Source organism: Strongylocentrotus purpuratus, unplaced genomic scaffold (genome assembly GCF_000002235.5).
Source record: "Strongylocentrotus purpuratus isolate Spur 01 unplaced genomic scaffold, Spur_5.0 spur5_scaffold_19, whole genome shotgun sequence".
Lineage (NCBI taxonomy): Eukaryota > Metazoa > Echinodermata > Echinoidea > Camarodonta > Strongylocentrotidae > Strongylocentrotus > Strongylocentrotus purpuratus.
Window position 1 is genome coordinate 598,492 of NW_022145604.1, and position 72,089 is coordinate 670,580.

The window sequence follows — 72,089 nt, forward strand, 5'->3', positions numbered from 1 at the left end:
AACGCCGCGAATAATCCTACATTTGTCAAGAATATTAAAAAAATGTTTATATTTCAATCTATTTCTATTACTATTTTAATATATTTCGGTTTCTTCCCTAATGTAATATACCCGAAGGGGCTGATCTGGGACTATTAATCTTCCCAGAAATGTTGTTGTCACGGGACCCTCTAAAAACAGATGGACCAATATACAAGCCTCAACCGGTCCAAGACTATAAAACCCTCAATATTTTCAAATGCCTAGTCTCTCCCTATACACTGAGCCTACAATAATTCTTAAGTCCTTCCCTCGCCGTGTAATTTTTTTATATCAACCGACAAATAAGAAACGGATATTATAAAAATTAAGAGTTTCAAAAAGATGGATATGGAAAGGGAACTTGAAAAAAGAGTTATTGCTGACTGTATATTTTTACGAATCAACATTCTCTTCAAACATTTCTTCACTTTATTGGGATATTTATGAGGTTACAGGCTGATTAAAAATTTAAAAAAAAAGGAGTATTTATGAATTTAAAAATGATTCAAACTCATTGGCCCGAATTCACAAAGGAGGTTTGTCGACAAACCTTGGTTTTCGTACGTCATATGACGCGTTTTTACGCGTTTTTTACAAACCTGGTTTGTAAAGAACAAAAGGAGGTTTGGCGAAACAAAAGGAGTTTTGACGACAAACCTTGCTTTGTGAATTCGGGCCAAATGGTTTAGAGGCTGAATAGCTTTTTAAATACGAGAATGTTCTCTAAATTGCCAGCAATCATATTCCCTGATGACGTCATCATCACGAGAGACGAACAAAGGTAAGATCCCCTGGCATTTCTATCCACCAGTTTTGTTGATAGGGGGAACGATGTTACTCTTCTCTTTTTCATATCACCCTCACTCATCACGTGATCAATCACACACGTCTTGAACTCCTCATCTGATGTCACGACGTAGAGGTCGTCTGTCTTAGGATCAACGCACACATTCAGGATGACATCACTGTGGGGGATTTCCCTTTGAACACCCTCTCTGTCCATGATGAGCACTCTGCGATCTGCTGGTGAGGATCGAGCGATGATGTGACCTGATGACAGCATACCACACATCCTTATACTCTCTTTACACGTGATGGTATTGATAATCTTACCATCAGCTGGGTTAATGACGTATATCTTGGATTGATGAGCAGCGATGAGCATCCCATCCTGGTCAGCTGCAACATCCACCCATGGGTTACTATCCGTCGTGTTTCTTGGTATTGTGACGTCATTGATGAGCTTCCACTGTCTATCATACACACTGATGCATCCTGTCAAACTGTCTCCTGTACTACCAGTGTACACTTTACCACATACCACCTTGTCATCATTCAGCACTGCACAGGACCCAACCCATAATGTATCACTACCTTCTATCACTCTCTTATTACGTTTAGTGTTGATATCTAACATATGTGTAATACCTGAAATCATAGATGTGAGGATAACATTGCATTCATCTATGCATCCTACAATGACCGGCAATTCGATGTTATCTCTGACAGTGATTGTATCAATGAGCTTCCACTCCCCATCATACCAATCAATCCTCCCATCATACATCATCTCCCTCCCAGCACCCTTCACAAACCTCACACCAGATACATCATGATTTATTTTTTTCACCTCACCCTCATTCAGTGGCTTTTTAAGTTCATCACTCACTGATGTATTCACACGATGCCCGTCTTTGACAATGTTTTGATCGTCTACGAGTACTGTGTCAAGTGTCTGGTTTGCATTCTCTGTAGTTTTTGTGTCATCTTGCCATGATTTCTCCAACTCGCCAATCTTTCTCTCGATCTCTTGAGCAATGTTCTGAATGTCAGCATAGAGATCGCGATGTTTATTGTTTATTGGTTCTTGTCTATTCTCTGCATTTGTGTTGTTTTCATCATGTCGCTTCTTTCTCTCCTCATTGTTCATTTGAATCTTATCCTGTATCTCTTGAATCTCTTCTTTGAGTTTTTGGTTTTTCCCATCAATCTCCTGGTCGATTTTAGCAGCATCCTCCTGTACCCTGACTTTATCACTTGCAATCGCCTTTTCGATTACGGAATCCACCTCATCTTTGATACTTTGCAGATGTTCGTCGGCGGATTGTCTACACTGACGAATGTGCTTTCCATGGACTCGACATAACTGTAACTTCTCCATCGCCTTTTCCTTCAGAATGTTGAGCTTTGCTTTATTGTCCATGATTGCATCCTCTATATCCTGTCGCACGCAAGGTTTTTCATGATATATCATAGCGCATGAAACACATAAAGCTACGCCATGTGTTTTGCAATACAAATCAATATCTTTCCCATGTTTCTTACAATACAGATTAGGCCCACCCTTTCTTGGTCTTCCAATGCATTCCTTTTTGGAGGCGCAGTCATGGCAGAGCTTCTTCTTCTCCTTCACATAGAAAGTCAGATCTGTTTTCGCTTTACACTCGTCTCCATCACAGACGCCCTCTACAGAGCTGAATCCAGAAGCCATGCTGATCAGAGTACTGACCTACATGATACAAGAAGATGGACAGCCATAGAGGAGAATGAGCAGACACAAAAGTACAGAAGAAGGGGAAAAGAGAGAAGAGATGGGCGCAATGGAGAGAAGAGATACGTAGGAAGGAAAGAGAGAGAGAGAGAGAGAGAGAGGGAGAGAGAGAAGAGAGAAAGAGAGAGAGAGAGAGGGAGAGAGAGAGAGAGAAAAAAAAAAGATATAGAGCGGTGGGAGACAGAAGAATAATTTTAAAGGGAAGACATAAATGGTGTTTGATAAATATAATAAGCGCGCCTTATTGACCATCAACATCATCATCATTGAGAGAAAGAGAGAGAGAGAAAGAAAGAGATGAGAGAAAAAGAGAGGAGAGAGAAAAAGAGAGACAAAGAGAGAGACAAAAAGAGAGAGAGAGAGAAAACGAGAGAGACAAAGAGAGAGAGAGAGAGAGAGAGAGAGAGCAGGGAGAAAGAGAGGATGGAGAGGGGGCGTCTACTACATATCACTTTCCTTAAAGCCTCAGTAAAAGAAAAAATGTATACTTTTTCATTCCGCTTCATGCACATCAGAAAGTTGTATAAAGGCCCGGTCACACAGCCTTTCGCGTCTGTATCGCGGGTAAAATTTCGCGATTTTTTTTTTGCCCGCGGTTGCCCGTGGTGGAAAATGTGCAAAATTGGCTTACCCGCGGTTTACCCGTGGTATGCCCGCGGAACAGACGCCGGCGACTGTTCCGCGTCCTTACCGCGGGTGAAGCGCGGCGGTACCGCGGCCTACCACGCTTACACGCGGTACACACGCTAATGCACGTGATAACAACGCGGTACAGACGCGGAACAAACGTGCTATGACCGTGCTCCACCCGCGATTACCCGCTAAAATTTCGCGTCCAATTCCGCGTGTAACCACGTCTTAACCGCGGCCGTAGCACGTTCTAGCACGTTCGTTCCGCGTCTGTACCGCGTCTTTACCGCGTGTGTACCACGTGTACCACGTGTACCGCCCGCGATTACCCGCGGTCTAAATTTTTGGGCAGCCCAAAACTTTTTCGCGCGGGCAACCGCGTGTGAATTTCTTACCGCGTGTAACGACGGGTAAAGTACGGCTGTATCGCGTCTTTATCGCGACCTCAAAGCGTCCAACAGCGTCTGCTTCACGGCCAGAAATTTTTGGCCGTGATTCGGCCGCGATACGCCCGTGGAGGGCTGTGTGACCGGGCCTTTACTCTCTTAAATTTTCTTCTGTTTGCCTTCGACGCTTACCCACACAAACTTGTAAATATACCCCGTAATACATAGCCTACCAATATATTACAGTCGTTTCTCCTCTTTACAACCTAAAAACCTAATGGTGTTCGAATGGTAGCGTCAATGGTAAATGGTATTTCAATGATGTGCCAATGGTGGATTATGTATGGTGAATGGTGTTTCAATGGTGGTGTATGATGGTGAATGGTGTTTCAATGGTAGAGTCTGTATGGTGAATGGTGTTTCAATGGTGGTGTATGATAGTGAATGGTGTTTCAATGGTAGAGTCTGTATGGTGAAGGTGTTTCAATGGTAGAGTCTGTATGGTGTTTCAATGGTGGCGTCTGTATGGTGAATGGTGTTTCAATGGTGGCGTCTGTATGGTGAATGGATTTTCAAAGGTGGAATTGTATGATGAATGGTGTTTCAATGGTGGAGTTTGTATGATGAATGGTGTTTCAATGGTGGAATTGTATGGTCAATGGTGTTTCAATGGGGCGACTGACGGTGAATGGTGTTTCAATGGTGGAGTTTGTGTGATGAATGGTGTTTCAATGGTGAAATTGTATGGTGAATGGTGTTTCAATGGATGGTGAATGGTGTCTCAATGGTAGAATCTGTATGGTGAATGGTGTTTCACTGGTAGTGACTTTGAGAAAACTACGTGTCCCTATAATTTGAACTACAATTTGCTCTGTGATTTCGCGTTATTTTTCGCGAATTTTTCTTCATGATCAACGTTTCAAAGCTGACAAACTGCAAGGAACAATACCCTAGTCCTCAGGAACAATGATGGATCTTTAGTTTTTTTCTTCTTCAATTTGGAGTAATTTTGTTTTGTGCCTTTGGTCCCACTCATATAACTCTGTGATGTACATTATTATACATTTGCTTACATGAAGAGTTGAACAGCCTGTTATTGTGAATGAAAGCAGCTTATAAATCATTCTATTTTATTACAAAAAATAAAATATTACGGTATTAGGGGCACATCTTTAGAACTTTTATCAAGTTATTTATCTGATCGTAAACAATTAACAATTATTAATGAAGCTGAATCTCAAGTTAGAACAATAGGTTGCAGAATTCCTAAGGATCTGTCGGCCCCCTTTCTGTTTTAGATTTATATTAATGACATGCCATGTTAATTTGAGTTGTATTTTATTTGCAGACGATACCAGTGTATTTTGTAAAGGTCGTGATCTTACAACTTTATTTCATTTCGTAAATGCTCAATTAATAAATTTAAGTATGTGAATGAAATCCAATGAGTTAATATAAATTACTAATAAAACTAATTATATTATGTTTGGAACTAAAACCAAAATTCCGATGGATTTCAATTTGTTCTATTCAAATAAAAAGATAACTCTGGTGTCAAGTACAACATTTTGGGGGAGTAATTGTAGATGAAAAACTATCTTAAAACCACCATATAAATCATCTTTGTACTACCATCTAAAATATCTTACCTCAGACTGTTTTGAAAATGTGATATCAAGCACTCATTTCTTTCTATTTTAATTATTGTAATATTGTTTGGGGTTTCACTTCAATTTTTGTCTGTAATAATTTTTTTGACATTTTTCGTACAATGTATAATATTTTATGTATATTCTTGTTATTTGTTAAGGGCTCACTTTCAACAAGCCAATTTAGTGCTTTTTATGACCCTTACAAAAATTCGGAAGTACCACTGAAAATACAATACGGATACCTTTCACAAACACCATTTAAATACCATTCGGATACTTTTGAGATTACGCTCGCAAAGTACCATTGGGCACCATTCATCTACCAGTGAAATACCATTCAACCTAATAATAATTTTTTGGACGCTCATTTGCATAATCACCAATGGTAGATATTTACACCATTGAAATTTGAATATGAAACATGCAATTTGTTTACCATTAATCTACCATTCACCATTGGCATACCATTCACATACCATTCACCATTGGCCTTCCATTCACCACCCACCATTGGCCTACCATTGACAAATCATTTACCACCCACCATTGGTCTTTCCATTGGTATACCATTCTCTGTCCACCATTCGTGTACCATTGGCACACCACTCACCGAACACCATTGGCCTACCATTGGAGAATGGTGAATGGTATATATGCCAAATTGGCATATACCATTCACCATTGAATGGTGAATGGTAGATTAATGGTACAAAATTTCCATATTTCATATTCAAATTTCAATGGTGTAAATGGTACCATTCATCTACCATTGGTGATTATGATTGGTGATTATGATTATCCAAAAAAATATTATTAGGTTGAATGGTATTTCACTGGTAGATGAATGGTGCCCAATGGTACGTTGCGAGCATAGTCTCAATAATATCCGAATGGTATTTAAATGGTGTTTGTGAATGGTATCCGTATGGTATTTTCAGTGGTACTTCCGAATGGTGTACCATTGGTATACCATTGAACATTTTGTTGTAAGGGATATCCTACTTCCATGCTTAAAATTCCACATTATTCATATTAAGCAAAACACAATATACTATATCACCCAATATTCACGTATAAGCTTTGTGATGTAATTGCCCAAAGACAGCTGACCACGTAGACACTCTTTCGATAATTAAAACGTTGACCGAAGAAGTAATGTGTGCATCAGATGCAATCAAAATGGCGTCTGGTCCAACTTTAAACTACTGCACATTTTGGTATGCATACATACAATTTCAATAGCAACGTACATGCATGCATACAATGCAGAATTATATCGAGCAAGAAGGAACAAATTATGACTATTGATAGGCATCGTTGCACTTCATGAATAAAATGATAAGAATGTGAATAACAGCAGGCTTACATTGGGACCCTGGTTCATAACACGTCATTATGAGTGACAAGGTAGAATAGATGTAAGCGCTTTGTACAGCGCTTAGAGATATTGTATTAAGCGCTATATAAAAGCTAAATATTATTAAGCTACTGAAATCCTTGCATAAATTATGATTGGCTGTGAACAAATTTGTTCGTAAAGTTTGGCACTTTTTATTGATAACTAGTTCAATGAAAACTGGGCCTAGAGGACTTTTTCTGCTTTAATTTTCTGAAGCTATTCGGTAAATTACTTTTGTATTTTGATGATTTTATTATAAATATCTAATTACTTTGTAAAACAGACAATATTAGACTAGAGCTGCATGTCATGTTGTTGTTTTCTAATAAACCAATTCGATTCAATTCAATTATATTCCATTCAATTAGCATTAGTAATTCGACCATCTAACTTATTGACAAAAATGTTTTCAGTCTGACCGTAGCCATAGGGTTTAGCTCAAGAGCCCCTATAATAGAACCCAAAGTCAACTCGATTTCACCCTTATCTAGCCCATGTACAAAACTTTGTCAGTATGACTGGACATTACATTACACAAAACAAAAATTTACAACGATTTCCGTCCGTTTATTTTCATAAATCAAGGCATATTACCCAAATTTACCAAATGTATAAAAGACAAATATTATGCAGATTTCAATTGTTTCTTCAAAGTTTGAATAATAGATGAATGAATGAATGGACTATAATACCTAGAGGTAGGCGCGGATCCAGGATTTTTTAGGGGGGGGGAGGCCCAAATTTGAAATTATGCGAGCCAAATATTGGTACGTAATGGTGAGCAGTAGTGACGTAATTAGGCGTGGGTGGGTACAGGGAGGGGCGAGTTTTCCCCCTCCCTCCTCCGCGAAGCGCGGAAGCTTTGACTTTTCAATAAATTATTAGAGAAAGAAGACGATTCGTTGTACCATACCCAAAAATAATCCTCGTCTGAATTATGTTTCCCCCCATCCCGCGAGAAGCGCGAAAGCTTTTACGTTTCATTAAGTCATTAGAGAACGAAGACGATTCGTTGTACCGTTCTCGACTCTTAATCCTTGTCTGAATTTCAAAAATGTTTTTTGTCTATTCCCTTTTCTTCTTACGTCCTCTTTCTTTTCATTCCTCTCTTTTTTTGGCCGGCGTTTATGGGGGGACAACCCCATCGCCCCCCTGTTCAGTTTCCCCCTCCCGCGCGAAGCGCGGAAGCTTTCACGTTTCATTAAATCATTAGCGAAAGAAGACGATTCGTTGTACCGTTATGACTTTTAATCCTTGTCTAAATTCAGTTTCTCCCCCTCCCGCGCGAAGCGCGGAAGCTTTCACGTTTCATTAAATCATTAGCGAAAGAAGACGATTCGTTGTACCGTTATGACTTTTAATCCTTGTCTAAATTCAGTTTCTCCCCCCTCCCACGCGAAACGCGGAAGCTTTCACGTTTCATTAAATCATTAGAGAAAGAAGACGATTCGTTGTACCGTTCTCGACTCTTAACCCTTGTCTAAATTCAGTTTCCCCCCGCTTCGACGTTTCATTAAAATTTTAGAGAATGAAGACGATTTGTTGTTCCGCTCTCGAAAATAATTTAGTTTCCCCCACCCGCGCGAAAGCTATTATGTTACATTAAATCATTAGCGAAAGAAGACGATTCGTTGTATACCGTTATGATTTTTAATCCTTGCTAAATTCAGTTTCCCCTCTCCCGCGCGAAGCGCGGAAGCTTTTACGTTTCATTGAATCATTAGAGAAAGAAGACGATTCATCGTACCGTTCTCGACTCTTAATCCTTGTCTAAATTAATTCCCCCCCCCCCCTTCCGCGCGAAGCGCGGAAGCTTCGACGTTTCATTAAATTACTATAGAAAGAAGACGTTCGTTGTACCGTTTTAGAAAATTATCCTCGTCTGAATTCAGTTCCCCCTCCCCTCCCCCGCGCCAAGCGCGGAAGCTATGACGTTTCATTAATTCATTAGAGAAAGAAGACGATTCGTTGTACCGTTTTCGACTCTTAATCCTTGTCTGAATTTCAAAAATGTTCTTTGTCTATTCCCTTTTCTTCCTACGTCCTCTTCCTTTTCACTCCTCTCTTTTTTTGGCCGGCGTTATGGGGGGACAATACCATCGCCCCCCCCTGGCTACGCTCCTGCGGTTAGATGAACATATGTTGATACCTTGTCCGCCCCGGAAGCTCAGGGGTTTAAGGTTTTAATTTACGGTCAGAATAGCATTCAGGGGTCCGCCTTAGGGCCCCAGGCGGGGTCCAGGGGACAGAGCCCCGGAAGTTCAGGAGTTTTAGGCATTTAATTACGGTCAGATGAGCATTATTTTATTGTTACAGTGGCAGGTCACTAATTGGTTTAGGGTTCAGGGGCGGAGCACCGTGAATCTCAAGGGTTTTAGGCACTCAATTAAGGTCAGATGAGTATCAAGGGGCCCGCCTAAGGGCTCTTGGTTGGGTCCAGGGGGCAGAGCCCCCGGAAGCTCAGGGGTTTTAGGCGTTTAATTACGGTCAGATGAGCATTTTTGATACCTTATTATTTGTGACACTGGCAGGACAATATTTGGCATGGGGTCCAGGGGGCAGAGCCCCCAGAAATCAGGGGTTTTAGGCATTAAATGACCGTCAAATGAGCATCTAATGGCCCGCCTTAGGGCCCTAGGTGGAATCCAGGGGGCAGAGCCCTTGGGGTTTTAGGCATTTAATCATAGTCAGATGAGCATATTTTTATACCCCATTATAATGTGACACTGGCAGTTAATTATTTTTTCTCTCTCGCTCTCTTTCTTTCTATTTCTCTTTAATATACTTTGTCAAAGAAAGTGTGGGGGGGGGGGGGGGCTCGAGGATCCCAATCCCCGCCGCTCCGCGGGCCCTGATATGTAGGCATCTCAAGAAGCATTTTCTTGCCTGGCTGTAAATTTAGGAATTTGTCATTTTCCAACAAACGCATAAAGTGAGGAAAAATCTCGGAAAATTATCTAATTTCAGCATTATTTGTAAACCACCATTATGGAATTAGAAATAAACCACGTTTGAATTATATTTCTCGAAAGCCCCCCCTCCCCTCCCCTATCAGTACGCCAGTGCCCTCCCCCCTCCCCCCCCCCCTCCGATCTACACCTTGTTGGCGGGAAAATTGCAACTGATATCTCTTACCTTTTTTCATTCTCTTTTTGTTTCTTTCCCTTTCCCTTCCCTTCCTTATCTCTCTTATAGGTTTGCTGGGGGGGGGGGGGAGGGACAAGGTCATTTTGGTCCCCACCCCGCTCCACACATTGTTGGCGGGATTAACCGCAACTGATCTCCGCTTCTTTTCCCCCTTTTCTTTTTTTCTTCCTCTTTTTTGTTCCCTTTTAGCTCTCCTCTTTTCCTTCCTTCTCTCTTTTTTTAGTGGGGAGAATAGGGCCTTTTGCCCCCCCCCCCCGATCCACAACTTGTTGGCGGGAAAATTGCAACTGATATTCCCCTTCTTTTCTTTTCTTCTTCCTCTTTTGTCCTTCCCTTTATCTCCTCTTTTTCTTTTTTCTTTCCCTTTCCTCCCTTCTCTTTTATTTTTTGATTGGGGGGAAGGAGGGGGGGGGGGAGGCAACAGCCTGGGAGGCAAGTCCTTTTGCCCCCCCCCCCCCGATCCACAAATCCACTAAACCCGGGGATCAAACATAAAAGGCTGAATACTCTCAATCCTAATCAATTAACTATTAGAGTTAAAATAAAACATACATATTACATGGTATGCAGGCGCGCCGGAAGCAGTTTGGGATTAGGGGAGGGAAACGTTCCAGGGGCTCACCTTCCAGGGGCAATGGCGTAATGAACAAAAACAGTTGGAAGCCCCGGCAGGGGGTGAGGGGGCTGAACCCCTGGAAGATCAGGGTTTTTAGGCATTAAATTACGGTCAGATAAGCATCGTTAGATACCTTATTTGTGACACTGTGTCACTAATTGGCGGAGAGTCCAGGGGCAGAGCCCCCGGAAGCTCAGGTTTTTTAAAGGTATTAATAATGGTTAAATGAGCATCCAGGGGCCCTATTTAAGGCAATTTATGTGGCCCGGAAGCTTAGGGTTGTAGGTATTTAATTACGGTCAGATGAGCATCCAGGGGCCCGCCTTAGGGCCCTTGGTGGGGGTCCAGGGGGCAGAGCCCCCCCAAGCTCAGGAGTTTTAGGTATTATTACAGTCAGATGAGCATCCAGGGGCACGTCTTAGGGCCTTTGGTGGGGTCCAGGGGGCAGAGCCCCCGGGAGCTCAGGGGTTTTAGGTATTTAATAACGGTCAGATGAGCATCCAGGGGCACGTCTTAGGGCCCTTGGTGGGGTCCAGGGGGCAGAGCCCCCGGAAGCTCAGGGGTTTTGGGTATTTAATTACGGTCAAATGAGCATCCAGGGGCCAGCCTTAGGGCCTTTGGTGGGGTCCAGGGGGCAGAGCCCCCGGGAGCTCAGGGGTTTTAGGTATTTAATAACGGTCAGATGAGCATCCAGGGGCACGTCTTAGGGCCCATGGTGGGGTTCAGGGGGCAGAGCCCCCGGAAGCTCAGGGGTTTTGGGTATTTAATTACGGTCAAATGAGCATCCAGGGGCCAGCCTTAGGGCCCTTGGTGGGGTCCGGGGGCGGAGCCCCCGTATGCTCATGGGTTTTAGGCATTTAATTACGGTCAGACGAGCATATTTGTATACCTCATTTTGTGACATTGGCAGGTCACTTATTTTTTCTCTCTTTTTTTCTTTCGTTTCCTCCTTAACATACTTTTTCAAAAAGTGAGGGGGGCTTGAGCCCCTGAGCCCAGCCGTTTCTGCAGGCCCTGACATGAAGGCTTCTAAATAGTCATATTTTTTGCCCGACTGTAAATTTGGGAATTTCTAATCCAACAAACGCATAAAAAGGTTTATGACTTACACAAAAATTGAGAAAAAATACCGGAAAAACATGTCATTTCAGCAACATTTGTAAATCACTGGTATCGAATAAGAAATACCCCCCCCCCCTCCCCATCAGTACGCCAGCGTTCAGGTGCTCATGTCTTCTTACCCCTATAACAAAAAAAAACACGCGCTAGTCCCACCCTCTCACATAATTATGTCCACGATGTGCCCGTATTGCTATTATAAAAACCTCCATTGATGAATATAGGTCGCATGCGCAATGTTTAGGAAATTGAATTCCTGTTAACTTTCCTTTTCTTTAAATGTGATTTAATTCCGGTTTTTATTATTGTTATGTTCTTTTGGGTTGAAAATGCAAACCATCTTTACTCCTTTCTGCATTTTTTTTTGAGGGGGGGGGGGGCGTTTTTGGGGGGCAAAATGCGTTTTACCCCCCCCCCCCCCCTTCCTGCGCCTTTGATAGTATGGGTGCTAGGTGATATCAATTCCATATTTCATACACTACGTTAAACAAAATCCTTTTGATGATTAACTTACTCTGTTCACATAATACATATTTTATATGTATTGTAATTTGTAGGTTTATTTGCACTTTTTGTTTTGCCATATGTAATTGTTTATCATTGTATTTTGTTTTTAATAGCGCTTAGAGACTTCGGTAGTAAGCGCTTTAAAAGCACCGTTTTTTGTTGTTATTATTATGTATTGGTTTTTGATTGGTTGAGAGTTCTTCACATGATCAGAAATATTTAACCGTCTATGTTAAGGCTGTTTGAAAAGTATTATATTGGAGTTGGAAATATCAAATTTAAAAAAAAAAAAAAAATTTTTGTTGTTATTATAGTCGTATAGTCGTAAAGTTGTACGAATATTGGCAGGTAAAGCCACTGAACGGGAATATCCCAGTTTTGTATATATTTTCTTTAATTGGCATTTCAGTATGCCCATAGGCCTGTGTGGGTACAATCCGTTGTAAATGGTTGTTCTTATTCAGCCAATTTAAAGAGCCCATAGGCCTACCTATAGGCGCCGGAAGTGTGTGTGTGTGTGTGTGGGGGGGGGGGGGGGGGGGCAAAACGCATTTTTGCAACCAAAACGCCCCCCCCCCCTCCAAAAAAAGAAAGAAGAAAAGCAGTAAAGGAGTAAAGATGGTTTGTATTTTTAACCCAAAAGAACATAACAATGATAAAAAACTGAAATAAATCACATATAAATTTCCATTCAAAGAAAAGGAAACTTAACAGGAATTAAATTTCCTAAACATTAAGCATGCCACCTAGATTTATATTTATCATATTTTTTCTCAGTTTTTTGTAAGGCATACCTTTTTTATGGATTCGTTGGAAAATTAGAAATTCCCAAATTTACAGTCGGACACTTTTTTTTTTTTTTTTTGGTCTCGAAATTTGAAAATTTGACATTTTTCTCCGTTGGGGGGGGGGGGGGGGGTAAGGTCACCTTTTTTAGGCTAGCCGTGGGTATATATATATATATTTTTTTTATTTTTTTTAAAAATAATAATAAAAAAATATAAAAAAATATCCAAGGGGGGGGGTTTAGTTTTTTTTTAGGGGGGGGTTTACACACATAAAAATACCAAAGGGGGGGGGGTTTGAACCCCCAAAACCCTCCGCCTGCGTACGCCCCTGTGTGTTTCCCAAATTGTCCAATTTTATTCGAACGTTCACCTTTTTTTTTTTAACTATTTGCCCGCCACGTACACAATCCCCCCTGTGCCACATTGTTTTTAGGGTGCCACCTTAGGAGGGGTTCTGCATGGACTATGCTTATTCAACTCGCAATAACTTTTGATTGGTGTACTGTAATGAAAAACTTTGTGTAGAAATATTGTATAGAAATTAATAGTCTTGCCAATGGTATCATTTTTGTAATGTATATTATCATAAATTTTGAGATTATCAACTATACATTTTGTATCCAAGTTTTCGTTTAGAAGGGTATTCTATACCTCTTATATCTAATACTTTGTTATGAAGGTTTATGTCCTGAGTTAGTTCATTGAAAAGATGTATTCATGAGCTTTCACTACATACCAAATTCATGTGTTGAAGGTCACAATGAGCCTGGTAATTTAGGATTGAATAAAGAGTAAGCCGACAGTGAACTAATCTCCTATTGAAATTGACCCTGGGTACTTTTGAATAGACTTCCTGTCTCTTGATTGTACTTTGATGACCTTTATTGTGTCTGTAGGTAAGATGGTGTAACATTCTATTATTACTTGCAAGGCTGTGCAAGCTATTAGAATTGAAAGAAATGAATAGAAGAACTTACTGATTTTCTACACTAATAAGGCAAGCCATGAACATAATGTATGCTTGAAACATGTACCAAGTTATGAATTGTAGAAAGCTGATGTATAATAAATAAGAATAAAATATATTCGTCTACATATGTAGTCTCATATTGACATGTTCATTATAACAAGAGGTAGACAGAGAGAGGGAGAGAGAAAGAAAGAGAATAAGAACGAAGAGACAGGCAGATTGGGAAAGAAATAAGAAGAGACAGGGAGAGATAGAGAGAGCGAGAGAAAGAAAGAGATATAAGCAGATACAGAAAATGAGAGTGAGAAGATAGAGATAGAGGGGGAGGGGAAGAAGAAAGAGACAGGCAGATAGGGATATAAATAAGAAGAGACACGGAGAGAGAAAGACAGATAGGCAGACAGAGAAAGACAGAGGCAGGTTGAGATAATGAGAGTGAGAACAAGATAGAGAGAGGCAGAGAGAGGGGAGGAAGAAAGAGACAGGCAGATAGGGAGAGAAATAACAAGAGACAGGGAGAGATAGAGAGAGAGAGAGAGAGAGAGAAAGAAAGAGATAAGCAGATACAGAAAGTGAGAGTGAGAAGATAGAGATAGAGGGGGAGGGGAAGAAGAAAGAGATAGGCAGATAGGGATATAAATAAGAAGAAACACGGAGAGAGAAAGACAGATAGGCAGACAGAGAAAGAAAGGCAGAAAGAGAAAGTGAATCGTGATTGATGTCCACGCCATTATCATGTTCTGTGGGATTACGCAAAAGTGTACGTGTGGGACCAGGCTCATCTTCCTCGTCAGAGTCAGTCTCGCTCTCCTCTGAATCAGAGTCGGCTGTTGGAACAGGGTCCATCACAAGTTCTCGTACCTGATCAGCAGTGAAGAAGTCCCGTCTCCTCCTAATAGGGGCCATCCTAGCTCATCAGAATATTTGCAAAAGCAGTTTCAAAAACTCAATTTTTCTCGGAAAATGTCAATGTAAACAATGTCTGCGAAAGCGGTGCAATGAATGCGAAGCACGCGTTACTATTGTGTGTGTGTGCGTACAATAGAATTAAATGCGTTCCGTGTGTATTGTGAATGAAATGTGACTTGAGTCGAAGTTGGCAGCCCGCTGTACCGGTATGTTCCGCTAGCCGAACGTGGCGGGCAAAGAGTTAAACTGATTTTTCTGCTTTCCTCTATTTAGGTGAAGTCAGGGAGATGACAGCAATCAAGGTGAAACCAAGGTTGGACTTACATTACCACCTCGGAAATTAAACAAGTGACTTTGAGGAAGACTAAGTTTTTGGTAGCTAGCTGATATTGATCTGAAAGCGCGCTAGTACAACGTGTTACGTATTGCGAGTGTCAAGACGTCGCGTGGAACTTGCGTTAAAATTATGCATTTGTTGGCATTACGCACAGTTTTTGGAAACATTGCGTTTATCCGAAAATTTCAAAACTGTATTGTACGACGTTTAGAAGCTTCATTGACGGAATGGCATCTGGAGAAATTGAAACGAACAGAATGAAAGTTCTTGAGAAAGTGGAAGGATTTGAAGAGCGACGTAATACGTTGTTGTTTGGTTCCCGGAAGTTTCCGGTCGGAGGCTCGAACGTACCTGCTGAGACCGTGGTGTTTTTTCCTGGTGATGTACAGGTACGTATTGTGTGCACGTGTGTTGAGGTCTTAAAGTGTAACATGGTCTTAAAGGGATCGTTTAACAATGTTAAATCTGAGATACACGGCCCTACATGTTATCAGTGTCTGTGATATGGTGTAATATTGAAGCCCTAAAAAAAATTGCGCTACAAAATGATCAAGAAGTGCCTCAAAAAAGTAAAAAATCTTTGAGTGACCGGTTTTACCATACTCGTTTTCCCCAATAGACTGTAGTGTTTTGAAAACCGTCAGGCGAACGTTTTTCAAAATTTGTAATTCCAATCATAAATATCTTGATAATCAGACAGGTGATCGGCTTGTAAAAGTCATGGGGGTCCTGGCTGACCTAAAGGTTTATAATTATCATTGCATCATGAGCTAAATCCAGAATTTTGTTTCAGAATCTGAGACAAAGTTACCGGATCCCTTTAATAACACGACTCCCTACCTCCTGAAAAAATAGTCGCTGCGTGCGCGCGGCGCGTACGCACAGCTGTAGCTAGCTAGCTGTACATGATTGTATGTGTAATGCTCGCTCTCGCTTATGCTACGGTCACAAATGGTTCGTACGAACGATAATTTCGTACGAATCTCCCTGTTTTTCCATTGTCTTCTCGAATTTCCATTGTCTGAAAATCGTTCGTAATGGCATTTGTGACCGAGGCTTAAATTGGGCTAACTAGCTAGTTGGCAGCAATAATTCAACATCTTAAAAAAGAGGGGATTAAAGACCGATCAGAGCACATAGTTCCATGAGTAGGTATTTTTTGTTTATCCCATACACAAAACGTTGCCAATATAGGAGGGAAAATGAGATAGAAAAGAAAAGGAAGAATAGAAAGACCCGGCCCCCCCCCCCCCCACTCAGTGTTATTTAGGGTACGCATATGCTCGTACGGCCCTTTTTTTGAAAGCACCCCCTATCTGAGGACTGCCAACATTTCCGAACCCCCCTTTCGCGGGCTTTTCGCGTGCTTTTCCTGCCTTGAAGACCCCCCTAAATCAGGAAAAATGCTCAATGTACCCCCCTTAATTCGGAATAATTTCTCAGGAGTCCAAAGAGATGAGAGAAAAAAAGAAAAACACCCCCTTTTTAAAGAAATCTCCGGGTGAAAAGTCAAATACACCCCTTTTTTTACAATTCTCGGGCCGGACTTTGTCGCACGAAAAGTACCCCTTTACCGGACATTTTGGCAACACGCATGCGGTCATTCCGACCTCTGAGTGGGGGGGCCGGGTAGAAAGAAAGTAAAAAGAGTTAAATAAAAACGAAGACACATAATTATTAAAAAAAAATTAATGGAAGAAATAAAGAATATGGGAAAAACGAACTACGAAAAAAAAGAAACATGAAATGTTTTATTAAAGAAAAAATGAAATGAAAGGAAAAGAAATAATATGAATGAAAGGAAGACGACAGAAGAAGGGAAACTATTCTTTTTATTTTATTTCTTTTATTCATTTTCAGTTCTGAATACAAAAAAAACATCAGTATACACTAAAACATACATAAAGAAATATGAATATATTTTAAACAGAACTGGCCAGTGCTCCAAGATAAACAAATGTTAATGCCTTGTGAGCGCTGACAATTAAGTAGATGTTCAAGCAAAATGCATACATTTGGGAGTACCTGATAATGCAAACGTACAGCAAACAGATTAAGAGAAGAATATTAGGTAGAAAGAATGAAACAAAATGCAAATGGCAAAGGACGGTGTTTCAAGTGCTGTGCAGAGCAGTGATATAACGAAATCTTTGCTATATAAGGTATAAAATTGTATTAAGACGAAGGGGATGGAAGAGAATTGGTTTGCGTCAAAAAAAGATTATAGATAAAAGTAGGAATAATAAGCAGGGCCCAGGGAATGACTTCAGTAAGGATGCGAGGTGCTGACAAGCAAGGAAAAAGTAGGAAAAACACAGATCCTAAGATAATAGGTCCTGTAAATTTGCCTGAGTGTGAAAAACGAAAACAAGTCATTATAAAAAAAAGGAATTATATAGAAAGAGAAAAGGGTCCTCGTCTCTTGACAAACGTAGGCCTAAAAAGAGTTTCTAATACACTGGCCAGGATAGTAATGCAGCTGTTTGATGTGCTATAGCTAGCTAGGTTTCAAAGTACAAAGTGCGTCTGCGAGCTCCACGTACGCATGTTTAACACAGGGACTATTTTTTCAGGAGCTAGGGAGTCGTGTTACACTTTAAGACCATGTTACACTTTAAGACCTCAACACACGTGGCGTGGGCTGGCGCTGCACTGGCCATTAGCTTTTTTAGGAAATTGAAATCGACTCGATTTGAGAGCAAGGCATCGTTTCACAAAACCGTTATTTTACTCTTGGATATTTTTACCAACATTCCATTGAAACGCAGGTTAAATTTAATACACACGTTTAACTTTAAAATTGACAGTTTCATGAAACGCTTGCCATGGCCAGCGCCATGCCAGCAGAAAGGCAGAATGAACAAAAAGCTGAAATTAGACTGATTTTGGCTTTCTGTACATTCTTGCACTTTGACCTAGTCTTTACTTCAAGTTCAATCAATCATTGAGGGCAAGATGTACAGCTTTAAAGTAGATATTCATTGATTTTAAAAACTAACTTTATTTTCATTATTGCAAAGTTGAAACTTTGATTCGACAAGGTTATCAAAATTCAATGCTTGGAAACATTCGAAGTAATGATTATTATAAATTACAAAACGCTTAAATACAGCCCCGGCATAGCACCTGGAGAGCTCTCCGAACGCTGCTGAGATGTGTGAGATCACAGTATGGACATGACTTGCACAAGCAGACGATGTCCCATGACATCTCACACTTTTTCAGTGCCTGTGTTTTCATCTTCTCTTGGGCTCTTTCTCTTACTTCACTACCCTCAGGCTAAATGTATAATCTATTGCCTCACTCTAAACCCCGCGCATGGTTTTATTTTGATGACAAATGCAGCGATACAAATATAAAGGAATCTGTCGCTTGTAAACAAAATAAGACGCCATTGTATATTCAGCTGCACACACCGGGGTATGTTCGGCGTTTCAAGAGGGAACAAATGCCGTCCTTAATATCATTCCGGGTTTTTTTCAATTTGAAAGTCTGGTATCTTTGATTTTTAATTAACCCCTATCCTGTGTATTTACAAGCAAAATATTGTAGTTATCAGAATCGCGTCATATCCCCTTTTGAATGGTTTGACATGCCATTACATTTATATACACTAAACTCATTATAATTTGAGAAATAATAGCTTTGCAATTATGTTCATTCTCTATGGGATGTCGTCTGCTTGGGCAGTGTTGGTCCATATAGTGACGTCATTAAAACATCGTTATTTTTCTGGCGAATCTCTCGTATATCCCAGCTGCTATGAAGGGGGTTGTATTTGTATTTTTATAAATCACCCGATATGTAGTTGATCTAAAACTTGTCCGATGGCCATCTGTTATCTTACCAGTTTCTAGTGATACATTAGTTGACATATTTGTGATTTTCTTTGAATTTCAACTTTAATAGTTGGCATATTATGTCTGTTTTTGTTGCTATTTTTGTTGTTATTGACTTTGTAGTTGTACATGTACATGCGACCGAAAACTGTCTCGCTAGGCCGATAACTGTCCCCGAAACGGTGAAAACTGAAATGAATATTGTCATGGCAATTCATGATATTTTTTCTGGAATTATAATATTTGCTTCATGATTTGAACAAGAAATGATAATGAATAAGAAGTAAAGAGTCCAAAAATAGGATTTTGTCTTAGGCCATTTAAAAAAAATATACATGTTTAGCGTCCCCGCCCGCTTCCTTTTGGGGGGCCGCCTCCTATTTTTTTGAATTTTTTTTTTTTATTTAAAAAAAAAAAAAAATTGTAAAGAAAAAAAACGTGAAAAACACTGCTAAAATGGATCTATTTCTGATTTTAAAAAAAAAAATTAAAAAATGTCGGCCGCCATCTTGAAAAATAGCCTGAATGTCAGGGAAAATTTTGAGCGGCCATTTTGAAAGAAGAAAAAAAAGGGCCTCCTCCTTCCTATTTTTCGAAAAAACAGCACGCTAAACATGTTTTTTTTTTATTTGGCCTTAAGTGGCCTAAAAAACCCCTCCTTTACTGGTATAGTAAAGGAGGGGGTAATCGACCGTCGACAGTTTTCGGCCGGTCTGTTGGATGCATGGTAAAATCCCTTTAAAATAATTTGTGATGATTCACTGTTTACAAACATTATGCAATTCAAAGTACATGTAATAGCTGTGGTGATCACCATGCAAATACCCAGATGATTTGCAAATTTTCATCTGATTAATGATAAATCTTGAAAAACTTGTATGGTTTGACTTTGATTGAATTCACAGAATTTTGAGAAGATCTTGAAGCACCACGAAGCTAATCAGAAATGGAAAGAATGGACATTTGAGAGCACCATCTGCACATTACAACAGAGATTTCCTCATGCCCAGATAGTGATGGTCACACCTTTTCGTCGAGTGGACGAGACTTTCAGTTGCTATGACAACTTCATGGAGATGGACATCCTCGGGTCACCAGTTAGCATTGAGTGTCATCATGCTTGGGAACACTTGAGACTTTTACTTCAAAATGCTTGGAAAAGCATTGGAGAAGAACAGGCACCCAATTCCATGGTAAGTAGTTTAAATAGTCTTAGAAACTTGCATGAAAATCTCGACAATATAAACTTACACTTTTGTGAATCATTAATGACAAGCAATTGTACATGAACAAAAAATTGTGCTTGGCAAACATGTAGTACTCATGGTTGGGGGGGGGGGGGGGACTATGAATGTAACTCACTCGCTATTTATTAGCAAAGCTTCTTTGACTTTAAAGTTTTTTTTTCCATTTCAGGGAAAGAAATATATGAATCATCAAAAAGATCACATTATGCATTGTGTTTTTTAAACTATGGTTTATTGTTGCGTTTTGCTCTGATGAATGCTGGGTCTGTGTTAGCATTATTCAAGTGATACATGTAGTTGAATAATTCAGTTTTTGTGTACTTTTCATGTTTTTCTTTTTCATTATCCCTTTTGATTTCTATAAAGGTTGAAGCAGGTACAATTGGAGACATTTTGACGGAGTCATCACTAACGCTGATCGGTTTCAGCAAAGGCTGTACAGTTCTCAATCAGCTTATGTATGAACTAGAAGATGCATGCTCTAACAAAGCCGTACTTGCCTTTATCAGAAGAATCGAGGCCCTCTATTGGCTCGATGGAGGTCATGTAGGGACTATCCCAACGTATGTTACAGATGACAACGTCTTAAGAGAGATCTCCAAACTTAAGGTAGGATGGTATTTTCAGAAATATTAGCAAAGCAAGTCCAAGGTACAACATCGTGGTGACTCATAGGCCTACTATTCAAGTATTTTGCTAAATAGCAATGAAAACAGACATGATAAAGATTTGTGTCTTGCCCTAATCGCAGTAATCAGAGTAATGTTGTGTTTGGGATCGGTGTGTTTGTAGTAATTGCAATATCGAGAGGTACATAAATAAAGAGGTGGTGAGACTTGTATCTTTAAGCGTAGTATACATGAGTATAATTCATTAACTCTAAAAACCATGAGTCACATAGTTCAGATTCAATATATATTCACAAGTTGTAAAGCAGCCAAGATCTTAGGTGTGACTGAGCTTGGTGATGGTCTGAACTCCTCTCCCCTTTCATGAGGGATGCACACTCGTTATATTCCCAAGTTCATTCTCACTTTCATCTACATGTAGCTAACACATGTAATCTGTTCTGGGAAATCATATACTATTACTGAGGGGGTGTAGACTTGTACTTCCGTTACATAACAGTAAATGGAAAGAATGAACAGGGAGACGAAATGAGACGATATAAGCGAAAGCTAAAAAAAAAAAAACAAGTGTAAGATTAATGAGCTGTGATTGGCTCACATAAAAAGATGTCAAGCCAGCAGTTTACTGACAACAGGTTGTAGCGATGCTAGCTAGAATAACTCACAGCATTGGGTTAGTGAGCTGAATATAGGCAGCTTCCAGTTCACTTACCACATTGTGCCGACAGAATGTTTCAATTTTGCAGTACCAATCATCTCATATAGCTATCAACATCGTCATCAGTTATTATTAACATACTGTACATGTACTTAGTAGTATGTTGAACTGGTATTTTGGACTTTCTCAGGAGCTATTTGTTGAGATTTCTTCGCCAATATTCATGATAGTATTTGGGTTACTCCTTATCGTTTTATTGCAAGACATACTGCCATACCAAAATGTCAATGTTAGTACTTGGAAGTTAGAAATTGAATATACTGTTATGTAAAAGTAGTACTAGGCTACACCCCTCTCATACCTGCCAACCACCCCGATTTAGGCGGAGTTCCTCCGCATTTTTCATACCAACTCCGAATTCCGAGTGCATGCCTCAAAACTCTGATTTTTTTTAATTTTAAAATATTTTTAAAACAAACGACTGTTGCATAAGACTAAAGCATAACACAGCACTGATAACCAGATCACGCCGACATCCGCGCTCGCGCTCATAGAAGATATTGCATAGTAACTGCATGCGTATAGCCCACGTGCATATAAACACTGTATACATGTACATGTACATTGGCGTGTTTTCTTCAATGCTTGTGCGATGACTGCGATCGTGGAAGCTTGTTATTTACCGGACTTCCTCAGATTTATTTTGGATTACTACTACTATATTCTTCTTCTTCGTTGATTTCTCCATTTTTGAAGGACGAAATGGGTAAGACTCGTGCTGTTAATAATCAGAAGTATAAGAAAGAATACGGGAAACAATTTCCAGTTGCAGAATCAGCACTCGGACTTCAACACGCATTTTGCATTGTGTGTTCGGCCGACTTCAGTATCAACCATGGGGGAATGAATGACATTCAGAAACACATGAACTCAAAGAAACATAAAGCTTTCAGCGAAATTAAGGACAAGGCTCGTCCAATATCAACCTTGTACATCAGCTGGATTGGTTGGTTCCAGTAGCCAGTAATTCTGAATCTTTCTACCTTTGCAAAATAGGGCTCCTAACTGAGGTGGGTAGTGAAACATGTGGTTTTGTGAGTGTTCACATTTTGATGTTTCAAAAATTGTTTATGTGTGGGGCGAAAAGGTTGAAGGAAAAGGCCTATTTGCACCATTAAAATGGAGAGAAAAAAAATAGACCCTAAAGTCATGTGTACCCCCCCCCCCCCAATCTACGGGCTACTACCCCAATCCTTCAGTGGTTCGCGACCTCGTAGTCCATCCAGAAAAATTTACTCCTAATTTCTCTTGTCTCAGGTTGGCAGGTATGCTCTCTCAGTGATATCACTCAGTATGCCCCAATACAGATACGACCCACCAACCAGACCCCCCTTCCAGAACACTTGTTTAATAACTTAATCCCAGCCAAATATACCCAAATTGTATACCTCTGATAAGAACCTTCAAAACAAAAGACTTCCTGTCTCCCTCCCAATAATTAAAGCCCCTTTTGTTAGATAAGACCCTTTCCAGAACAGATTACATGTGTTTAATAGCTAGATGACAGTGAGAATAAACTTGGGAATAGAATGAGTGGGCATCCTTCATGACAGAGGGGAGGAGTTCAGACCATCACCAAGCTAGCACCTATACTTTGGCTGCTCTAGATCTTGCGAATATATATTGCAACTGGTCTACATGTATGTGACTATCGATTTTAGAGTTAATAAACTATACTCTTGTATATTACACTTCAAAGAAAGTCTCAGCACCTCTTTATTGATGTACATGTACCTCTTTATATTAAAAAAAATGTAACTACACACACGCCGATCCCAAACACAACAATACCAGATGGAGTCATTATTTATATCGCTTGAAATGTATGCAGTAATACCTTTAAATGCTCTTTAAGATGGCATGAATACCACAATTCTCTGCTCAAGACTAATTTGTTGAAAGTGAATGTTCACCATATTCTTTTATTTCTGTTTAGGCTACCTTCTATGTTCATGTCACCCCCTACCAAGTGAATGTTCACCATATCCTTTTATTTCTGTGTAGGCTACCTTCTATGTTCATGTCACCCCCTACCAAGTGAAGGACGAAGGGCGTCCTCACATAGGCGAAGAGCACCTTCAGTTCATATCCAAACTGATGCAGTACGGAGCGGACATCAAAAGCACGCTACACTTCAGGGACGAAAGCAGGTCGTTAAAGAAACACTTTGAGGTCATCAAACTATTCTGAGGGCAATCTGAGGACTCCTGTTTCAGGCCCTATGCTGTAAGTACATGTACCACAAATGAGACCCAGTTTAAAGGTACTATGTCCCATTCGCAGGCCCCAAAAAATGAAGAAGTTAAATTCCAACGGCATTTGAATTGAGAACTTCCCTAAAAAAAGAGGGCTTTAAAATGTCTTTAAGTGGGAAAATAACGACTATTAGTTGTCATATCGACTTTAGAGCTATATAACCAGTAAGTAATAGTCTGATTTTCAGACCATTGTACTGAATGGTCGTACGTTTTATGCTGCACAAAGATTCAATCATTTTAATTTAGGTCATTACAAGAAGTAGGTTATTGATGTAGACAAATGCTCATGTACCCTTTACAGCTCATTTTATGTATGCTATTACCAAAGAAGAGAAAAGCCAGTCAGTCACTCAATAGTGTGTGACAGTGAAGTCTATCAAGTAAACAGGTTTCCTTGCATAATTTGAATATTAGGACACTGCTAACGTTTAAATTGTACAGATAGGACATACATGACATATTCCTAATTTCTGCAAAGTTCTACAGAATTTGATGTTGGCTGCAAAAGGGACATACGGTAGTATCTTTAAACTACCTTTTGAAAATTTGATATGCAAATTCTGTTATCATATTCTGTAACAGTAATGTGACTGAATTTCTAGACATTGTCTTCAGAAGTGTTGATTGTTACTCTAACTTTTTGTTCTCTTAAAGCACTGGTGACATTTGCTTGTGGCTTAATTTCATCAAAGCTTTTGTTTTAGGATTACAACTAGAGTTTATGTTAAGTTTGGTATTGAGGTTCAGGCATTACATAGGGATAGTCAAGATCAAATTTGGTTTGTTTTAGGGATTGACCATGAAGGAATTGAAGCCAGAGCATGTGTTGTATGTATGGCATGATTGTGATGGAAAATTGCTGAGTGAGATAAATAAATCCTTACTTGATGATTCCTCAAAATGAAATTTAAAAAGGGCATTGTGTAGTCAACCAGAAGCAGTAAATGAACTTGATATTAAAAAAACTGGCAGGTGAAGTTTGAAGAAAATATGATTTAAATCGTGACTGTTCTTTAACCTTCTGTTTCCAGATTCTTGATGGAAGACACATGATTGAGCGAGCATTCCAGATTGGTCAGACCCATCAAAGATCATTCAGTGCAGCCAGGGACCGGTCTTACCCATCAAAGATCATTCAGTGCAGCCAGGGACCGGTCAGACCCATGAAAGATCATTCAGTGCAGCCAGGGACCGGTCAGACCCATCAAAGATCATTCAGTACAGCCAGGGACCGGTCAGACCCATCAAAGATCATTCAGTGCAGCCAGGGACCGGTCAGACCCATGAGCAGTTACAGAGTCCATTCTTAATCTAAGGCTTGAGGTTTGCGTACATTTAACGTATTGGATACTCATTGATTTTGATATACATGTACGTTATTCAGACAGCCATAAAAAGTAAATCATTCAATTAATAGTGGAATTGGAGAAGTAATAGCCGAGTTTGATGTTGATTTAGGTTTAAATCATTATAGTTGTGTACTTCTTAAGTATTTTATCATTCCATAGTAAATATTCTGTATTTAACAACTCAGAAAAACTTCTTCTCACAAAGTATCTAGATCATCAAGTTGCGTTATTGCCAATAGCACTTCTTATATTCATTATATTCATATGCTAAATTAGTTATTATTTATTCCATGTATCTTTCATGGGAAGTTTTCATTGTAAAGGAAACTAAATTTGCCAAAGAACTTCTTAAGGGTATGGTATTTTCCAGACCTTATGGTGTTAGGTTTACAATTTTGGTTTTAGATAATGTTCCAAAATAGGGTAATGGTTACGTACAACTGTACATGTACATGTAGGTGTTGCCTTTGGTCCAGGGTTCATGTAAAAAATTTGTGGCGTCCTCCACATGATGCGTGAATCTGATAAAGTTCACAAACGCTAATCCACATCAATGCCATGTTAGGTTCGTCAAGACTAGTCATCTCCAATCAACAAACAAATTCAGGCCTGTTGTAGCTGTACAATATCTTTGAACAAACTTTTCCTGAAACTGCTGTAACAAAGCAACTTCAACTGTACTGGTTTCACTTGAATACTAAAGCCTGCTTAATACAATCATGACAAATCCTAGTTAACCTTCATCTAACAGGCAGTCTTCAGCCCTTGTACGCCAGGTAATTAAGGAGCCTCCTCTTTGATCGAACGTATCGCTCTCTTCTCTTTGTCTTCCACACTGTAAGAGTCCTAGACCTTGACAAAATGTCTATTTCTTGCCCCTAGTCAAACCTACCTGTTATGTCTTCTTTCTCATTTTGAATAATGATGAATTGAAGTATTAATAATTTTTTTTCTTCATGTTGGAATAGTTACCTGAAGAAGTTGCAGGACTTTCACCATTTTGTGATGATCGTCTATTGTTCATCCTTTAGTTCATACGTTGAAGCATCTTGTTTGGGCGTCAACCGGTCATGTCCGAGGACGCTCATGATTGCCCATTTCTGCTTGTGGACATGCTTAAACATTTCGTGCACAGAATTCCAGCATGTCTTCACCGACTGGATGAGTTTGTGCTTGGGTAAGTTATGTTGCTCCTGCTTAGCACTCAATGACTTGCTGGCAATTACAGAGTGCCTAAAGTGGCCAACAAGTCTCGAAGTGGCCGCCATACAGGTCTCTGGGGCTTCAAAGTCTAAATCTTTTTTAGTTCCAGGAGAACATATACAGTCACCTTACTACGATGTGACAAACAATTATTGATAGCCAAAATAACAGCATCAACAAATATAATTTTGCCAAAGTCGTTGAGATGCAGTCAGCCATATTCACATAAATCCTCTAATCTATCAAACAAATTACACTGTATGATACAATTTACAGTTCTCACCAAAGAGCATGCTAAATTGTTCAGTTTGATATTGTAATAAACGCTGTTTGCATAAAGGTCCTCAGAGTCCCATCTGGGCAAAATAGCATTACAAATGATTAACGCTGATAGATATAGTTCCCACACTGTATTATAAGGTAATCAATAATGTTCTACATCAGCATCCCACACATTCCTGTTCAGATTGTTAGTTCCTACATGTCAAAAACAACATCAACGCCAAAATATGCTTGTGTAATGGTTTCTATACTCATGTACAAATTTTGTGATTGTGGAAGGAGTTTCAGGAGCTGGTCCTCCCCCTGTCAATCTCCTTCCCGAACTCCACATGCTCCACTCGTTCTTCGCCACCAGCTTCATGCGTTTCCATTGCTCCTTGACCTCTTTTAATTCTCTCCTATGTCCATGACGAGCTTGGAACATCAGGTGGATGCGGCTCCACTCAGTGTTCTTTGCCACATTGGCCTCATAGTCGTTCTTCTTATTCTCGATGACCTCTACACTTTCTGCTAATAATTCCAGAAGATAGTGTTTCTCGATTGCATCCCAATTTGCCTTTCTTTGCTTCCTACTAGACTCTGCTATTGTGAGCTACCTGTAGACTTACGGTAGTTCTAATTTTAAGATTAATATTGCGCAGTCTCTCTGTTTCGTTGCATCCTCTCGTAGAAGGCGGCGAATGGGTTCTCTTTTGGAGTGTCCCCATACTCTGCCTTCAGCTCCTCCACTGCATCTACTGCCGTCTGCAAGGACTTTCCTCACTTGTGTAAATGCTGGTCCAGTTGTGGGTGGCACTTCCAGTTGGGCGGACAGGTTAAGTGGGGCTTCAAACGTGAGCTCTGCCTCTCTCCGTTCCGTTGCATTCGCTTGCAGATTTCCATTTGGATCGAGAACACAATAAACAAACAAAATTTGAGTCAAGTTTCATCAGTGAAATCCTCATCCTCTGAAATCTCCGCCCCAGAAATCTCTGCATCCTCCCAAGTCATTCTTGTAATCCGAGTAGGTGCTTTCATGTATCTCTGCATTCTCAGATTGCCTGGGGAAAAAAAATCCATGTTTGTGCCGTAATTCTGATATACGCCAGAAACGTACTGCACATGAGGAATATACTGCGCAGATGATGCAGCAGCTCTATCATGCTGCAGCTGGCCCTCAATAACCATCAGCTTGATTGAGATAAGGTGTCTTAAGCCTTTTTGTTGCTTGGACACCTCCTTGCCCATGTTGACAACACATTTAGATAGGTTGAGGTGTTGTTTGCGCATAGTATTCAGAAACTGCCTCATTTCTCGCACCAGGACATACTGCTCCTCCCTACATCTTGCCTGCTTGTTCAGGAGGTCAACAGCGTTACGCTGAAGGGGACTTGATCCAGATCCCTGCAAGTGGGTCAAACAGAAGGGAATATTAATGTGTTTGACAGTTTTGCTATCACTGTTAGCCTTTGCAGGTTTATCGCTCCGCTCCCCCGTAGAGGTAGCGGACTGAGCCGCTGGCTTACCCCCGCCTGTGGCGGCCTGGGAAGCGGTTGCCGATGCGGTGGTACAACCTGTAGTGGTTTTACCACCGGCCGATTTTGACGTTGATTTTTCCATGAAAAAAGCCTTTCTATCCACCGATGGAGTGTTTGATAGAAGCTACAAGGGATAATTTGGCAAACTATTGTTAAAAAAACGCTACTACGAAGACGAGTCCAAATTTGTTTGAGGAGAACAAATTCCGAAAACGGGACTCAGTGAGACGCCATTTGCAAGCTGTAATGTAATCTCATACGGTATCACGTAGTAAAATGTTAAAATGAATAGCAGAAGAATGCCATACACTGACAACAATCTACATGCCAATGATGGAATGGACATATAAAATACTGGCAATGGATAGGAATACGACCTTCCTGATTTATTTTGTTAAACACTGATGGTAAACTTCATTTTAATAGCTGGTACATGTATGTGCTTTGACATTAATCTGTGACTTTCTATAAAGCAAGGTACTGTCATAAATAAACATTCTTGAAGCTAAAAAATGACTACACCACTGGATATGCCTAGCATCAGGTATACGGTATCTGAAGATTTAGTCTTTCATGGAAAAATTCATTGTCCCATAACTTTGAACTGTTGATCTTATACAAGATAAGATAAGATAAGATAAGATAAGATAATTTATTGTCATGTAAAAAATACATAAAATTTGCCTTCGGACATTTAAAAGGTGCTTTACATGTACATACAAATATAAATATATAAATACAGTGGAAAATCTAGATGTCAATAAACAGTGCGGAAATAAATGAAGTAAATAATGAGTTTATATTTCACACCTCAATTTGTTTGTAGATTGGGCCTTCAGGATCTACCACATCCTGTTCAGTCAGAGTGTCTGGCAGGTCCCCCGATGAGAATTTCTTCTCGTTGTAACCTTTGATGTCTTTATGCAGGGAGGCTGCAGTGGACTTTATCGGCTTGGCTACACAAACTGCGAGAGTCTGACCAGCTGTTAACAAATATTACAGATAAATTATAACATAAAAAATGTGCAAGGCTCTTTCTTGCAAGAAGGGGGGGGGGGAGAAGATGGTTAAATTTGTTGACCCCTCCCCCCCCCTCCCCCCCCCAAAAAAAACAAAAAAAACACAACAACAACAACAATTAATAATAATAATTATGCAGCACATTTCTATACCAAAGAATAATGCTCATACCGATTGATATACATGTAGATATTACCAAAATAATAGTTTAGAAAATTGATCAATTTAGTTGTGGCAGAGTGACTGCAGGCTATCTGTGAATATCAATATTAAACTTGACACAATATAGAGTATTGAAGATATAAGGAGGAGAAAAAGCTAGGAAATGCACTGCTATGATTACTAACCTGAATATTTCTTTCGACAGGCTACAGAAAAACTGTGGTCGCAAGCTTTCCTGTGGATATCTTGTAGCAGTTCCTTTTTTTGTTTAGTTTGCCTCCTGTGATTGGCCAATCGATACCTTGTCTCTTCCATCTGCCACGAGTCTTCTCCATCTTGCTGATGGTAGATTCTTGCCTGAGTAATGTGAAAAGAAAAGCCCAAGAAATGCACTGCTATGATAACTAACCTGAATATTTCTTTCGACAGGCTACAGAAAAACTGTGGTCGTAAGCTTTCCTGTGGATATCTTGTAGCAGTTCCTTTTTTTGTTTAGTTTGCCTCCTGTGATTGGCCAATCGATACCTTGTCTCTTCCATCTGCCACGAGTCTTCTCCATCTTAATGATGGTAGATTCTTTCCTGAGTAATGTGAAAAGAAAAGCCCAAGAATTAAATCCAGGAAAGGGTAAAACTTTACAAAAGGATTGTCCTCTTCAGAAAATAAGGAAGCCCCTACAATGGCTGGGTTAATCAAATTTGAGAACCTTCCTTTAAGCCTACTGCCAATGGGGCGTGGACAGAACAAATTTGTCCAACTAATGCGAATGGCACTAATACATACATGTTATTTTTATACATTTTAACAGTTTTTAATTTAATCTTCTTCTTCACTGAGGGCCTCATCAAAGTAATGAATCGATTTTCTCTCTTAGTGGAGCCTCTTCCTTCCCTTCGTGACCATATAGGTTGTTGTGTGCACTTCTACTCGTGAGATCTGGAAAAACCCTGTATACGGCCCTCATACTTTAACCATTACTTCTAGGGGATCTAATGTATCGTTCTTTATCGTCAGAGATGGTTTCTTTTCTTTTACACACAGGGCCTTCCTCCAGCTCTACCGCGTCCTCCATTCACTTGGGATTTAGGGTTGAACCATGTTTTCTAAAAGCCTCGGACTTCTCCATCGAGAACATTGGCTCGATCCACATTTATGATGTTGGAAGGCAAATTTGTGTTAATCTGCCTCGATCACTCTTTCTCCTGCAAGGACGGGAGAATCCTTAATGGCTGCCAAGACGAGAGTGAGAAACTCTTTGTGTTAGTCCTTTGTTGTCAATCCCACACTCGCCTGCGAAATTAACATTTAAAGCAGCCATAGAGTTGAATCGAGCTTTTTGAAATCCCCGATATCCTCCATCGAGGACGTTCCCCCGGTAAACATTTATGAGATTGGCAGGCAAATCTGTGTTAATCTGCCTGCCAATATCATAAATGAGTTTCTTCAGGGATCTAGAAAGGGAAAATATTATCGCTGTGTGAAATTTGACTGCCCACAATCTTTCATGTCCTGGTTATGGTAAGAAAATTGCCCATTGGATTGCATTCATTTAATACAAATCTCCCAGGTTTCTTATGAAATCTTTGCTTATTGAATTTGACTGTTGGCAGCTCTGAAAGGCAAGGCGAGGGTGAGAAATTCTTGTGTTAGTCCTTTGTTGTCAATCCCACACTTGCCTGCGAAATTCACATTTAATGCTGCCACTGGGTTGAATCTAGCTTTTTTAAATCCACAATATCCTCCATCGAGGACGTTCCCCCGGTAAACATTTATGAGATTGGCAGGCAAATTTATGTTAATCTGCCTGCCAATATCATAAATGAATTTCTTCAGGGATCTGGAAAGGGAACAAGATACCGCTGTATTCTTGACTGCTGCCAAGGCAAGGGTGAGAAACTCTTGTGTGAGGCCCTTATTGTCGATCCCACATTACCCAGCAAAACTCACATTCAATTGTGATTTTGGATTAAATCGTGCTTTGCGAAAACCTAGAAATCCTCCATCAAGGACATTGGCTCGATACACATTTATGATGTTCATAGGCAGTCCTGTTTGAAGGGTTGCTGGGTGCAGAATTTGCAAGCTCTCTGCAAGCTCGTCCACGTCATGGTATCCTGTCTGTATTATGGAACAATCTGAACCTACCATTCTGAAGCTTTGCATAGTTGGCTATGCTTGCCACAGATGATGAAGGAAGAAGGGTCACCTGCCTCGTGTACGTACATGTAGTAGGCCTCCTTCCCTGCCGTTCCTGTCTTCCCCGTTCCTGCCTCCGCCTAACACGTCCTGGTGTCCTGTTCTGGAACAAATTGAACCTACCAATCTGAAGCCCTGCATAGCTCGCTATGCTTGCCACAGATGATGATGGAAGAAGGGTCACCTGCCTCGTGTACGTAGTAGGCCTCCTTCCCTGCCGTTCCTGTCTTCCCCGTTCCTGCCTCCGCCTACCACGTCCTGGTGTCCTGTTCTGGAACAAATTGAACCTACCAATCTGAAGCCCTGCATAGCTCGCTATGCTTGCCACAGATGATGACGGAAGGAGGGTCACCTGCCTAGTGTACGTAGTAGGCCTCCTTCCCGGCCGTTCCTGCCTTCCCCGTTCCTGTCTCCGCCGACTACGTACACGTCCTGGTATCCTGTTCTGGAACAAATTGAACCTACGAAAGTAAACTGCATAAATTATTACTATCAGATCTCCTTTGGAAATATACTCTATTGACTACTAATGATGATGACATCAGAATTTATAAACATCGCTGGTATTTGGTCCTTGAAAAACACATTGTTTTTCTCCTGCCTTGCCACACATGGCGCAGTCCTGTTCGAAAGATTGCTGGGCGTGGAAATTGCAAGCTCTCTGAGCAACGCAATAGTTTGGTATGTGTTTACCTGTATCCTGTGTACATTCAAATTCAAAGAATACATACTTGGTATTCTTTGGTCGCTCATCCTTCAGAAGATCATTGGCACCTTCTTCTACCCCCTCTTGTTCATCATGTTGGTCTCTCAGCGTGAATGGATCTTTTTGTTGTATGTGGCTTTTATGCCCAGGATCGACAATACATCTGCATTTTTTGCACAGCGTTTGGCCGCAGATGTGTTCTTTGCCTCGCTTTTTTAATTGCCCCTTACTGCAGAGTGTTTGGCATATTTCACATTGGAAAAAACGCTCATATACCTTGTTTGCCCAATGTTTCTTGAAGCACCACTCGTTCTTAAAGTAGCGATTGCATTATTTGCATTGTTTGGACTCATCCTTTTCGGTAGTCAGAGGTCTGGCTACGTCTTAGAACATGAAGAGAATATTGAGCAAAATAGCCTTTTTCACACACAAAAAAATGGATCTTAATTTTCACAACAAATTTTTGAAATGAGTAAAAAATATTGGAAATGCAACTCATCTCTGCAATGCCAAAAACCATTGTAATAAAAACTTTTGTAAGTTATTTTCAACTCTTGGAAAACATCAATTTCTATCATGCATATCAACTCATTTACAAACTATATACCTGACACTGAGGTCTTCTGTCATATCTAGACATGATCTCAATGAATAGCATTTGAAGAACAGAGAGCACATACAAATGTTTGATCAGAATCACCCTCTTTTCCCGCGCAACCTTCATGTGCCGTCAGATTTAGCACCGGATGATACCATCATTGCCTGCACTCCAAATTTCACTGCAGTAGATACGCTCGGCAACACCAGTATCTTTACTTGATAAAGAGGTTGATGTACACGACATGTACAGACATCATGTAATGCGTAGTTGAATTCAAATATTCCATTACGTTTGCATTGAACTCCTTTTGCAGTTAATGCCAAACACCGACGAGATCTCAGGTTGATCAAAACCCTTCAATAAATCAGACATCATTTTGATCCCTTAGTCGCACTCCACCTAATTTACATTTATTTACACGAGATGATCATCAACGCACACATGACAAGTCAGTGAAGTAGCATACATTTCAGTATATAACAAACAAACAAACATTACAGTATATAAGATTTAAAGGCAAATATAATGCCTACAGTGTTGAAAATGGTGAACATCTGCTCACATTCTGACTCAAATCTACCGAAAATACATTTACATATTCTGGCTCTTAAAAAAAATATATACCTTCAAAGCCCTCCACGGCTTAAACCCAAATAAACTTGATAATACATTGCAGTATGTTTGTGTATCATGTGTCCTACCAATGCATGTGTAACTACTGTTCTCTCCTCTCTTGATGCAAAGTGCTTGCCTTTCATGCGCTCCATTGTTGCTTCACCTTTACGATACCCTGACTAGATTGTTTTGAAATCCTACAAAGGTTGGTTGAAGATCCTCCAGCAAGGCTTGTGGAAGGGCCAACCCTGGTGTACAGTAGCTTGTGGATTGATTAGATAGTCCGGATACGTCTTTCAACATGTAAAGAATATTGAGCAAAATAGCCTTTTTCAAAAAAAGAAAATATATCTTAACTTTCACTACAAATTTTTGAAATGAGTAAAACACTGGAAATGCAACTTATGACTGCAATGCCGAAAACCATTGTAATAAAAACTTTTGTAAGTTATTTTCAACTCTTGGAAAACATCAATTTCTATCATGCATATCAACTCATTTACAAACTATATACCTGACACTGAGGTCTGCTGTCGTATATAGACAGGATCTCAATGAATAGCATTTTAAGAACAGAGAGCACACTGTAGCTCGGAACCCAAAACCCGGACCCGGCCCGACCCGGGAATTTTCCAAATTTCTTAACGGGACCCGGAAAGGTCCGGTAACCCGGAAATAATATTGACTTTTACTACAAGTCTACTCTACAACACATCTTGTGTGACCTTCTGTCTACTGACCTGCTGTCTACCATGCAGCCATGATTCAAGACAGTTATAATAAGTCCCAGGTCAACATGCTTAGTCTAAACCACTCCCTAAGGCTAGGCATCACCACTTCTCAAAATACAGAAGTACACTCTCTGTCAGCTAGAGCCCCCATCCCACATTCTTTACTATGATTGGTCCGTTTTTCTGTCAATTAAAAACAAGCATGACATGCAGCGCCCATGCTACACATGACACTGAGATTTACATCAATTTGTTATGTGCTGGTCGCCTGGTAACCGATAACAAACAAAGGCCGCACACCCTGTTCTGAGAAACCACGTGTAATATTACACCACGCCGGGCGGCGAATTTTTTTTTCCCAAACAGGTTTACCTATGAGAGTAAAATCCTGCCTCCTGATTGGTTCAGAGGTATACGCGTCATGAATATTCACGAGCTGAGTTCACAGCACTGTGGCTGAGCTGCAGTACCTAGTATATGTATTACGCATGCGCGTGGACTTCAGTTTTGCTGGCCATTTAGGTGTACAAAATGTATGTGAGCTAGCTGTGGTGCGTGCGAGGCGATTTTTATTGGGGGTAGGGGGGGGGGGTCTGTTTGTGAACATTTCTGGTTATTCTGGTGCTTGGTTTATATAGTTTTACACTGCGGATTTTTTTTCTCAAAGAGTTCACTTACAGTACACACACTAATATTCCAATTTCACACATAGCCTATACATACAAACACTATCTTTCTCTCTCTCTCTCTCTCTCTCTCTTTCTCTCTCTCGCTCTCTCTCTCTCGCTCTCTCTCTCTCTCTCTCTCTCTATAAACACACACCCACCCACCCTCATGTATTTACAAACACATAAGCAACAAATGCACACACTAGCTGTCAAGAATACACAATAGACACACACAAGGGGTATGAATTATCTTATCAGGATGGTCCGACATGAGATGGTTGGATGTGGTTCAAAGCCACTGTGTTGCTCTGAGCATGATATCTTGACAAACATTTAATATTATCACCCGTAACTGAAACCAACACACAATTAATATCACGGTATTAGTCTCTTTTTTGTTCCACCAAGCTCATTTTTGCACCTTGCACAAATGCACTTCTCAACACGAAATATTTCACTAAATTTGTTTTGTTATTTTCACTCAAAATTAATTCAGCCATGCTCACTTTTAATCACTTCACTCATATCTTATTTAACATTGAATACAATGCAGTTGCATGGGTTGTTCTTTTATTTTGTTAACTCGGCAGAGGCCACGGTCATGTTCAAGCATTTACGCTTACAACATGTGGTCTCCTGCTTTTTCCTTTTGTATGAAACTTTTATTTTAACTAGAAACAAATTTTGTCAAACTTACATGTTATTCATTATATTTATTTGTATGTTTCTTTGTATTGATATGAAAAAGTGGAAATAAAACCAAACAAACAAACATATCAGTGGTTCTGGTTCCTTTGTGACAGATGAACCTGGCCAAAGAAAACAAAGGACATAAAGTAATATATACAGGCTCTACACATGTCAAAGACAAGCTTTTATTATTAATATGCATACCAAGTGCACATTACACTGATTCATCTCTTATTTAAACATGAATATCTGACTAAGTCCTTTTCAATCTTTATATCTTCAAACTTCTTTTCTCAAGATTATCTAACTTAAATCAGAATCAAAACAATATTTAAAGGACATACATTTCATTGCATTAATTTGAGCTTTCAACAATAAATACAAACAGCAGGTTCATAACCTTTGACCTACTTTCATGAATTTAAACTTGATATGACATGCACAAGATATGATTTTACATTTTCTGTTATTAAGATACAATCCCCACACACATTTATTTCACTGCCTCTGTCAACTAAATTTGAGACTCCATATATATTGCATGCATGTGTCACTGCTTTTGAGACTAATTCAGAATACATAATAACATAACCTACTGACACAATTTCAAAGCATTAAAATAAAAAATAAATCCCAATTTTAATTAAAACCTGAACTCTCACTATTTATTCTCAGATTCGAAATTAGACATGAACACTCTATGTGCAAGAATTTAGCATGACCTTTCACATAAAAAAGTAGTATGAACTTTTACCCAAATTATTTTCAAGATTTTGTTCTATTAATAATCTTTCTTTGTCAATACATTGAACATTCTAATTACAAGTATGTATTACACTTACTGAAATCTATGAAAAATGTCACCATTTTCTTAAATGAACAAAAGTTATCTTGAATGAACTAAAATCTAAATTAGCCAATCAAATCATCAGTCATTAAAATGACTATATGCGTGAGATCATATCTTACTTGCAAATTCACTCATGCCTCCATTTATTTCCTTCAAAAGTTATAATGTGCCTTCATTCTACCCTACAAGACTATTTTGTGTCTCATATAAGTTCTTAACAATTTTCATAGCATTATGCCTATAACTTGATTAACTCACTTCGAATCTAACTTGGTACAATTTACTTGACAGAAATTGTTTATATGCCTGTGATTGAAGTATTTTTGTGCTCACAAATCAAATTTGGGAAATATTAAAGGACAATGAAACCCTGGGGAAAATCCACTTTAATGAAAAGAGAGGATAGAGATAAGCAATTTTTAAAAGTTCCATCAAAATTGGTTACAAAATGAGAAAGTTATGAAAGTTTGAAAAGCCTCAATTTACTTTCTTTGGCGATCCTCAAATTGGCAATGTTGCTTCAAAGTGGCAGGTTTAGTAGTACAATGCTCCATATGTTTTGTACACAAAATTCATATTTTCCCAATTATCTCTGAAGGTGCAGCTTGTCTCCTTCTTAGCTCAAGATATATATATCATGGGAAAATGTATTTGATAACATACATGTATGTTGAGTTCACAAAAACACAAGCAGCATCTTCAGAGATAATGGAGAAAATATGAAATTTTGTGTACAAAACATATTGAGAATTGTACAACTAAAGTGCGGTTCGCAAAACTTTTCAAACTTTCATAACTTTCTCATTTCGTAACCGATTTTGATGGAACTTTTTTTTTTAATTGCCTCTCTCTATCTTCTCTGTTCGTTAAAAATAGATATTTCCCCAGGGTTTCATTCTCCTTTAACTCTTACAGTGCCAAGGGGTTTTGCTTGTTCCCAAATTCTACCAAATCATGTACAGTGCTTGCTTTACACAAAAGTTCTACAAACATTTATTACCCTTTCAAATGATACAAAATAATTCCATTAATTCAATGTCATGCATGAAAATTATTTTGAAATAGAAATGAGCTTAATCTCTCTTGACCTTTCAATTTTCATTTCTCATTTATTTGCTATTGTTTTATGCTAAAATAAGAATGGATCCTTTCCCAATATCTGCAGTTTTCTAAAAACAAAACAAATCCAATGGTAGCATAATTATAGTGACTTATAAATATTTAAAATACTATATGTATCCTCTAGACTATGTCATATATCATATCATATGTCATATACATGTATGTCAGACCATATATCCATCTTTCTAAGTGGAGTAATGTTCAATTAAAAATGTAAAGTCTCTTAGCACGGAAAGAATTAAAGTTTGAAAGTTTGAATAAAATCAGACAATCTGTTCAAGAGTTATCATCAAATTGTCAAGGGTTCAGTAAATCCCTATTATTGGGATACCTGGTTTAACTAGCTTGGCAGCATCTGTGATGCTATTGTGGACAAGTCTCCATTCATTTTGTGCATCATTTTTTTAAAATTGATTTATATTAAATTCTAAGCCAGGAATCAACATAATTTTTCCAAAAATGCTTGCAGAATCAATCTAGCCATGTCATACTCAAACCGATTGAATTAAAAGAATCTATATTTTTCTTGAAAATGAAGAAAATGTTAAATTCTGTGTAAAAAATGAATGGAGAGTTGTCCACAATGACATTACAGATGCTGGCAAAGTTGCCAATTCAAGGATCCCCGTAATAAGGATTTACTTAAACTCTTGAACAGATTGCCCGCTTTCGCTCAAACTTTCACTGTCTAACTCTTCTTGTTCTTCTTTATTCACTGAAAGCACACTGATGTCTGGGTTTCAATTAAAGAGAAGGTTGAGTTCTGGGAAGAGGTGAAAAATAATTTGTGAGCATTACTCATTCTTATTATGCAAGTGTGCAGAACATCATTTAAGACATGTTCCCTGAAAAGCATGGCTCTTCAAATGCCTTCATATTCTAAATATGCATGTAACATCGTAAAAATCGGGGGGGGGGGGGGCGGCTTTTTACGCCATATGTTCGTGTAGTCCCATATACATCTTTCTGTGCAAGTGTTTATAACTTTACCAAGACTTGGCCAAATTTCTTATCATTTTGATGATTCCAGAACCTTGCAATACACACAAATTCTTATATGCTAGATGATCAACCTTTTCTGGTTGGTTCCACACCGTTTCTTTCACAATGCAATCGCATGACCAGAACTCAACTTCATCTTTAACTGTTATTATTATTATTATTATTATTATTATTTATTCGACCATTCACATATAAAAAGCACAAATACAATACAGCATAGCAAGAGACAAGTACATAATAAGGATTAACAAACGAAGAGATAAGGGAGCAGCAAGTGGGTCAGGTGACTGTCTAGCTGACTATACATGTAACTAACTACCACTTTGAAGATTTATTTTGACCAATCCCTTCATTGTTTGTTACACACTGACTGAGAGAATGGGGTGCTTTCCTTGGTTTCTTTTTTGGAATCAACTGGGAACTGTCCACTGTCTTTCGCTTCTTCAATTCTCTTAGCTTTCGGCCAGTGTGAAGGCATCTGCGGCCCCCAAGAACACTCTTACGCCGACTAACAGCAGCTGGCTGAACTTTGATGGCCACTCCCTTCCTTCGAGCCTGTTTCTTTTTCTTTGAAGAGGTCATATCCAGAGAAGCACCAGTGTATTTACCGAAGGTCTTCAGGGCACCAACAAGGGCAGAATTTGTTTTCAAGGAGTTGAACTGTTTAACATAGGATTCAACAGGCTCACTGAGTTCTTCCGGATCGCGCTTGAGCTTTGCAATTAGTTGACTGGCACAGTCATTGATAGCAGCTTCCAAAGAGGCTAATTTATCATTGCAGGGTGGTTCACCTCCATCAACATTTGACTGCAATGGACCACTGCCCCTCATATCAAACTTATTCTGCAGCATCCTCTGAACATTCAAAGACTCCACAGCCACATTGGAGCTGGACGGAGCTGCAACTGAAGCAACAGAAGGGCACTCGGATTCAACTACATTATCATCATCACTCAGACTACCCATCTGGTCTGGTACCTGTACCCCAGGATCCTCTTCTAGTGGCAAGCCTGCAATTGGTAGGGATGTGAACCATCCTGGTCTCACATTTTTCTGACCAGTTGCCAGAAATAGCATGTGTTCCCGCAAGTGAGGGTCTCTGAGGGGCAAGAAATTCAGCGAGGTCTCGTTGAAATGTCGCACAACGGCATACTGGTGCTTGCAGGGAGCGCCATTCATTCCTGTAATGCATGTGCACACTCCAATTTCTGTATCCACGTTGTATTTTGTTTCCTCCTTCGTCTCACTCTTCACCTCGTAACAATGGGCACCAATCTTGGTGATGCTGGTGGCTGGAATCGATGACCCACCAGGGAGGTACTTTCTTGAAACTGTCACATCAACACGTCCATTAGCCAAGTCAGTGAGTCTACGCTCGTAGTAACTGGAGACACGTGTCACAAGAAAGTCAAACAGCTGAACAACATTGTACGCTCTCACTCGCTCAAAGATTTGATCCTTGAGAATTCTCATTGCCGCCTCGGCATAGTTGTTGGTGTTGTTACCCCGAGTGGGTAAGTCTTGACGATAGCACACAGCCCATGCTTGACGGCGACTATACAGTTTCTCAACATGTGCTAGGAAGTTTGGATAGAGGCGAGCAACGTCACTACCCTGGAGCTCTTCATATGCTTCCTCAAGAGTATTCTCAGACATTGAGAATGTCATCTTTTTGACAGCAAAAAGCAGCTGTGGTCTATGCTCCTTCCTGATCTGATTCTTTCCTTCCCACAGGAATCTCCACACCGCCTGCAGCAGGTGGAAAACACAAAGAATTAACGTAGCGTCTGGAAAAACTGCTGCCAGGCTCTGCCTTTCTGCCTCGCTATCATCAGACAAAAAAACACGAGGGCCAAGTGTACCACGGCCAAAAAAGGCATCTTTTGGTATGATGTCCAAGTACAGTTTCAATGCCAGGGTAATGCAGTCCCTAGACTCAGAGGTCACAATCAGGCATCCCACGGGCAAACCACCAGCAGCACTGTGGGTCAAGAGCATAAATACCCTGCAGTCATATCGATCCATACCCCCCGTAGCATCGATAAAGACAAGTTCTCTGCTGTATTCATGCTTCTGACTGCAACGTTTCATGAGCGGAGAACATAGAGCGATGGCAATCTTGTTGTTGACCTGATCGATCTTGGCACAGACTTCACCCACCTCACTGTTGTACCCTGCAATGGCAGCTTCAAGGTCACTCAACATTTTCTCGCCACTTGCAGCACCATATGCCTTGTCAAAGATCTTCCGGTACAACCTGGAATACAAAAATATAAAAATGGATAAATGGTGACTATAACATGGTAAATGTTTTAGAATACTAATTTACATCTTCCTACTACAAGATGTTATTCAGACATACGCATGACTGAGAGGATCGACCAAGAGAATTTTTCAATGATAGGCAACAGAATGCATTACAATGAGGACTTATTTGAAAATACACATTAATTCCAAATTTCTTCAGTTATGTTTAATGAATCTTAAATGGGCAATGCCATGAAATTTTCTACATAGATTCAATTTTTAAAGTTATATTTTGATTCCTTAACTCCCCAATTGATATGTTAAATTAAAAAATTTGACCATTGACCTGTGAATGATGAGATCAAACTTATTCAACAATGCCAAAAGATCTTGTCTGCATATGTTACAGAGAACACATATTAATTGATGCTACATGTATTTGAGGTTCTCTGCATTTCAGGATGTTCTTCCTGGTTCTCGCAATTGGACTTTCAAAAGCCTCTGCAACCAAAATGCAAGTTGCAAGCATACAACTCATATTTGCTATTCAAATATCCAAACATGTTTCATGGATTTTTGAACAATTATTCTTTCAACCTGCTCAGCTCCGTCCCTAAAAAACCTCCAGATCTCATGCCTTCAGTGACATCAACTGTCAATCATTAGTGAGCTATCAATCAACGGTGTTATGTAATAGCTTTGCCAGAGCTATTCAACTGTTTACAGTACAACATAGGAGTTGCTATGTCAGACATGTATCACCAGTGTAAGAGTCAGGTTTGAACAATTCCTAGCACACTCTTAAACAGAGTAGAGACAGCACAGCAGACATTTTTCATGGATATATCTATTAACTGCTTGTAACCAGCTAGTCTCTGCATAGTTTTGTTGTCCAAAATCGAGGGTATCTTGATGGATTTCCATTAAAACTAGATGGATTCTTGACTGCGCGCAGTCAAAATTTATGCCTCCGCCATTGCCAGATCAGAAATATATTACACGCCTAACTTCTTAAATTTTCAAATATTGACCTGTGTGACCTTTGACCTTGTGACCCCCAAATCTTATCAGATGCACAGTCACTCCCATACATGCATGAGCCAAGTTTGAAGATGATCCCTTAAATGGTTCTTTAGTTATCGCGAGAACGAGATATTTTCAGGTATATAATGACCTCTGTGATCTTTGACCTTATCACCCCAAAAACTAATCAGATCATCGTCAATCCTATATGTATACTTGGACCAAGTTTTAAGTTGATAAAGTCAAACGGTTCTTTAGTTATCGCAAGAACGAAAATGGGATGGAGGGCGGATGGACGACCCGATAAAACAATCCCTCCGGCAACCACTTACGATGGGTGGGGGCATAAAAAATGACATCTTTTTTTTTGGGGGGGGGGGGCAAGACTATAATATGAATTCTCACCTGTGACAGAATTGTGTGTCTGGACAGTTTGCACGGTCAGCAGCTTCATACACATAATCTTGGTCATACTGTAGTTGCAGATCCAGTTTGTGTGTGTTCAAAGCTGATGCAGGTGAATGGCCTTTAGAGAACAAGTCTTTGAATTTCTCAATCGTCTCCTTGCTGACATCTCTGTGCTTCAGTGTATCGGCACTATCATTCATGTGGTTATGGGTGTGAGAGATCTTGACAACAGTTTGATAGGCTGGCAAGTGAAGATCCTTACTTTTGGCTCTGAAATTGACAATGAAAGATATAAAATAAAATATAATCTTGAAGAACGAATGTAACCAATAACTTTTAACCCCTGGCATTTTTATTCAATACAAACTGAACCAAACAATTGAATACTGGAATACAGGAAGGGCCCAACTCCACCATTTGGGGCATATTGTGTTAACCCAAAGAGGTACACAGCTTTCATAAGGTCAATTAGATTAATCTGCTTTTGCTCCTCAAATTGGCAACAATCGTTAATTTTGTTTATTTTCATATTTTGAAAAAATTAAATATGGATATAACATGAGATCAACATGAACGATTATAGCAAATTTTTAACGAAAAGTTGCCAATTTGTATTTTTAAATAGTGATTTTGTTGTTTTCATCATGTTGCCAACTTATATTTTTGAAACTTACCTGCTTAGTTTCCCAGGAATCTTTTTAACAGTCACAGCTAGCTTCGCTGGACAATTCGTGTTCTTTGACGACATTTTCTGACTTGCTGTTTCAGACCGAGGAAGAGTCTTGTGTTGGCAACGGTAAAAAACCTTGAACAGATTCACCCATCCATTTTTTAGCTTTGTTGCTCCAACACGGAATGTCACTTTGGTGAGCTGTTGGTATTTTTCTAGCCACAGTTTAGCATCATCTTCATTGGAAATGTCAATTCTGAATTCTGCCTCATATTTGCCATCCGCAACCTCTTGATAATTGCAAATGTGGTAGGCATAGTCAGGTGGAAGGGATTCCTGTAATTTAAGAAAGAAGTAAGACATGTTTAATGGTTTTGTATGAAGAGTCATGGTTGACTAAAGTTGTGCTTCACAGATTAAGTTGGCGAGAATAAAATGAATTGTGGTTTGTATCCACTTGGTCTACTAGCAGATTGATTCTCACATTGTCTAAAACCAGTTAATCTCTTGCCAATCAATCACTGAATTAAACACCAATCATACAAATCACTGCCAAACTCACAAATCCTCTCTCCTATTAAGTCTCTAACTTATCATGCCAACAGAACTCTAAATCAATACCTCTTACACAGTGTTAGTCCAGTCCAGCTCTGTATGAGTTTTATTATATGAGGCTGTACATGTGCTTCATGCAGATTATATTCAAATGAAAAATACGTTATCAACCAATAGCAAAATAGGATTTATGAATAAAAATGAATATTCATAAGAAAAAGGAGAAGAGAACCATTGATAAGTAAGAAGTTGAAATATGTAAATGAGAAGAGAACATACCACCTGTTCTAGCTTTATGAGTTGGTATGCATGTGGTGGAGATGAATGGATGAAATGAATATGCAAATGATGTGAAATGAATGAGAAGAGAACCATTGATAAGTAAGAAGTGGAAATATGTAAATGAGAAGAGAACATACCACCTGTTCTAGCTTTATGAGTTGGTATGCATGTGGTGGAGATGAATGGACGAAATGAATATGCAAATGATGTGAAATGAATGAGAAGAGAACCATTGATAAGTAAGAAGTGGAAATATGTAAATGAGAAGAGAACATACCACCTGTTCTAGCTTTATGAGTTGGTATGCATGTTGTGGAGATGAATGGATGAAATGAATATGCAAATGATGTGAAATTAATATGTATGGGAAGAGACTAGAGAAACAAATAGTAACTATAGCATAACAAGCCCTAACTGGAGATTAGACAAAATGGTAAATGGGCTTAGTGGCAATTATACCAAGCAAATGGTTAGTAGATGAACTAGGATTAGACCATGTGGGGTGATGAAACCAGACGAAAATCTGGTGGGTGCAGACCAAGTGGCAATTTACCTGATGTTGGTAAAGCTAGCACCTATGTACATGAGCCTATACTGTGCCCCCCCCCCCATATGTTTCAATGTATATGACAAATCAAATGGCAATTCTACTTTCATGGGCCTCCGACTCTGAGGCATTGACCTAACGTTAGGTGTAGCGGGAAACAGGCTGCATGGAACATTTTGGCACAGTGCCCACCCCCCCCCCATTTTTTCAAGCACCCGAAAAGTGCCCCTTTTAACTTTGTAAGAAGTACCCCTTTTTACATAGGAATAGTGCCTCTTGTACATTGACAAATGCCCCTATTAATTTGTAAAAGTGCCTCTTCCCCTTTTCAACTCTGATAAGTGCCCCTTTTCCTTCAACAAGTTCCTTTTTCCTTTGCAATAAGTGTCCATTTTCCATTCTCCTCAATGCCCTTTTTTCTTGGTGCCCCCCCCCCTACTTTGGAAGTCGCTCGGCCGCCCCTGTCTGTTCCCTTTTCCCCCGCAGATTATGAACATATCCTGATAGTTAGGCCTAATATTAACGAAACAGTGACAAGCTGAGGTGACCGTGTCATTACGAAAAGCTCTCGTTCGTCATATATTAAAACTATACCCCACACTTTAACACAGCAGTCAATGTAATCTGATGGGCTACCCCATTTTTGTTTCTCTCGTTAAAGTAAAAGTCCACTCCAAAAATAACTTACTTTCAATAGAAGCAGAAAAATTAGACAAACCAATCAAAAAAAATTGAGCAAAATCTTATAAATAATAAGAAAGTTATAAATTTTGAAAAAGTATGTAAAAGTATGGAACTATGATAATCACTACACAAGTTGCCAATTTGGTTATCAGGTTGTGACGTCATGTCCTCACTATCTTTCAATTGCTCTATGTGGTTTAATCCCATTTATTTCCCTTTTTATTCCCCAAAACCTGATTTCCCCATGCCTTTGCCCAGGTTATATGATTTGTATCATATTGCGTGAATAACATTTCACAAAATCTTTTATGAACTTTGAAGAATTTATACTATTTTCTGAATATTGTATATTCATAATTATTGATTTTTATATAAATAGTTTATCAAAATTCACATTTTTCATAATTTAACTGGAAAAAATTACTAGATATTAGTGCATCCACACAAAAACATATTACTTTTAATCTAACTTGGATGCTGGTGTGAAGAAGTAAGATTCTTAAGGAGAAAATAGGAAATTTATATCATCAATATAAAGAAAATAATTAGTGGATAGTGAGGACATGATGTCACAGACTCATGAGTGAGTTGCCAATTTGTCTAGGGATTTTCAAAGTTTGTAATGCCATTAAAAATTCATAACTTTCTTATTAGTTATCCGATTTTGCTCAGACTTTTTTGATTGGTTAATTAGTCTGATTTTTCTGCTTCTATTGAAAGTAAGTTATTTTTGGAGTGGACTTGGGCTTTAAAACTTTGAGAGAGCTTCTGGTGGGGTGCCTCTACCATATGGACCTACTAGACTACTACTACTTGTGATAGTAGTAGGTCCATGCTCTACCCCATTTCGTTTCGTTGAGGCTCTTGAGTGAGAGATTAAGATAATATTAATGGTTTGCAGCTGGACTCTTCATCATCTTACGTAATAGTAATACTAGTGTAAACAAACTCTTACTGGGGCTCTGCCTGAAAGGAAATGAGAAGTAGGAAATAAGTATTTTACTTGTTTTAAGATATTTTCATGTCCAAAAGTCACTAATTAGTTAGATGAAGACCAAAATGAAAGTTCAAACGAAGCAAAATGACCCATAATTGGCGATATAGGGTCTAGATCTACTGTAACAACAATTTTAACTCTGGCAGCAACCCCTGCATGTCATGTGTCTCTTTCTCCCTTCTCCCTTCCTTTCCCCCTCTATCATGCTTATCTCTCTCTCTCTCTCACTATCACCTCATCAAGGTCTCGGTGGGGGTGGATTACAGCGCTAGTGTTTACTTCGGCCATGTTCGGGCTTATCACAATCTCAGCTCTAGTGCCTAGTGGTGAAAGTCAAATGGAGGTTTCACAACGAGTTTTCGTCATGTAACATTACTAGACTATCTCATACTCATACATACACACAACAATTAACCCTAGACAATCAAGTACTGTAGTAGATCTAGATCTAGGCTAGTTACCTAAATCTAGGCCTATACGGTAGGTACTAGTAGCCTAGATCTACTTCAGTAGTACGGTATTACTAGCCTAGATCTAGCTCTAACAGTAGACTAGATCTAACAGTTAGGCCTAAACAATTTTAACCAAACTGCTGCACCATAATTCATAGACTAAATTCGCCTAGGTCTATGGCGGTATGGGATGGGCCGATTTACAATTTCACAATAATATTGTGGTACTTACATAAAGACTTGTATGGTTCTTGCAGAAGAAATCGGTATTCTCTTCTTTAGAGCGACCAAAATTGCAGAGAGTTGTACTTGTAGACTCCGCCATAATACTAATACAATAGCTCATGTAAAAGTTATAACTTAGAGCCAATCACTGCGCATGCATATCCATGCATGCAGTGTATAGCCTACGTACTATAGCTGCGCTGCATCAACGAACTCAAACTTTCGATGAGCTGCATGAGCAGCTTCGCCTTGTGTCACGCGCATGCGTAATACTACTAGTATCTTTCAGCTCAGTCATGAATATTCATGATGCGTATACCTCTGAACCAATCAGGAGGCAGGATTTTACTCTCATAGGTAAACCTGTTTGGGAAAAAAAAATTCGCCGCCGGGCGCCAGTTGTCTGGCATGCATGCACTAATCCTTGCCATTTGTAAACACAATAGTTAAAAATACTGCTTTGATTTTGATAGGGAATATGAATATCTCTGCCTTTTAAAAATAATTCTACGGCACGACATGCTTTGGGGGAACTGAGAATGAGTGAAAGTCGATAGTGAAAGAGATAAAGAGATGTGAATGAATGTTGGGAGGGATCGAGAACAAAATGAAAGAAACTTGAGAAAGATTTAAAAAACATGCGAAAACTATTTTTTTTAAAGAAAGAAGATCAAAATTTGTTAAAGGCAAGATTTGAGGGGGATAATAGGTTTTACAAATATTCGAAAGATGATTAAATAGAATAGAAAAAGAGAAAGAAGAGAGAGATCAAAGATGGAAGGAAGAGAATGATGAGATAAATTTTCCAGTCGCTCGAGAATGGGAGACAGACAGAGAGACAACTGGGGGCAAGGAGAATCATAAAGCAAACTTTCACATGCACACATACTCTCGATCTCACAGCTCAGCATGCACAATATGTGAATTTGCCTACACAGTACAGGTCAACAAACTTCATAATTTATGATTTGTCAGTACTGTGCCAGCGGTCACTGACAAGTTTAATTTATGCTGGCTTCACTCTCCGCCCACTCACAAGGAAAGTTTCTGATTGGTCTGATCAGTCACATCAAGCAAACTTTCACATGCACACCTCTCACTGTCTCACAGCTCAGCACTTGCCTACACACAGGTCAACAAACTTCATAATTTTACTGATTCGTCAGTACTGTGCCAGCGGTCACTGACAAGTTTAATTTATGCTGGCTTTACTTCCCGCCCACTCTTGCTTTACGGAGAAACACATTCAATGCGTAACACATGCACACACAGATTTCTTTAAGAACACATTAGCAATACACTGCATTGTGATGGGCTAGCTATTATGTGTTTGCAGTCACTGTGCACAGTGTATATGCATTCACCTAGCATCGCTGTGGTTGTTTACATTTTACAGTTAAGTTGACGGTTTTATCATGATGAAAGATAAGTAGATAACGAACAATGAGCTATTTACATTCACAGTAACAAATGAAACGGGATGCGTTTTTGCGGGTACTTGAGATTTAATAGAGGATGGAATCTTGTTACCCTGAATATCAACATCATGACAATAATAACAACTACGACACAAACTTTCCCAACTGAATATAAAATACGTTTACTTAAACGTTACACTGCTCCAATCTGCCCCAGGGAAGGACCCGGGTATCATTTTCGAATCTTTTGATCAATTTATACAAGTATCTGCACATGAAAAACTGGATGGAGCCGGCATGTCCAATCCATAGTACTCTCTGCATCAGGGCCGTCAACAGACGAGAACTTGTGTACAACCCCCCACAGCCCGTAAAAAGGCGACACTGTTTCCTCATTAAAGAGGGCGAACAGAGTTTACCTTCTCATATGGAATTTAACTGTGAGTACCACAAACACTATGAATATGACAGACAATGAAAGCGGACAAAATATACAGTTCCTTAGGTAGACAAAGGAACATCCCTTCACTGCTATTATGTAAAAATGTGTAGAACAGGTGTCACATGCATATTCACCTGTTCTACACATTTTACATAATAGCAGTCAAGGGATGTTCCTTTGTCTACCTGAGGAACTGTATATTTTGTCCGCTTTCATTGTCTGTCATGTTCATAGTGAAAGTGGGCTGTACGTATAACACCCCTCTGCATAAAAAGAAGACACACGGTTCCACTGCATTAAACAGGCGAACAGATGCCTACTTTACAGGCGGGTACATGTTATAAATAAACAGGATACCTGTTATCATCGGGGCCCTTACCGGAAAACCATAAATATTGAGCTCTGAAAAACTGGATGGAGCCGGCATGTCCAATCCAAAGTACCCTCTGCATCAGGGCCGTCAACAGACGAGAACTTGTGTACAACCCCCCACAGCCCGTAAAAAGGCGACACTGTTTCCTCATTAAAGAGGGCGAACAGAGTTTACCTTCTCATATGGAATTTAACTGTGAGTACCACAAAGTGGGCTATACGTATAACACCCCTCTGCATACAAAGAAGACACACGGTTCCACTGCATTAAACAGGCGAACAGATGCCTACTTTACAGGCGGGTACATGTTATAAATAAACAGGATACCTGTTATCATCGGGGCCCTTACCGGAAACCAATAAATATTGAGCTCTGCAAGATACAATGGCCAATTAAAATAATCCAAATCATATTCTCCAAAACACAACCTTCCCATGGGGTATTCTGCAGCAGTGTGTAATACACATAATAACCTTTATATGTATATATTAACATATATACACATACACATATATATATGCGAAGAGGCAAAAATGCCAATTTCCGCATGTCACAACGCAAATTCCAACAATTCGCGTGTTTAGATCCCCCCCCCCCCCCCCCCCCCCCCCCCCCCCCGAGGCCACTCCGTGACCCCCTTTCGGATGAGGTGAGGGCGAAACAAACCCGATCTTCAGACCACTGATCTGAGAAACATGACCGGGACAAAATTCCCTCACGGCCCACGACTGCGGAGCCATTCGTTATAAAACCGCAGATATTCGTGCGACCAAGCAATTTGCTCCAAATCCGAGTAAACTTTCAATTTGATATAGCATTACCCTGCATGTCCTTTGGGAATACAATTCTCCTTTAATTCGTGAACACACTCACTAAATAATGTTAAACCCACTGTATACAGCGATAAATCGGTATAACGAGGTTCTTAATTGGTCCCGTTAAATTTACCATGCTACAGCAGAAATGCCGTTGTATATAATCATGGACCTAATACAGGTAACAACAAAATATAATATAACGAGCTGGGACCAGGAATGTTATTCTGCTATATTAACAACATTGTTACATATGAAATCTCCTTTAATCGAGATTACCCTGTATCGTATATATTCGATTGCTTGACCTAAAGCATGTAAAACAATTTCCATGCATTATTGCATTTATATCTGTGAGACAAAACACATATCATGTCAATCATAACTTATCTCCTAGACCAACAAAACCATTATTACAAAATCGTATTGCTTGCAAAACAATAATGCCAATATATATAATCGAATTAACAACAACGACAAAATATGGTATAACGAGCTGAGACCAAAATTGTTACTCGGCTATATCAACAACGTTGTTATATATAAAATCTCCTTTAATTGTGATGCAGGAAAGCCCCAACCTGCCAAGCATTGCTTCGACATCAAGATTACTTGACTGAGGGGAAAAAACAAACATGATTAATCCGTTATGTTAATCACTTGACACGCTTCCTGACCACATAATATTTAGTAAAACATACTATCGAATACACTTGAAAAACGTAAGGAGGAAAATGAAGTTGGGGTTGGTGGAGGGAAAATTAATTTGCCACCGAATAATGTCTATGACCATCCTCTAAAAAATCTGCAAGGTGAATGAGGATTCTCACGCCAACACCGTGAGAACCAATATATCCCGGCTAAAATAATTCCATATATAAATTCGAAACATACATTGCGCACATTCCTTTTATAGATACGCGTACATGAAAGAAGCCGCGCGGCTGACTCAAAGGGTGTCGGCATGTTATTGTTTTCTATCAAGATGCCGCTAAGGGTCATCACAGAAGAGAAGCCGCCGCGAACTCGTGATGTCACTGATGAATGTAAACCATTTATATCGCCCTTCGTTCGATAAAATTTCTTACATTCACAGTAACAAATGAAACGGGATGCGTTTTTGCGGGTACTTGAGATTTAATAGAGGATGGAATCTTGTTACCCTGAATATCAACATCATGACAATAATAACAACTACGACACAAACTTTCCCAACTGAATATAAAATACGTTTACTTAAACGTTACACTGCTCCAATCTGCCCCAGGGAAGGACCCGGGTATCATTTTCGAATCTTTTGATCAATTTATACAAGTATCTGCACATGAAAAACTGGATGGAGCCGGCATGTCCAATCCATAGTACTCTCTGCATCAGGGCCGTCAACAGACGAGAACTTGTGTACAACCCCCCACAGCCCGTAAAAAGGCGACACTGTTTCCTCATTAAAGAGGGCGAACAGAGTTTACCTTCTCATATGGAATTTAACTGTGAGTACCACAAAGTGGGCTGTACGTATAACACCCCTCTGCATACAAAGAAGACACACGGTTCCACTGCATTAAACAGGCGAACAGATGCCTACTTTACAGGCGGGTACATGTTATAAATAAACAGGATACCTGTTATCATCGGGGCCCTTACCGGAAAACCATAAATATTGAGCTCTGAAAAACTGGATGGAGCCGGCATGTCCAATCCAAAGTACCCTCTGCATCAGGGCCGTCAACAGACGAGAACTTGTGTACAACCCCCCACAGCCCGTAAAAAGGCGACACTGTTTCCTCATTAAAGAGGGCGAACAGAGTTTACCTTCTCATATGGAATTTAACTGTGAGTACCACAAAGTGGGCTATACGTATAACACCCCTCTGCATACAAAGAAGACACACGGTTCCACTGCATTAAACAGGCGAACAGATGCCTACTTTACAGGCGGGTACATGTTATAAATAAACAGGATACCTGTTATCATCGGGGCCCTTACCGGAAACCAATAAATATTGAGCTCTGCAAGATACAATGGCCAATTAAAATAATCCAAATCATATTCTCCAAAACACAACCTTCCCATGGGGTATTCTGCAGCAGTGTGTAATACACATAATAACCTTTATATGTATATATTAACATATATACACATACACATATATATATGCGAAGAGGCAAAAATGCCAATTTCTGCCACACGGGCACCGCCCGCCGCCACTGAGCGTATATATTTTTATCGCGTAATGTACGCATATAAACTGACATAGTAATTTCACCCTAAATTCTAATGGGTTACTTTCGTTTCACTACGCGTTTTAAACGCGAACACGAACTTGAACCTATTGAATTCAACCAATTACCTTAATTTCATTTCAATACCAACGTTGTGCGATTTCGAAGCTTGAGCTAAATCAACCAACTAACCAAAATAACGTGATAACCACCTTTCGTTTTCAACCAAAAACAATAAATTAAACACCTTAATGACCTCGACTGTGACTATGCTCATGAAAGCACTCCGCGATAACAGTAAGTATAGTAAAACAAAGCCACGAACGGCTATATATATATATGAACTAAGTACACAAACTTGAACGTGAACATATTGAATCCAACCAATTAGCCAAAATAACATGATAACTACATGTACCTTTCGTTTCCAACCGAAAACTATAAGTTAAAAGCACATTTATGGCCACGACTGTGACTAAGCTCATGAAAACACTCTGCAATAATCGGTAAATAAAACAAAGCCACAAAACGGCTATATATATATATATATGTACAAAGTACGCGAACTTGAACTTGAACATAATGCATTCAACCAATTACCATATCTTTTCAATACCCACGTTTTGAAATTTCAAAGCTTAAGCTAAATCAACCAATTAATCAAAATAACGAGATAACTACCTGTCATCTTAAACCAAAAGCAGTCTTCAATGAAAAACGCGTTCATGGTCCCAACTGTGACCAAGCTCATGAGAAAGCTTTGTAATTTTCATTAACTGAAATACACAGCATCAAAATCCGGGTATATATATGTAATAAACTTAACATGTTAATCGTAACCATTAGCCTAATAAGTCTCTTTCGCGTTACATAAAAGTTTTATGCTTTTAAAGCTCGAGCTAAATAAACCAATTACCCGAAACCTAATAACTACCTTTAAACATCAAAATGGGGAAACATATACTGTATATATATATATATCTATACGTTAAATAAATCAACTTAACATCTTAATAAAAACCACTAGCCTGATAAGTCTCTTTTGCTATAACGTACGAGTTTTGTAATTACAAAGCTTGAGCTAAATAAAAATAGACCAATTACCCGAAACAAACGTGATTACTACGTTTCATTATGACTTGAATAACAAAAAACTCCACGAAAATCTATGCCATGTTTTCCAACCCCTTAATAAGGCTATGAAGAAACATATTATTTCCGGTCTCGGAGAGATGAATACCATCATTCCTAAACAGCTCGCGCCGCTCGTGCCTGATGCCCAGGTGAGTCAAAGCACTGCCCCCGATCGTGCGGCATATGCGCCTGGCGTGCTTGTTGAGAGCTCGCCGCGTCCGATCAATTTTGGGCTGCTCGTCTTTACTGAAGCCGCTGTAGGTCCTGCGAGGCAAAATATCCGACCAATTGATGCGGGCATTGGGGAAATGTTCGTGCAATTGTCCGAGTGTTGTATCCAAAAGCAAGAACAATTCGTCTTTTTTTAGCTTGCCCGACGTCGTTCGTCCCCACGTGCAGAACGATGTGCGACGGAGAGGAACCGGGCAGCACCCGTTGGACATGTCCACTTAGTTGACCTAGCTTAAGGCCCCTCCTTCCTCTCCAAACGACGTTGGCTGCCGACCCCAAACCTTGTTTTCCCTTACGATGCGCGAAGGCGGCTAACCAGTGGATCATGGAATCGCCTATGAGCAGGATTGTACGAGACTGGCAACCTACAGCAGGAATGAAAAAGAAAAAAGGAAAACTTCCGGCAGCTCATTGTTGTTGATAACTCGTTTCAAAATCACCAATGAAATGTAACAATATTGATCTTCAACTGCCTCATGCATAAACATGAGTCAATTATAAATACTATTTAAACATATAGATCAACCCAAATAACTGATAATTTTTCTTAACACGCTTCCTTAAACTCAAATGATTAAAGAAGTAATATGGTACAATACATCATGAATTATGCAACAGGTAGCATATTAATACGAACATATCTCTTATGCGCGTCCGAGGACCAGCGCCCCGTGTTCTCAATTTCCCCTGCGTCAAACCGGTCATAGCGGCTAATGTGGCCGCGCCTTTTCTGAAAGAATGTGAGTAAATCGTGCCACTGGCAGATCCAAAAAGGACAAACACTATTAATTTGTCTGGCCGAAGGGGTCGCTTTCACGAATTGCATCACCGTAGTAGGCGGGGGTTGAATGCGTGCATGGTGCTGTGGCAGTCATAAGCCACAATTCACTATCAATGACAGCCCATGATCTAGTGGGTTCTCTTGCTTGCCTCAGCCTAAACTGCGCATCGTATGTGCGCCAGCCGTAGCCGCCAAATCTAGCCGCCGTCCGGACGGTGTCCATATACTTAAACATCTCTAAGGCCCGAACTATATGCTTCTCGGTGTATATAGACGCAAATACCAAAAATGCGCTGGTCCATTGCTCTATTGAGGTTATTCGCGGCACCCCTCGCCGCGGTTGTACCTGCAATGTCGACCCCGACAGGGCAATAACCGTGGGTGCGCTGCCGTCTGGAACGGGGACATTTTTTAGCCAGGCCCCTAAATCAACAAACTCGCCTTTCCAGATTCTATCCCGCAATGCGCGAGGAACAGCTGACCCCAGCACCTCCCGAGGAGTTGCCAACAAGGGAGGGGCATTGATCATAAGCCCCACCTGCTGCGCCTGCTCAGGGCCTCCAATTGAGTTTAATGTATCAATACCCGCGCAAACCAACGGCCTAGAATCGTACTCACTTGCGGATGGACCCGGTCCCCGCTGCTCCACTCCGGGGTTCGGCTGCGGTGCCTGGACGAGAGGCTCTGATACGGGCTGGGAAGGCGGAGCTGTTGCAGTTGCAGTTCTCCGTGGACGTGAGGACCCAGTTCGGTCAACAGTTGTCCACCTGGATTGCTGCTTAGCCTTCGGCATTATAATTCCCGACGCGATGATACAATTAACAAAGTTATGTAGCTAATATAAAGTTAACCAGTTATGAACTCCAAATGTACACAATTCAAAATCCCGTCGCCGTATATAATTACTCTGAAGAACCAAGTTGTATTAAAATGTTCCCTTCTGTAAATCCGATGTGGAATCGAAGTATAATAGTTGCCGACTACAATGTTTCCTCAATAAAGTCCAATAAATTAATTTGCCACCGAATAATGTCTATGACCATCCTCTAAAAAATCTGCAAGGTGAATGAGGATTCTCACGCCAACACCGTGAGAACCAATATATCCCGGCTAAAATAATTCCATATATAAATTCGAAACATACATTGCGCACATTCCTTTTATAGATACGCGTACATGAAAGAAGCCGCGCGGCTGACTCAAAGGGTGTCGGCATGTTATTGTTTTCTATCAAGATGCCGCTAAGGGTCATCACAGAAGAGAAGCCGCCGCGAACTCGTGATGTCACTGATGAATGTAAACCATTTATATCGCCCTTCGTTCGATAAAATTTCTTAAAAACTTTTTTTTTACTGCCGGGTTGTGTTACCGAGTTGACCCAATTCTGGCTAAAGTTCGGCCCGGAAAAGGTCCGGCCCGAGACGCTCAACCCGGCGGGTTAGAACCCGGTAAGCCTTCCGGGCTACAGCACTAGATCACCCTCTTTTCCAGCGCAAGCTTCATGTGCACATTCAGAACAGATTGAACACTGGATCATGCCATCATTGCCTGCACTCCACAGTTCACTGCAGTAGATACACTTGGCATCACAAGCATCTTCACTTGATGAAGTGTCACTCTCTAGCTCTGGTTTATCTGTCTTGCACTTTTCCCACTTTTTTTATCAAGCATGCTTCATCTGATAGCATACTTTTAGTCTTCGGCTATAAAGTTATCTATAATTCTGACTGCACTCGCCACATTTCTTCCGACTTAATTCGTCCAGAAGTTGTGTCTGGAGGCGAATGTTTAATTGCTGCATTTTCTCCATTGACTTTATCTTTGTGGCGTGCTCCACCTTGAGCCTCTTGTACAGGCGCGAGACCTGGTCATGGTCCGCAGACGCATCGGCTAAGTTATTTATAATTTTGACTGCACTCGCCACATTTCTTCCGACTTAATTGGTCAAGAAGTTGCGTCTGGAGGCGAATGTTTAATTCCTGCATTTTCTTCATCGCCTTTATCTTTGGGGCGTGCTCCACCTTGAGCCTCTTGTACAGGCGCGAGACCTGATCATGGTCCGCAGGCGCAGAGGTTGATGTACACGACATGTACAGACATCATGTAATGCGAAGTTGAATTTAAATATTCCGTTTCTTTTGCATTGTACTCCTTTTAAGGTCAACGCCAAACACCGTCGAGGTCTCAGGTTGATCAGCCCTTCAATTCTGCTTAGAGAATAAATCAGACATCATTTTGATCCCTTGCCTGGTCGCACTCCACCTAATATACATTTATTTACACAAAATGATAATCAATGCACACATGACATGTCAGTGAAGTAGCATGCCGTACATTACAGTATATAAGAATTAAAGGCAAATATAATGCCTACAGTGTTGAAAATGGTGAACATTTGCTCACTTTCTGACAAAAATCTACCGTTCATATATATACATTCACATATTCTGGCTCTTTAAAAAAAAAAAAAACTTTCAAAGCCATCCACAGCTTAAACCAAATATAAACTTGATGATACCTTGCAGTATGTTTCTGTTTCATGTGTCCCACCAATGCATGATTGTGTAATCACTGTCCTGTCCTCTCTTGATGCGAAGTGCTTGCCTATCATCTGCTCCACTGTGGCTTCACCTTTTGGAAACCCTGACTAGATTGTTTTGATATCCTACAAAGGTTGGTTGAAGATCCTCCGACATGGCTTGTGGAAGGGCCAACCCTGGTGTACAGTAGCTTGTGGATTGATTAGATGGTCCGGCTACGTCTTCCAACATGTAGAGAATATTGAACAAATTAGCTTTTTTCAAAAAAAGAAAATTGATCTTAACTTTCACAACAAAATTTTGAAACAAGTAAAACACTGGAAATGCAACTCATCCCTGCAATGCCGAAAACCATTGTAATATAAACTCTTGTAAGTTATTTCAACTCTTGAAAAACATCAATTTCTATCATTAAATGATAATAACAAGTCATGTAAACTGCTAATGCACATTAACTCATTGACAAACTATATACCTGACACTGATGTCTTCTGCCATATCAACACATGATCTCAATTAATAGCATTTGAAGAACAGAGAGCACAGTATACAAATGTTTTATCAGGATCACCCTCTTTTCCCGCGCAACCTTCATGTGCCCATTCAGAACAGATTGAGCACCAGATCATATGCCATCATTGCCTGCACTCCACAAGTTCACTGCAGTAGATACACTCGGCATCACCATCATCTTTACTTGATGAAGTGTCACTCGATAGCTCTGGTTTATCTGTCTTGTACTTTTCCCACTTTTTTATCAAGCGTGCTTTATCTGACAGCATACGTATAGTCTTACGCTATTACGTTATCTTTGATTCTGACTGCATTCGCCACATTTATTCCGACTTAATTTGTCTAGAAGTTGCTCCTGGAGGCGAATATTTAACTCTTGCAGTTTCTCCATTGCCTTTATCTTTGTGGCATGCTCCACCTTGAGCCTCTTGTACAGGGGCGAGACCTGATCATGGTCCGCAGACACAGAGGTTGATGGCGATGAAACTGGAGTCCGACTTTAAATTTTGTTTTTCAGGATCGATTCCAGCTGCCCCTTCTTGGCAGCTTTTGACTTAGTTGTGCTTGCTTCATAGTCTCAGATATGGAACCTTGTGTCTCAGTTTTCCAGTTAGAACCTTATCCGAGAATCAGGTAAGATTCCTAAACTAGAAACCTTTCGAAAATTAAACTTTAAATTCATGACTTCAGGCATGTCTTTAAATCCAGGCCTGATAAAAACCCAATTTGTTTTTATTTTTCCAGATTTTTTTCCAATTTTTTTCTTCTTTTTCTTCCCGATTAAAAAAAAAAAAAAAAAAAAAAAAAAATCTAGAGGGGCGTGAGGGGAAAACAAAAAAACTTTTTTTTTTTAGTGCTCCCTATCACCCCTGTAAATCTTGGGTTCTGCAACAGGGTTTCTGTGATTGTTAGTGAATCTGTCAGAATCCTCTCTCGTCTGTGTTGGAATGCCATTGTGTGATACTCTCTCTGTTTAGTCACATTGTCGTAAATATAGGTGGGTGCTGATGCATCCATTCAACCTAAAACAAACAAACAAACACATACATTTTGTAAAATGCAGAAATCTAGAACCAAGCCACATACATATACATTGTATGAAGGAACACAATATCATATAAAGGAGAATACGGACATGTCCAAAAATAACATCAAATAAATCGTAAGCAATTTTAAACAGGTCGGTTTTGTTGCTATGTTGGGCAAACCTCTGAAAATAAGATCACAATAGGTCACATGAATCTGAAACAAGTCCTATTTTCATCAACTTGGTGCTGAACGATGCACAAAGCTTAACAGATAAAACATCATAGAGCAGTGTGACATAACATTTGGCGGTAGAGAATACACAAATATTTGCCTAGGGACACGTCCCAAGCACCCACCATTTCCATTGTAGTAAGGATTTAACACATGAAAATACTGACCCTGCTTCTTTTCATCCTCTAGGGTCTCCTCTATCAGCTCATTTACATTAACTAGGAGCTCCTTGCATGAGCCAACATTGCTGGCAAGGCCCATGATCGATTTGGCAGCTTTCTTCAGGGCAGACCGTAGATCTACCAGCACATTTGTAGCAGTGTAGGCCATCTCCATTTCCTTGATAAGCTTTGGATAGGAATAACCAATATTTATGGTTTTCACAGTTTGAGTTGTAAATTATAAATTTAGAAAGGCCCTCCGGCTGCGAACCCCTGGAGAGGTAATTTCTTTGCCCTTTCCATTCTTTATGCCGTACACACGTTTCTGAAGAAGTTTCCAGGAAGCGGCACACTGCAGCTGGTACACTGTAGTTGATGTCCAGTATACAATGCTTTGAAGCATGTATCAATGGCTGCAAGTACAGACTGTGTCTTGATTGCATGTCCTCCAATGACCTTCAATGACCTTCAGCTGGTTGACGTCTTTCTCCCCGAAGTAAGACGTACGGCTGTGGACGATCCCCTGCCTTTACAACTTCACCAAGATAGGAGGGCAAGTTGATTCAAATCTGCATGAAGAAAATTAAGAATAAATTTAACAACACAATAAGTTGGAAGGAACACTCCCGATACTTACCCACTGGGAGACCCAGAGCTAGGGAAACTCGTTGAGTTTCCCCCATCTCTGACTTCTACTAGGGAATCCCTGGGTCGGAGTATAACTAACCCGAAAATACCCCTTCCTCCCGGGTACAGATGTTCCTGTCTGGAACCGAATGAGGAAACCGGTTGCACACCTCTGAGTGAGGCATGCAGTCGAGCAAGTTCTCCTGCAGGCACTCCACCCAACCTACCTCATCCTCCTCTACCGCCAGCAGGAACATCCGGTCCAGTTGGTAGAGTACACCCTGTACCACACAACATTGCCTCTATAGGCTTCTTTCATCAATCAGCTAACAATTTTTTTTTTATATTCCTACATCCTTCATCATCATATTTCCCTTCCCTTTTACAACACAGATAATGCTGTTCACATTCAATGCCATTTTAAAGACACATAATAGAAAGTAACCAAAAACAAATAACGAAAATAGCAGTGCTCACTCTTTTAGGTATCTGTGTAGATATGTAGTTACTCATCTCCTGCATCAGCTTCACCTTCTTTGGAGTAATGGCTGCAAAGGTGCAGATGAGAAAGGAAAATGTTTTCATACTGTCACATGATTAATTCTGTGAAAAGGAGGAGCTGGATAAAATTCTGCTGAAAAGGTGTATCAGGTACATGTAGTTCTATGTAAAAGTTAATCGTTATTTTCTTTTGATAGAAGGTTTTCTAAGATGTTTATTTAAATGGTCTCCACATTCAGTTTCATAATTTGAAATTGACTTATTGACGGTAAATGGGAAGTTGGACGGTTCTGCGGTTGGACGCTTCATCCTATTGTTGGTCTCCTCCAACAATTCCACCTTTCGCTTCTGCTTCCTATTCTCCATGTCCAGCTGCTCCTTCTCCTCAATTAGCTGCTCCTTCTCTGCCTCCAACATCTTGATCCTTTCAGTTTTGACTTTCACCGCCTCCCGGAGCTCGTTGTTTTCTCGTTTCAGACCGGAAACAACCGACTGCAAGTGATTAACGGGAGACTAATAAAATGAGAAAGTATAGAACGAGTCGTTTTATACAGTGAATCTGATGCAGCTGCTAAGCTCTGCCACCGCTCGTAATAGTTGTCAGCATCAGAAGGGTTTGACTAGTACCATATTCCACAATCTCCTCCTCATCAACATCTGTACCATCTTCATTGAGAACGATTCAAGCCTTTGAAGAGCTTACAAAAGCCAGTTTCTCTTTGCCTGCAGGAAAAATGAATAACATTCTATAAACGCAAAAGCATTTTCAGCAGAATATCACTGTAACTGATTGAAAATTATCATAAACTTGAATATACAATCTCAAAACATATATACATGTAACTGTGTAACCTTACATCCATGAATATTTGGCAAATTCACATCATAATTTGAAAGCTTTACACTACCAACAACAAAAATATTAAGATACCATTCCAAATGGAATTATTAATCTTGAATGATCTATACTCTCATTCGTGCCTTCCGGAACTATTTTAGTGATACCTTTATCAACCTTGTCAGTTGAATTCAATTAACATGCCTCTTTATAGTTTCATTCATCATACATAACAACTCACTGTTGCTTCATTGAAATTTGAAAAGACTGCACATGCAATACACTTGACATGGTACTTATGAGGATTGCAGACATGCCCTCAAACTTCGCACGGCTGGGGATGTGTAGGAAATATCCTTTCCCATCCGATATGTTATAAATGCATTTCTGTACAAACTCCCACATACTTCTGCACTGGCGATTATACTCTATATTGAAGACGTATATTATCTATTAAGGATGGGTTGCGCTTGTATGGCTCGTCCTTCAAATATCACAAAGGTCTGCGAGGGGCTCGACTGCACACCAAAGACGAGGACAAATGGCTGATGTGGCCTGTCCCCATCCTTCACCACACTTGACAGGTAGAGCGATAAATTGGTTCCTACCGGGACAGAATAATGTCCTCTTTAGGCAAGCATGGTGAACGACTGCCACCCCCGGGGGTTCCTCTTCAGCAAACTCTACAACCACAAACTTCTTTTCTGCACTGCCTTCGGCCATCTCTTTTGTGTTTAGTAGGAAGAAAAGTACCGGTAAATATATTACCAATTTTCCATATTTTTCTTGCAAAAATTATTAAGACTCATAATTTTGGAAACTCTGCAGTTTTGTAGATAAATGCAACATCAACCAAAGTGAATTTGCATAATTTGCTGAGTGCCTGATTTCCACGACAACACAATGATCTCTCATATATATATATCACTTTTTGTATTGGGCAATTCAGCAGTAACAATGTGACACTTCCGAAGAGATCTTTAAAGTTTAAGTTCAAAGAAAAGTAGAAAACACAATGAAAATGTTAAGAACATCTATGACTAGTTGTCGTGAAGGCAGCACTACATCTATCGAAACCAAACCTATCAAATATTGTCTTTCCCGTTTGTATTTTTTGCAAAATATTTGGTATTCAGTAATAATTCAGTAACAATAAATATGATCATCGTCATTATGGTCAGTACTTGTCTTCTTTACAACTATAGCACCGGGTCCAATCCATGGACCTACATTGTAAGGCACAACAGAGGCGACATCATTTAAAAACTACACATACATGTAGACCGAGTGCACAAAGACTGTCATGGATTGCCCAAGGATTGCACTAGCCATAATAGAAACCCCATTGCTACATTAGATCTTATCACCCTGTTCTCTGGCAGTTCAAGAACTTTCCCATATTATAGTCAAGCTCGACAGGCTCATGACTCATAAGGTACTCTAATAAGACAAGCCTAACCCTAACAACATATATTCTACCATTACCATGACCGATCCTGGACACCAAATGTTATTATTATACTATATGTGTAATGATATGTAATCAGTGAATTTATAAAATTTAAGACTTTCAACATAGCAATCATTCAAGAACGATGAAGCGTACTACATATTGATACTTCTCTGTATCCAGAAAGGTATTTCCTGATATTTCTCACTAAAAAGGCAGACTCACAAAACCGTTATTTCTCAGAATTTCACACTTGTCTTGAAAATGTAGCATTAGTTTTTACTTATACATATGATGGTGTATCTCAATTGCTCAAGGCTAACAAGAGTCATTTTTATGCCTCCGCTACAAAGTAGCCCGAGGCATTGTTTTCGGGTTGTCCGTCCGTCCCGCTCTCGTGATATCTCAAGAACCAATAGATGGATTTCCTCCAAACTTGGGTCATGTATGTATCTTGCAGAGCCAATGAAACGATTAGATTTTGGAGTCATGAGGTCAAAGGGCTCATTATGTATGCAATAATAGCTTGTGATCGCATTATCATTAGACAATGTGCCATCTAAGGCCAGGGAGTTCCTTGTTTCAGTCTTGTTTAATCCAATCATAGAAAATACCCTTTCTGCATCAGCATTAGAATCAGACAGAATCAGACAGAATTAGAGCAAGTTGTGCCACTTTGCTGAGTCTTGCGAATTTAAGCATTCCTGTTATTCTACTGTTCATGGTGGATAAGAATGCCCAAATTCTTTCCATCCGATGGTAGTCCCCAATCAGACTGTCTTTCAAGACAGATATCGGAATGTCGTTGTCGTCCAGCAGTCAGAACTCGATGAATTCATCATTGAGATTGTTCTGCTCAATTGGGCAGAAGAGGACTGAACCTGAACAAAATAGAATGATAAAATTAATTTAATTTTTATTTTTATTTTAAAAAGCAGCGGAGCATTAGAATTAATTATGAAAGAAAACAAAAGAAGGAAAGTCGAAAGTTCAGGTTACAGAGTTAAATTTAAATTTATCGTCAATGTCATCAGTACTTTGTGTTGCTGGTTGAGCTTCATGAGGGTAATAGCGATCTGGTTGAAGTCGTCTTCATCGCCAGTTTGTTGTCCTTGTCGTAGTCATGTACTTTAATTCCGATCTCGATCGTTGCCGTTTGTCGAGTTTGTAATTTGTCTGTGTTTGATGTCGTTTTCCAAGAGATGTGGATTTAAAAACTCCAAGGCAGTTTGTTTGTAAATGTTCAAGTTCCCTGGCTCTCCACCATGTCGTGTTGGGATCGATGTGTTAAGTTATTGGCAGTAGGAGAAGTACATAAATATGAAGCAGCAAGGATAGACTTGTAATTTCTGAATCATATTAAGAGTATTTATTATCTCCAAACTCTGGAGACTCAAATCGGTCACATCATTATGAACTTCGAACACAATATGAAGAGAGAGCCAGCTAGAAAGAGGGTCTTGATCTAATGGTGATCAAAACTCAACTCCTCCTTGAAAACCAGAACATGTAATATTTATCCAGAAGGATACAAGTAATATCAGGGTAGGTTACATTGTGTCAAAGGGACATGATTAATTCTGTGAAAAGGAGGAGCTGGATAAAATTCTGCTGAAAAAGTGTATCAGGTACATGTAGTTCTATGTAAAAGTTAATCGTTATTTTCTTTTGATTGAAGATTTTCTAAGATGTTAATTAAATGGGAAGTTGGATGGTTCTGCGGTTGGACAATTCATCCTTTTGTTGGTCTCCTCCAACATCTCCACCTTTCGCTTCTGCTGCCTCTTCTCCATATCCAACAGCTCCTTCTCCACTACTAGCTGCTCCTTCTCTGCCTCCAACATCTCAATCCTTTCACCTTTCGCTCTCACCGCCTCCCGGAGCTTGTTGTTTTCTCGTTTGAGATCAGAAACCACCGACTGCAGGTCATCATCGGGTGACTAATAAAATAAGAAAGTATAGAACGTAATTGAAAGGTAAAATCAATTTGCTCCCTGCAGAATTCTTTCTGCACCTTTGCCCTAGAAAGAGCATCGGTTATCTTCTCCAATTGTTTTTCCTTTGGCTTTGGCCAGTTGAAGCTTCTTTTGTTGGGGCACTTTGGTGCAATTGGGGGACAGAATCTTGGAAGTGCCTCAGCAAGAGATATTACTACCCTCTCCTGCTCCATCTGAAATGGTATAAATGCATTTCTGGACAAACTCCCATGTGCTTCTGCACTGGCGATTGTATTCGATATTGAACACATATATGATCTTGAAACACAGATCCACACGATTTAGCGAGGACTGTGCTTCAATTGCTCTTCCTTCAAAAATGACAAACGTCTGTGAGGGGCTCGACCGCTCACCAAGGACGAGGACAAATGGCTGTGGCCTGTCCCCATCCTTCACCACACTGAACAGATATGAGAGCAAATTGGTTCCTAACGGGACAGAATAATGTCCTCTTAAGGCAAAAACACTATTTTTAGTAGTGTCAAGGGGGGGGGGGGGCACTTTAAAAAAAAAAAGTTTTCAATGTAAAATTAACGGTTTTTACCCGTTTTTTTTTCCTTCTTTGAGGCTTTCATTATATCATCCGATGGTTCATAGTTGAAACAAGGCTCCATGTTTGACATCTTGATTTTCATGATGGATGACAATGTGCCATCTAAGGCCAGGGAGTTCCTTGTTTCAGTCTTGTTTAATCCAATCATGGAAAATACCCTTTCTGCATCGGCATCGGAATAATGTCCTCTTAAGGCAAAAACACTGTATTTTCGGTAGTGTCAAATGTCAATCAGCCCTATGATCTCTAAGGACCTACAAAATGTACACAACTGTTTTGTCATATTAAACAGTGCACACGTTTATACTGTTGCAGTTGTCAACACCTGTTCAACCACTTACAAGGGTATTCAGAAATCACTATAAACATATCGGACAAAGAAAGCGGACAAAATATACAGTTCCTCAGGTAGACAAAGGAACATCCCTTCACTGCTACATGTATTATGTAAACAGGTGAATATGCATGTGACACCTGTTCTACACATTTTTACATAATAGCAGTGAAGGGATGTTCGTTTGTCTACCTGAGGAACTGTATATTTTGTCCGCTTTCTTTGTCAGTCATGTTCATAGTGAATGATTGTCTTGATGTCGCCACTCTTGACTGATGACATCCATTGTCTTCTGTTAGGATAGCTGTCTTTTAGAAGCAAGAATAGGTGCTGCTTGTTTGGTGTGCCCTTCTCTATCGCCTTCTTTATCATATTGTCATGGGACACAACTTCAGCCTGGCCTACCTCCACAGTGCCGGAGCTTCTTTGTGGGAATGGCCTGCTTTTGGAGACTTTTTTAGGAGCAGTCTGAGTACTTTTGCGCTTCATGCTCCATCGCAAGTGGCGAATCCTTTGCGAGAGGCAGCAATTGAAATATAGGTCTGTAGCATGTAGATTAAAAATTAAGTGATTATAAGGATTATCCTCCTACAACAAGATTTAATAGAACAGGTCCCTGACATTCTTTGTACTGTACCTCAATGCCATCAATGGTACTCTCTCTCTAGTTCATCATTTACCGTTTCAAAGTCATCATTATTAAGCACAAATGGAAGTACCAAATCGTCACCCTCTTGGAAAGCAGTTTTGTAAAAATGAACCATCACAATATGAGTTCAAAATTCCATCTGCTGCATGCACTGCATTCTCATTAAGAATTTCACCTCAAACCCCTCATCAAAGCTTGAATTCATGTTTAAGTGACTCTCCTCTGCAGTGGTATACATCATGATCACATAACTTTGCTTTCAATTTTTCAACTGAACAAATAAACAATCAATTGCAGTTTTCTAGTTACACATAATACACAAATATATATTTAATCCTTGGGATATTTGCATTCATTCATTTTGAAGGAACACACTGCCCTACATGCCAGTGATTTTAATTGGTAAATCAACATGAAAAAAACTTATTAGTGTAAATCTTATTTCCAGTTGAGTAGCTCCATACCTGGGTGTTGTGTTGCTGGGTGTATTTCCTGGCCCCATAACTGTCGAGGCCAAAGATCGTCTCATCAATTGCACCTTTGTACATCATATGGTATAGGTAAAGTGTACTGTTGCATTTCTCGACACAACTCTGGAGTGTTTTTTCCTGTCAGTTACAGAGTTTTCTCATCACACATGATTTGTAATTGTAATTGTAATTTACAAATTTCAATTTTAAAACGATGTTACTTTACATCGCATCATCATAATCGGCATTCAAGTTTTTGGCATCAATTTTGAATGTTAAATATTCACTCATCTTGACAATGATTAATGTCATCAATGAAAATCAAGTAAAAATATTTAATTACATGAATCTCCCGATTTATATCAAAACAACAGTAATTACAACGAAGTAACAGTTTGTATCAACATGCAGCTTTGCGTGGATTCTTAAACAGTCTTTGCAAAGTCCTCAATTGAGCTCCTTGTGTAGTGAAGTTATAATATGCACTAAATTGTTGAATTGCCTGCACCAAACTCTCCTTGGTACGAATTCCATAAATCATACGGTCCAAGAAGTCATATATCGTAGCTGCGTGGGCAGGGTAATCAAGCTGCAGTACTTGAAACATCTTGTAGCAGTACCGGTAGTCAACTGCTGATGTCAATGATGAACATGGATAGGCGTTTCTCTCTGGGATTACATAGCACTGTCCATGCTTCCTGGGTGTTCCGCCAAGCACCAACACAAACGGTTGGCTCTGGGCAGAGTAATCCAGCTGTAGTACTTGAAACATCTTGTAGCAGTAGTCAACTGCTGATGTCAATGATGAACATGGATATGCTCTTCTCTCTAGGATTACATAGCACTGTCCAGGCTTCCTAGGTGTTCCTCCTAGTACCAATATAAACATTAGGCTCTTTCAGCTTTCTACACAACATTATATTCATTTCATTTCATAAAAAAACACATAAAAAGCAAATAAACATACAAGTATATATACATGTACATAGAAAGGTAGAGAATGTAGTTTATACGATAACTTCAAATTAAATAGGAGAACAAAGGAAAAGCCCAGGGTGGTCTTATTTTAAAAAGTTATAATTTATATTACTGAGTGTATATTGATTACAGATACGGTATCATAAAAGACAGTGATAAACACAATATCAAGACAAACAACTACAAAAACATGTGTGAAATAATGTATAATTGGAGGGGGTAAAAAGGTATGGAAGGTAAATTTTTCGGTACCGGTACTCAGAATGACAGGTCAGTTTCGTTTGTCTTTTGAACATTGAACTGTTTTTATATAAGGGTATGACTTGAGGTAAGAGTTTTCCATACGTTTGGCAAAGTATTTCCTACAGAGTCAAATATTTTGCAATATTGATACTGTTTCAAATGTGTTTTGCAGCTCCTGTTGCTGCCTATATATATGCAATGTTTTTTTTTTTCTATTACTATTCATTTGGACTTGAAATGAAATGATTGCATGCATGGTACATTTTTTTTCCTAGATGCTTTTCAAAGTTCTGTCTTTTTTGTGCTACATTGTACATATACTCACAAACATTACATATCTAGATCGCCCAATGTACATAATTATTCATGTATTACAAGACTAAAAACAAAAACTATGAACATAATATGTGTAGTGCCCTCTACGTGTATTACAAGACTATTTAGGACCCTTCTGCTTTCTGCCCTGTACGTGACAACATGTCAGATTTCGTTCTAAATCTGTGGCATTATCACATACATGGTTATGTTAAGTTATTTCTTGGGGTGAGGTTTCCTTTATTTTTTAACAGAAGTTTATGAATGTAGCCTGTTTTATTTGTTTGAACCTCTTCAATATGCCAAGCACCATGTGGTGTAGGTTGTACAATCAGATTTGTTTGTATCATGTGCAATTTTTAGACTTGACGTACTGTATGCTTAATTTCTAACTCACATTGTTTTATACGTCTATCTTCAATATGAATAAAAAACCAAGTACATGTATTGAGGTGTGATGTTTGTGGTTTTATTAGGAAATAAGATGGAAACACATGAGGGAGGGAGGGAGAGATAGAGAGAGAGAGAGAAAGAGAGAGAGAGAGAGTGAGTGAGAGAGATATATTGGCAGAAGGGTATGTGTTTTTAAAGAGAGACTGAGGGAGAGGAGGAGAGAGAGAGAGATGGAGAAGGGGGTATTAGGAAGGGGAGAAACATGAAGAAGAAAAAAGAGATATATATATTGGCAGAAGGGTTTGTGTTTTGAAAGAGAGACTAAGGGCGAGGAGAAAAAGGCAGATGGGAATGGCTTTGTATAGTGAGAGAGAAGGCACGGAAGGGAAAGGAGAGATTAAACAAGGAGGGATTAAAGCAGAAGAGGTAGTGATTATGAATGGTGGAAGCGAGTCGCCTTCTAGGGTCCGAGAGAGATAGGAAGAAAATGAGAAAGGAAAAAAGTGTTCGATAGAGGGCGATTCTTATTTTTTACTTGGGGGGGGGGCACTTTCCTATACATGTAGTAAATTCTCGGGGACAAACAAAGTCCCTTTTCACTGAAATTAATAAATTGGCATTTCTTTCTGTCTTTTTTTTTTGGGGGGGGGCACTTTCCTATACATGTAGTAGAATCTCGGGGACAAACAAAGTCCTTTTCCACTGAAATTAATAAATCGGCATTTCTTTCTGTCTTTTTTTTTGGGGGGGGGGTTGTATATTTGTTGTTGTTGCTTGATTATAATAGAAGAGATATTTTTGACATATAGCCATAGCGCTTTCGAAATACTGTATGTGAAAACTCCCTTTTGGGAGAGGGGGGGGGGGTGCTGGTCAAAGATTCCTTTATCCCTGTGCCCCTTCAAATACTCTTGCTCGCCCTGTCGTCCTTCGCTTGTCCACTGTAACTATAATAACCTATAATATAAACATGTTTATATATTCTTTCCATTCGGACCACGTTCAGTCTTTCTCGTCGTAACTCCCTATACTGTGCCCCAAAGATTGATTACCAGAATAGCGTCATAACTCATTTCTCTTCTCCATACTCATCAAGCATTCACACTTCAATAGACTGAGGGTAACATTGACTTTACATTTAATATTCATCATGTGTCTTCCTCAATTTCTTCAAGGACGCTGCGGCTGGGTATCAATACTGAATTATACAACACGCGGTTATAAATTTCTTTCAGCCCTGACAAAGAACTTCAAGATGATAATATCTCCATTTGAGGTTCATATGTATCCGGTACATTCCGTCTTGGATGTTCCAACAAAAGCTAATACTTGATAATGGAAAGAACATAGTTTCTTATTGTTGGAAGCCAGACAAGTAGCAAAGCTAAATATTAATCATGTATATTAGTTAGTATTACCCTTATTGGCAACCAATGTAACTTTAACTAAAATATTAGTATTAGTATGAAACCGTCAGCTACCTGAAATTTATAAAATGTTTTTCATTCTTTGTAATGGGTGTATCAACTTGTCAAGCCACATATGGTTTTACTGATACACCCTATTTCATTTTCCAACAATTTGTAGTTAAATGTTATTACTTTATTTCACATATTTCAGTTGATATTTATATATAAATGTTTATAACCTGTTTTTGTTTTTACTGAATTTGAAATAAAATGAATCAATCAATCAATAAATCGGAGACTCAGAAATTAAATAGTCAAACTGTTCCCATATTATGCCTATGTTAGTTAAAGTTACTTTGGTTGCCAACAAGGCATGGAATTGCATTTATAAGATACTTTTGCTTTTATAAAAAGCATTGAGTGGTCAAATTATTTGTCTGAATTGTTATCTTTTAAATCACATCCATACGCACATAACTTAGTTACGAAGAACACAGGACAAGCTGCTTCTAATACTACCTTACACATAAACAAAAGTTTCTCTTGGAGATTGCGTTTTCAGTTGCGCTGCTCCAAAGCTTCAATCTACCACCAGACACAAGAAAAGCACTTGCACCCCCGGGGGGGGGGGGGGTCCTCACATATTAGGACAAACGGGGATGTGCCACTCTAATGGGTCACTTTTTCACAAAAAATCCTAAAACATGGGTCCCACATTAAACAAAAATACCTTTAAAAATGGATTCGTTTTTTTTTTCTCACACACACACCCGAAAGTTGTGAAAAATGTTGGGTTTTTTCCGAGAAAAATAACCCCTAATAAAGGGTAAGATTTTCGAGGCTTGAGCGGCACACCTCCGTCCAAACCAAATCTGAGTATACCCCCCCCCCCCCCCCCCCCCCCCCCCCCCCCCCCCCCCGACTTGCACGAGGCGTTGTCTTGGAAAAGGACAGACATCTTTGCTTTATCATGCGTACATTGACTGTGTATTACATCCTGATGGATACTGCTAGACGTGCATGGGAGTATCGTGATAAGTGTCCAAGGTTACTTGCTCACCCGCTCACCACTTACCATGATGCCTGTATGTCTCTAGGCCGGTAGACCTGTCAGCTGACAGCCTCCGAATAAGATCCCACTAGTCTGCATGCTCTGTCAAGGGCCAAATACATCAACTCCTCGAAGTTCTTCTTCTCTATTTGGATTGTATCTTTAATTTGGCCTTCCCATGTCTCCCATGCTCTTCCAATACATCTTTTCTTCTTCATGCCGATTTAGTTACCTTCCCGTCTTATTCTCTCTTTTAAAAGTGGAAATAAACTCCTCATCTCTAGTGTTTGAGAAATACTCGAAAAGGTTGTTCCCCTCAGTCCACACAAAACATACCATGTCTAGACTCATGCACCATTGGCATGATTAGTGGTTGTAAACTGACCCCTTTATTTGAAGTGATTAACCACAGTGGATACAAATACCCTATGCCTAGAGAGACTCAAGTTCAATATGAAGTCGAGGTAACCATACTAATAATTCCCTGAGGTGCCTGTACTGATATTGGTTATGGGTCTGAATCAAGATTAGGGTGTATCGGCCTCCATAAGATCAACACAGATATATATTACAATATAGACCATCTTAGCAATGTAATCAAATGCAATGCATACAAATTAATCTTTGTTAAAGTTAATCTTGAGCTCTGGAGTGGGAATCATATTTTTTAGAGAAAAATGCTATGATTTATTCTGGATTGTTTATCCTTCAGTAGATTGGTCGTTTGAACCAGTGGAAGAAAAATAAACGCACACAAATTTACCGGGCCTCATCTTCGATACAAACCACAAGCCCAATCTGTAATCTTGAACATTCAGACTGTAAGTTTCATGGGATTTATTTTCTATATTTACCAGAACCCAATTTTATCGGTAAGTGCCTTATATTGTTTGTTTTTTTTTAAATCCCTGTAGGACAATCACCCCCTCCCCCATCGTGTATGTTTGTGTTATTAAAGGGGGGGGGGGGGTCGCACATGATGAAATATTGTCTTTTGGCAATTGTCCTAAGGGGAGTTTCCGGTGGAATTGTCCTGGGGGTAATTGGAACGGGCATGATTTAATATATCTTTTTTATGGATACATTATAAGGCCGATGAACACGTCCCACTGGAAACTGGAGCCCTGCACGGGATGAGCGCGTCTTTGCCTTGGTGCGGGCCTTTCCACTCTTTCTTGGTTGAGCTTATATGACCGAGGTGAATTGGAATTACTACGACTGTGCAAGTTAAAAATGAAATTGATATGAAATATTCATCATCGTCGTCGTCATGTATATACCGTTCAATATATTGACAATTCTTACAAGTTTAAGACATCTGACCGTGACTCATGAGCAGTCAGTAAAAACACAATGCTAATTTAAAGCGAACCTTCCCATCACACGAACTGTCGAATAAAGTTAGGAATCTCATGTTTAATGTAACCGTGGCATTCTCTTTCACCCCGGGTTCCATTCACCAATCCGTTCCCTCTAAGTGCACTCCTTCGATTCGTCGTCCGCCACGGAACGCAGACGATCATGCTGGCGCGAATCACCGCTTCAAGTGAGAACGAACTCGTATGACGTGTGTGGATAGGGGCGCGAACGAGCAACCGTGAAGCACGCCAGCGATGCTAAGACAAGGTCGAAATCAGTGCAACCATTGGAAGAGAAACTTCTCCATGCACATGCGCTAAGATTCTGCTGGTAAGTCTTGAGCTGGTTTTCGTCTCATGGATCCATATTTACTCTGATCGTCGTTTGAAGCAGACTCGGCTAGTGGTTGAAGAAGAATAACGTACGTGAGTTGAAAGGATATTGGCTTTATCCTAAATTATTATTATCATTATCATTACTTATACCGCGCTTTTCCCATAAGGC

At 39.7% G+C, this 72,089-nt stretch overlaps 2 protein-coding genes across 2 annotated transcripts; one reads left to right on the top strand and one right to left on the bottom strand.

Moving 5' to 3' along the window:
* Nucleotides 1–15,128: 15,128 nt before the first annotated feature.
* On the top strand, nucleotides 15,129–25,311 carry LOC762422 (UPF0565 protein C2orf69 homolog). The gene is made up of 5 exons (XM_030989986.1): nucleotides 15,129–15,421; nucleotides 19,777–20,064; nucleotides 20,485–20,727; nucleotides 23,470–23,691; nucleotides 24,755–25,311. Exons 1-4 carry the CDS (start codon nucleotides 15,260–15,262, stop codon nucleotides 23,653–23,655), a joined length of 879 nt encoding a protein of 292 aa, XP_030845846.1. The 5' UTR covers nucleotides 15,129–15,259; the 3' UTR covers nucleotides 23,656–23,691; nucleotides 24,755–25,311.
* Nucleotides 25,312–38,542: 13,231 nt separating this feature from the next.
* On the bottom strand, nucleotides 38,543–46,876 carry LOC105445394. The gene is made up of 4 exons (XM_030989987.1): nucleotides 46,535–46,876; nucleotides 42,790–43,121; nucleotides 42,113–42,385; nucleotides 38,543–40,694 (listed from the first exon to the last, which is right to left on the bottom strand). The coding sequence occupies exons 1-4, from the start codon at nucleotides 46,646–46,648 to the stop codon at nucleotides 38,753–38,755; spliced, it is 2,661 nt and encodes an 886-aa protein (XP_030845847.1). The 5' UTR covers nucleotides 46,649–46,876; the 3' UTR covers nucleotides 38,543–38,752.
* Nucleotides 46,877–72,089: the final 25,213 nt, after the last annotated feature.

Bases quoted from the DNA above. Each gene is read 5' to 3' on its own strand.
- LOC762422 (XM_030989986.1), top strand. From the start codon at position 15,260: ATGGCATCTGGAGAAATTGAAACGAACAGAATGAAAGTTCTTGAGAAA. The intron at 15,422-19,776 runs GTACGTATTGTG...TTGAATTCACAG, and splicing joins TTTTTCCTGGTGATGTACAG to AATTTTGAGAAGATCTTGAA. The intron at 20,728-23,469 runs GTAGGATGGTAT...ATTTCTGTGTAG, and splicing joins GAGAGATCTCCAAACTTAAG to GCTACCTTCTATGTTCATGT.
- LOC105445394 (XM_030989987.1), bottom strand. From the start codon at position 46,648: ATGAGCTATTGTATTAGTATTATGGCGGAGTCTACAAGTACAACTCTC. The intron at 43,122-46,534 runs GTAAGTACCACA...CTTAAATTACAG, and splicing joins AGAACCATACAAGTCTTTAT to GAATCCCTTCCACCTGACTA. The intron at 42,386-42,789 runs GTAAGTTTCAAA...TGTCAATTTCAG, and splicing joins ATTCCTGGGAAACTAAGCAG to AGCCAAAAGTAAGGATCTTC.